The sequence below is a fragment of the Silene latifolia genome, chromosome 3 (assembly GCF_048544455.1).
Source record: "Silene latifolia isolate original U9 population chromosome 3, ASM4854445v1, whole genome shotgun sequence".
NCBI classification, from domain to species: domain Eukaryota; kingdom Viridiplantae; phylum Streptophyta; class Magnoliopsida; order Caryophyllales; family Caryophyllaceae; genus Silene; species Silene latifolia.
The window spans coordinates 45,303,637-45,375,725 of NC_133528.1; the positions used below are offsets into that span (position 1 = coordinate 45,303,637).

Here is a 72,089-nt window from a genome sequence, read left to right on the forward strand (position 1 = left end):
AATTTTACAAGGCAAAATCGTTTGGGGGAAAAGCCCCAAATTTTCGACAGCATTAGGGTTGGAAACCCTAATTTATCGGTCCAAATTGTTCAAATGCGGAAGATTAATGCAAAAATAATACACATACCTCGATTAGTCATGGCAAATGCGAGATTTGGATCAAATTTTGGCGAGAAATGGTTGGAATTTGAGAGAGTATTTAATGATTTATGTTTCGAAAATTATGAATAAAACACGATTTTTATCGAGTTTTTACTCAGACAGGGACACATCCATGAAAGGACGCAGCAGGTGTTGCGCCTCTTCCAAGAGACGCAGCTCTTGCCGCGCCTATTCCTCCATTCCCCTCCAAGTCAATTTTCGAAAATTCGTTATAAGTTCGTTATTTGTGGGCCCATCTTTGGTGCGCCTCTTCCTCAACACCATATATCATATATTTGGTCCATTTGATGTTTATTCTTTGCCCGGACCCGTATTTTCGAGCAAACTGCGAACTGTCGCGGTACTTTATCAAGACCTCGCTTGCCACAACGAGCGAATACCCTCTGACAGGTGTTTTGACACGCCTCGGTTATGTTCCCCCAGCGAGAGTTCCGGACAGCCAATCGTCCCTCTCAACACGTGGAGTTCAACATCAATCTCAAGTTTTACCGAAGTTTGTTTGAAGACCGACCCAAGCAGATTTCTCCCAGCAGTTCCCGCCGACGTCCTGCTGCCCTTCAATCTTACGTTTTGCTTCCCCTTGGGGTCCGACAGAGTAAGGAGTTTCAAGGAATCTCGGGTATGGTCTCTTCTTATGGCTGGCGAGCCTCCTTACGTAGTCTAATGGACTTTAAACGACCCTCCCCGATAGTCGACAGACTCAAAAATGTTCCCGACGACAGGTCCTTGGCTCAGACCCCTTGAGCCGCCTCGCATCGCCATAGTCGTCAGGTTATAATCTTCGATTGACCTGATGGATATACTTTGACTTTCGCCTTGTCCAAGCCTCAGTCAAAGTGGGGGCTCTGTAGATACCTCATTTCTGCACCTCCCGCAAGCCACCCGATGATGATTGGGCCGCATGTTTGGTACACGGAACGATTTATGACAGTTCGTAAGTTTATCGTCAAGTGATAGCTCAAACACTTGTGTCTACCCCTTGGTCGTCATCTACGCACCATTACGGTCATTTTGACAGTAATTCGAGTACATTTGGAGTCCGGGTCAAAAACCGTCTTCATTTTCTAATAACCGTTTAAAATGCTGAGTCGGAATATTCTGGAATGTTCCGGATATTTCTATTCCATATTTTCAATCTTTTAATCTTTGGTAAATTATATCCCGAAATTATTTTATAAATAATACGGAAATCTAGATCAAACCACAATTCCATAATACAAACGCGGAAATCTTTCTTCCGCATGAGGAAACTCTTGGGGAAAGGGCGCAGTAGGTGCTGCGCCTCTTCCAAGAGACGCAGTGGCTGCTGCGCCTCTTCCCCAGCTCCTTTTTGCGTATTTTCAAATCTTTTCGAGATTTACTTCCAAAGTTTCACCGAAACCCTAATTACTTCGTGTGATTAGTATAAATAGAGACCTTCGGTCCTCATATTTCTCACGCGGGTGTCCGCCTTTCTATTCTCTTTGCATTCTAAGACCACGCTCTTGCTTTTTGGCGTCTACGTGCTTGAACTTTCGACCACGTAAAGCTCGGATCTTTCTGAGTATCAGCCTCGTTTTGCATGACCGACCAATTTGACCAACTCCACATCAATCAACTTAATCAACTTTGTTTAATTTCCTCTTAGAGGGCACTTTCCTCGTACGTTCGAGTCGAGCATCACTAAACGTTAACTTAGTTAATCTCGTTTCGTCAAACATGTAAGTCTGAGGGTGTAAATCCCATCTTTTACTATTGTATTTTATTTTTGTAATCATTATTGTAAGGTTTACGTCGAAAACATATTCAAAACCGATTTACAAAACCTTTATTCAAACCCTTTTTACGGATTAATGGGAGACAGATGTCGAGAAGGAACGCAAGAATCGCCGCGCCTCTTGAAGGGACGCAGACTTTGCGTCTCTTCCTGAGGCTGCCGCAGTTCCTGCTTTCCTTCTTCTTCCTTCGTCTTTTGTTTAATTCGTCTGTTTATCTTGTTTCGTCTTTGCTTGTTCTTATTTTATTAGTATGATAATTTTGACATATAATCATTATTAATTTATCATCTTTTAATTCCCGACTTAAATCCCAAATAACTCATATTTGCGGGTTTTCTTCATTAAAATCAAATCCGGGTTTTGGAGATTCGATTCATCAATATCAAGTCTCTGAAATTCATCTTTTGTATATTTTCATCTGTTAATTATCATTATCATCAGTAATTTAGTTTAGCATTAATAACCTAACTAGTTTGTTTATTTATAATTAACCTTGTAATTAATCTTGTAATTAATTTGTCCTAATTAGTTTTATCCCGTCTTTTATTGTTTTTATGACCAATTCACATGTAAATAATATATTAATCCACTTCTATCCGAGTCAAATATCGATAATCAAGCATTAAATTACCAATGAACATTAACGATATGCAATTCCGGCTTCACAGCCAGAATTCACTTCAGGAACAGACGCAGTGAGCACTGCGCCTCTTCCAAAGGACGCAGCACTGATGCGCCTGTTCCGGGTTGAATTCTGCCCCTGAACTTCCGTTGTTGCTTTGACATAGTTATTAGCTTACGTATTTAATTTACTATTACTCGTATTATCGCCTAATAATCTGTTCGTTTATTTATTTTCCCTTTCTTTTCTAAAACCATCCGTTTTAAGTGTATTTTTGACGTAGATCAATTAACCCGTTGTAATTATTATATTTTTATTGTATTTCTATTCTATTCTTTATTATTTATTGTTTGTATGCTCTCACATGCAATCAACCTAAATTTCTACCTCGACATTAATGCATGTTAAATTACGTGTCTACCGACTTAGTTAATTCTCACATGTTAGGATTAATTTATTGGATGTTGCATTGCATGCATATAACCTTCAACATATCGAGTATAGACGATTTTCCCTAATCATTAGTAGAGGCCGCTATCGAGGCGGGCGGGATTAGGTGTTCGATCAAAAGAGCTTCCTAATACGTACCCTCACCCCTTACTCCAGATCTCTGTGAACATCCGTGTTCATTGGCATCCACGAGAGTCATTCTAGACATAGAATGCTAAGGGTAACGCGTTCTTGGTGTTCATGTCACTACTTTGTGTCTTGACATGGCATGAGGTATTCGAACGGTTTCCAATTTTCCACAATAAATTGGTGGCAACTCCACAATTGCAAAGCTTGCTCGCTTTCTACCCGAGCGACCCCCGTGGGCCCTCGTCCACACCAAGTTTTATCGAAACTTGGAACCGTTCAAGTCAACTTTAGACCTTTCATCGAAAAGCATAAAGCCAATCGACTACGAGTGATTAAAGATAAAGACTTGTACCCTATATCACTCGATTTGAATGATTCTCGTAATCCAATGATATTTAGACGGATCCACAAACCATAGATCTTGAGTAAGGGGTGAGGGTACGTGTTAGGAAGCCCATAAGGACACCTAAACCTTCCCGTTAATAACGGCCTCTACTAAGTCAAGTATTGGATTTCAAACAAGGTCATAGCTACTACGATATATGATATGCAAACATCGTTTTATAAACCCTAGCATGTGAAGTTTCTATGTCGATTTAGATGCAACTAAACTAATTTTGTCAAAGTTGTAATTTAGCATGTGGGTTGATTGATCTAACAACATACAACACAAAACAAACAAGGCTTGAAGGGGAATGGGGGAGCCGTTGGGATCTATCCTATTACAACCCAGGCATTTCCTACCGACACAACAAGAAAATAAAGATACAACTCGATCTAAATACAATTGCTATATACGACACCATACATGACACATGGCCATTTCGGCCTAGGAAAACATGCACAAAGGTGTGTCCCACGGCTTACATGACTCACGGCCTTGGGTCACTCCTCATAGTGAGTGCTTTCGCTTAATATTATCTATTTAGACATTGGGTCACGCACCAAAGCTTGCATTAGCATAAATCGGGCCACGTTGCTGTAAACAACATGCGATTTACTACGGTCTTACATGAATTGGAGCACAACCATTTAACCAAACAAGACTAAGATTTTTTTAGAAATCATTTGACTCGATTAAATAGAAAATTAATTACAAACGAATTACAAGAATCGACTCGATAAACAAAATGTAATTACAAAATACAGAACAACGAAATAAAGATAAAGGAACGAGCAAAGGACTACAAAATACACGGCCAAACACACGGCCCTAGACACACGATACTCTCCTATTTCCTAGGTTAGATTAGATTCATTAGGTTAGATCTATTGAAAAAACGATATTAAAAATATACTAGAAATCGATGATAAAAGAGGGTATAAGGCTTCGCCTAAGCCGAGTGTTCTACACGGCCTAATGGGTCCGTTTAGGTCAGGTTTTCTAGTTAATTTAACTCATAGAGTGTTAATAGAAAGGTGCTAATCACGCACTCCTATGCTAGCGAGAAATCAAGTGAAAGGGAAGATGAATTCAATTGATTTAGAGATTTGTTAGCCGATTTTAATGCTTATGTCGAAGCACCCTAATGTGTCTAATTAGGTTATTAAATCGATGTAATGTCGTCTAATTGAGCCATAGGTTAACAATTAGAGGTTGAATTAACTTGCAAAGGGTCATAGGGCAGGCCGAATTGAGCAAAACGAGTGAGGGGTCAAAAGCGAGAAACAAAGTCAATATTCGTTTTATTAATGCCCTACCTTGAACACGAGGATATGTAAAAGAGCGAGGACAATCGCCACTGGCGAGTAAAACCTTTTAAACTCGAGTCAACGCGGGTGTTCAAGGTGGTACTTTAACTCATACTTGGACTAAACTAGTTTCATAGTTAACGATATCAAACGATGCATAACGATAAACAATATACAAAACGAACTATAAAAAACAAACAAAAAGAAACGAAATAAAAGGGAGAAAAGGAGGATTTGATGCATCCTCAACCTACATGTATCAATGACACCGTCTTGGATCGTAATCGATCGTAGATTTTATCTCGAGGGGCTGTCGTCGATGAAGAACACAACAACAAACACGTTTTTTGGTAAATATGGACATCAACTTTCAAAATGCAATTTCTCACTCGTTTCTCGACGAAAATTAGATTTTAAAGATGTTTTGAAAACTAGAAAAAGAGTATAACAAATATCTTAAAACAAACCACGCTCGTTCTGAGGTATTGGGCACGAAAAATGAGTACAAACAGAACTGGACAGACAAGAAAAGCCGCAAAAATAGAGTGTATGACACTCTGTTTTTCGAGGGGATTCGTGTGCTCTCAAGGTCAATTTGGCTCGTGAATATTTTTCTAAGATGTAGATGGATGTTATATGGTTAATTAGGATCAATACACTCGAGTTTTAATGGAGATTCGAAGGGAGAACGAATGGTGTTTCAAGAGAGACGCAAACTCTTTCTCAGTTTGGTTGCCTCGGTTTTGTCGAGAGTTTTGAGAGGAAACTAGGGTTTGTTTGGCTCGTGAGTTGTGATGGAATAGTAGTAGGATATGTGTAGACCTTATAGGAATGGATGTATGGTAGAGGGGAGGTATTTATAGGGAGTTAAAGTAGGGTTTAAGAGAGGAGAGGCAAACGGGCTGCTCTAGGCATAGTTGATGTCCAGCAGCTTTCGTGAGGGTTTGAGAGGCTTTGTGAGGGCTTTTCATGGTGGTTAAGCTAGGGTAGTATGGGTAGGATACTATAGTATGGGTTAGGGTTAATGGGCATCGGTTTAGTAGGTGTTTGGAGCGGGTTTTGGACTCGGGTTTGAGCACGCAAAACAGGGCTGAGACCGTGTTATTTGCGGGCTGTTTGTGGAGTGTTTGGGACGGGTTTGTGGAAGGGTTTTGTGATGGGCTAGGTTCTGGGTTGCTGTGGGTAATGTGGAGCAGGAATTGAGTTGGTTATGGCGGGTTTGGGTCAAGCTTGAAGCACACAATATGGGTTGGAAGAAAGGAGGAGCTAACACGGGTTGGGGTTTTGTGTGGGCTGTTTTTTGGACGGGAATTGGATGGGTTAAACAAGGGGTTTGGGGTAGGCTTTGGCTAAGAATCGAACACGGGTTATGGGAGAGGAGGTTGGGTCGAAAGTGCGTCGAAAATCGAGCCCAAATCAAGCATAAAACGATCTCACAAATCGTGTGATTAAAACGAGTTTTCAACTCTCGAAATCGATTTTTCAAATCAAATAACCATTAAAATAAATGATTTTTCAATTTAAATAAACTCATAAAATGATTTTTCTAATCAAATATTTATTTTATTTTCAATAAAATAAACTTGAGGAAATAAATTCAAAATGAATTAAAACTCTTAATTTAAACATCATTTAAATTAAATAAGAATTAAAACGTTTAAATTAAAAATCATTACTAAAACGCTTCATCGACGACGCCCATTCTACATCATAAAACGAACTCCAAATAATGACAAAGCCAACTAGTGAATACATGTCATCCTATCATCATCGGGTGTTTGTCGGGTTTTCTGTAAATTCCAATATCGACGGATACAGGTATCTACAGAGCCCTCACTTTGACTGAGGCTTGGACAAGGTGAAAGTCAAAGTATACCACAAGTCTATCAACCTGAGGATTCCGCGGGTCGTTTATAGTCCATTAGACTTACGTTTATAAGCTCGTCGGCCATAAGAAGAGATCATACCTGAAACTTCGCTGGGGATTGACTCTTGCTTTTGTTGCGTCAAATTATAATCGTTTGTCGTCGACCTATAAACTTGCATATATGGTGGGTTGAGCCTTATCCTTAGGTGCCTATGTATCCGTTTCTGACGGAATCATACCCGCGTCGTAGTTCGGCAACCGCTGACACATGCCCAAAGTTTATCATCTGCTGACGTTTGTCCAAAATTCATCATGTGCTGACGTTTGTCCAAAATTTATCAACTGCTGGCACTTGTCCGAAATTCATCATCTGTTGACGCTTGCCCAAAGCTTATCATCTGCTGGCTGGTGCCCAAATGGGACGGGACTTTCCGAGGAGGTTACCACCGCTTTTATCATTTGCTTTCAGCTACGAAATTCTTCCATTTCATACTCTTGTATTGAATTGAATTCTGAGTGGATGTCATCCATTTCATCTTGATAATGGTCTCTAAAGCCAACGGCTTCAGAGCCCCCAGTTTGGGATGGCTCTAAAGTCGAAGACTTTAGAGCCCCCAATTGAAGCATATCCTGCTATATTTGAAACACAAAAAAAGTACGAGAAATAATCATCACATAAGCACATTTGGATCATCGATCTTAAAATTGAATCATTTGAAAGATTGGGCCATCGACCCGAAAATTAGATTTGAAAATTTTGAATAATTAAGCCATCGACCCGAATTTTGAATTTGACATCACTTAGAAAGTTGGGCCATCGACCTGAAATTTGAATTTGAAACGAAACATTTGGATGTTGGGTCGTCGACCCAAATTTTGATTTTGAACTTCGAGATTTGTACCATTACTTGGATCATCTATCCATAATTCGCAAAAGGTTTTTGAAATTTCGAAATTCTGAAATATTTGGCATTTTGAAATCGAACCTTGATGGGTGAGCACGAAATACGACTTAGACACTCTGTATGACCCGTAAATAACGTGGGCGTAGCTCGCTACCGTAAAACAAAAAAGGAAAATAAAACCGTAAGTGTGCACTGGTTTTAATTCAATTATTGACTTGTTGGGGGTAGAAATGTAAATTGGCCATTCTGGCGCCAAAAGATGGCAAATGGGAATCACAAGGTCGTCGGACTTGGGACGGAGATATCGTATGGCATGGGCGTGCTCCCGAGGGCACATGGGAATCAAGATCACTTGGCATTGACAAGGTGGATTAAACTCGTGGAGCAACAACGTTGGCTTTGCCTATACACCAAACACAGATTGATTTTATGAGAACACTTAGACATCACACATCACTCTTGTTGGGAACATTATGTCACACTTCTCCTCGCCTCCTTTCTTTTTAGCGAGTTTTCATCATTTCTTGCCCCGCCTTCTTTCTTTTCAGCGGGCTTTTACTATTTTTCTTCCACGCCTTCTTTCTTTTCAGCGGGTTTTCATATTTTCTGTTCCCAACACAAACCCACATCTTTGGTTCGTCGGTTTTGTTACTCGTCGTCAAAAGTTACCTAGACCAAAACAATATTTATAACTTCACAAACTACTCTACTATTAGTAAAGAGGTAAGTAAAGGTCGGATCCCAAGGGACGGGTATTGATGTAGGATTTTCGATTGCAAATGGTTGTGTCTAAGGGTGTCACAATTTGGGTTGAGGTAGGAGATCAACTAAGCTAAATAACAATGTAAATAAACAAGCAAGATGATTAAAATGAGATGTAAACAATTGATTAAAAGCACTAGGGTGTCATTGGTTCATAGGGGATTCATGGGATTTGATCATACAAACATGTTTTCTACTAGATGCAAGCAATTATTGTTGTGATGGGATCGAGTTAGTGTATATCTTACAATCCCTAGGAAGGTTTGGGTCCCGGAGCCGAATCGATTAGATTGTACAACACCTACAAGTCGACTTAATCCTCCCTATCCAACTATATGCATAGTCTAATGAGACTCGAGTTGGTTTATGTCTTACAAGTCTCATTGAAAAGATAAGTGATGGGTAAAAAATACAAGGATTCATAGGCTCGCATTTCATCAAACATAACATGTGAATAAGTTGAAATCACAACAAGCAAGCAAATTAATTATGAAAGCATATTAGATTAAGCATGAATCAATCCCCATGTTGGTTTCCCCTAATTCTCCATTAACACTAGTTAAGATGACTACTCACTCATTATCAAGTTTAACATGCTAACAAGGTTGTCAATCATACTAGGAAGACAAAACATGATGAATAAATGAAGATGATTAACAATAATTAAAAAGGGATTAAGAGAATTATACCTAAAGATGATTCCAAATAATAAAGCAAAGAATAATAGAAGTACTTGATGATTGATGGAAGGTTGTCAATCCTCCAAATAAACCCCAAATAATCTTCAATTACCCAAAATAAATGATGAACAATAGAGAAATTAAGGAAAGATTAAGAAATGAGATTTGTATTAATGCTAAATTAAGAGTTGATTATAAGATTAAGATGAGATTAAGATTCCATAAGAAGAACATGATAATCCAATTAGTATAATGGGGTATTTATACTAGGGATTAGGTACATAAATTAGGGTTACTAAGGGCTTAAATGACGATTAAGACCCTTAAGAAAAGTTGAGGAAGTGCTCCTCTCGAAGGAGATGCGCATATCCGTTTTCATAGTCTTCAAGAAATACGCTCGTCCCGAGCGGCTTGGATGAGGGACGGCTTGCACTGGAGACGAATCCGAGCAGATTGGAGAAGGCGACGCTCGGATCATCAGGCACCAAGACGAGCGTCTTGGCCACGAGACGCTCGGATTGTGGGAAGGCAGGACGCTCGTCCTAAGCACTGCGGCGCTCGGATTGCTGGGCAGTCACTTCTTCTTCTTTTCTTTCTTCAACAATCCTCAAGGATCTTGTTGGAGATGCAAGGATCTTTTCATCATTGCCCAACTTACTTCATTATCTATATAGACCTTCTAGCATTGTCTTCCCTTTGATGCTTGGTCATTAGATTCAATCAATTTAGCTCCATTTTGCCATGAAAATGCAAGGTTCTTACTCCTTTCCTACCAAGGGATTAAAACATCAAAGAATATGCAAAACGAAAGACTAAAGATAGTAAATGACCCGATTATGCACTAAAAAGCATAGGAACGAGGCTAATTCGGGGACTAAATATGCTCAAATATGAGTCACATCAATCTATATGACTCAGCATCTTTGCCTAAACCGTTAGATAAAGCTCATTCTGAGGTTTGATAGTATTCATCCGAACCTATATCCTTATCCTAGCCTTCATCGAGTGCTAAGACCGACTCAAACAAAGGTGGCTTCATTTGGACTTGGTTAAGACCCGTAAGAAACCGACAAGATGACAACTTGGTTGATGAGTGGATTGAATCCCTTATTCTGAAGGACTGCCTACGTATCCGCGTGGAGCGAAATCAAATCCGACGTAGTTCGATCCTGGTGCATAAACTTGGCATTTTGATTATATGTACACACTCGAAAGTTTCACCTAAGATATCCTGTCATATCCTATTCTAGCATGTAAGGTACTGTTAAATCCCGTGTCTAGGGTTGGTACAAAAGGCTGCGGTTCTTTGGGATGTGGAGCTTGGTAAAAATAGGTTCGCAAGGTAAACCATCATTCTGAAGGTTCGTTTTGTGGTGCTAAGGCCAGGGGATATGGCTTTTAACGTGGTTGGAAATGGTGTCTCAGGTTTGATGAAACCCGAGTACAAATGGGTTGGGAATCGATGCGGGTTCAAATTTCCATGTCTGGATCCTAAAGGATTGGGTGTACTAACACAAGCTGACTGATTCTCAGAATCCCTAAATATTCCCTCGTAAATGCCTCGGGAAGGACTTAGGGGTATGGATGACTGCTGATGACACTACCTGACCATTTTGGCTTCGCCTTTGAACTTCGATCTACATTTCGACATTTCTTTTTCTTTTCTTCTTTTTTTTTCTCTTTCTTCTTCTTTTTTTTCTTCTTTTCCTTTTTCTTCTTTTTCTTCTTTTTCTTCCTGAAAATGATCTTCTACCTATACTGCTTGTTACCATTGAATTCACACTGAAAACTGGGCTTCGCCAACTAATTTGGGTTAGAACTAACAATTCCTTGTTAAAACGAGTTGGTCTTTTCCCTCTTCGAGAGGAGATAATTTTGTGGGGAATGGGCTTGCCTTCCGTCATCGATAGGGAAACAAAGAGCTAGTCCGGGTTCATCATAGAATCATCTAAAAGATTGTCATAAGCACTGGTTCTGATGGAGGTTTTCTACCGCCAGACATAGAATAGGTAAAGGAATCAAACATGGGATCCTAGTATACCTTACATTTTAAAACGGGATATTTCTACCCCAGGGATGACTTTGAGTGTGTTGTGCATTTTATCATGCTTTTGGAATGATTGAGGATTGAAAATAAGACATATTTGGAAACGAAACTGCAACTTTTTATTGGAATAACAAATGCTTAACAGACTCGAAGGAATGATTCCTAGGACACACCCTAGGTCATCACGGAACAAATGACTCAAATTTAAGAAAGGGAAGTCCTAGACTCGACTCAACTACGATAAGAAAACAGATCCCGACTCATAATTTTTCAAATTGGGTCTTGAGCTTTCCCTTGTTCAGCTGTCAGCTTAGATGCTCAGCTCTCGTCCTTGATCCTTTTGATGGTCTGCCTCCATCCCGAGGTAGTCCTCTTAGGATCTACGCCAGTGATGAAGGTTGGTGAATCGAATTGTCTTTTAACTTCGTTAACAATAGGAATACATTCTAGAGCAAGACTCCCGTCATGAATTTCATTCTTTGGGTTTGGCAAGAACTTTGAGCAATCCACAAATATTTTACCGATAAACACCCCTTTCAAGTGGCATGGGCGGATAAGATGGGAATAATCGACATTGTCTTCGACAGAAACAAAGATGGCGTGATCGCCAAATGGATTGGTGATGTTATTGGGTTTAACAGTTGGGATCAAGAGTGTTCCATTCTCAATCATGTCTTGGATTTCGTGCTTCATTCGATAGCACCTTTCGGTATCATGGCCTTTTCCTTTATGGAAAGTACAGTAGGCATTCAGTTTGTACCATTTACCTTGTTGATCAGCGGGAGGGTCCGGAGTTGGACCAATAGGATTTAGCTTTCCTTGGGCCATCACCCTTTGGAGAGCGTAAGCATACGTGCACCCAATATTAGTGAAAACCCTAGGTGTTTGGCGCTACGGCTTCTTCGATTGCCCTTCTAAGAGATTGATGGCTTCATCAAAATGGGTCGTTGTTGGGGCCTTGGCCTTAGACGATGAGGCCCCTTGGTACCCTTTCGGCTTTTCAGCCTCTGCCCTTATGACATCATCTTCTACCTTTATCCCGATTCTTATCAATTCTTTGAAAGAGCGAAAATTCTGGTATTTCAGAGCATTGCGGTAAACAAGTCGTAGATTCTTTATGAACTTATCTACCATTTCAATTTTATCAGGCTTCTTGGCTAACTTCACGCTTTCAGCGCGCCATCTTGCAAGGAATTCAGTAAAGCCTTCTTTGTCTTTCTGTGTCATAACCTCTAACGTCCTTATATTGGTCTGAATCTCGACATTGTCATCATAGTGCTTACAGAACTCCACCGTAATATCTTCTAAAGTGGGAAAGTTATTAAGGTCAAGATTGTAGAACCACGCCTTCGGGTGCTCATCCAGAGATTGGGCAAAAATTTCAGAGAGCATGACAGCAAGTACTCCCTTCAGTGCCAAGTACCCCTTATAGGCCTTGACATGATGGACTGGATTTTCTGTGCCCTTAAACTTTGGGATATCAGTGAGTACCATGTTTGTGGGCAACTTATCCTGAACTGGAGCATAGGCCCTAGCATTTTCATAGTGGATGTCCTTCCCCTGGGAGAGTTTCAGACGGTCCTCGATGAATTTGAACCATTTCTCCAGATCAGTCAGGGGTGGGGAGAATGAAGAGGAATTTTCACCAAGCTTTGATTCGATCGCATCCATTCTGGCTCTCATGAGGTTCACAGCCTCAGTGAGCTTGTTAACAGAATCTTCCATTGCTTGAAGTCATGTTTTTGGCGGCCTTTCTACAAGAAAACCCCGAACTGAGTCAATATTTGAATGTAAGAGCCTCTGCACACTCAAGGACACGACACCAACTTGACTCAAAAAAAGACTCGACTTAAGGCTGAGCTAACCAAAAGTTTCGACTCACGGTTGGATTTAGACATCGGTTCATTTTAGACTCGACAAAATGACATGACTCAAGCTAACATAAGTCGATTCTGAACTAGACTCAGTGTGACTAAACCCGTGATTGGACCAACATAGTCCTTAGGTTCATATGAAATGTCAAAATGGCCTAGCTTGGACGTTTCTATGGACTATCCTAGACCAAATGGTCGACCAACATGACTCGAAACCCAAGAGGTGAGCTTGGGTGACCTAAAAAGGTCGTGTTCTAGACACTTGGGACAAAACACGCCTGGCCAAACACGGCCAGGACCCGGACATGACTCGACGCATTTCATGCTTGGTTAAGGTTCGAGAGGCATTTTCGATTGATTTTGGAAGACGAAGGATTGATTTGAAAATGAGATTTGAAATGGACAGCATGCCGGCTATAAAAGCTCATTTTGGGCCGAAAAAATCTTGTCCTATTTGGGCAGCATTCCGGGTTTTTAAAACCATGATATTTTGAAAGTGAGTTGTTCAAAAGGTTCGGCTTTGAAATTGACATGGAAAATTTTTGAAACGAAAGGACTCGGAAATTCACATTTGCACATTGTCATTCTCATGTTATAAGGATGTATGCTCCTAGACATTTCTAAGTCTCGGCAAGTCTTCTATAAGAGGGTCTATACCCTCCTTCCTTTCGGGTTTAGTAGGGCAAGGGCCTTTAGGTATAGTACCTAAAAGAGCACACTCACCCCCAAGAACCACGAAGAGGCAGAGTGGAAGTAACCAAAGTGCAAGCACCTGGCATAGTGGGACGTCGCCCCGACTCGTCACAAAGAAGCGCTGGGATGGCCCGGGAAAAGTCCTTAAGGGTTTATGCATGAATCGTAGCACTAAAAGGAATATTTTACTTTCCAATACTTTCTTTTCAAGTTTCACCTCGGAGGAAAAGACCCTAGAAACAAAATGTAACTAGTCCTCATTTCCCCAGCGGAGTCGCCAAACTGTGGACAACACCCGCGGGAGCTACCTCCGCGGGATCCACAGGGGGCATTATCGACTCGAGGTTCCTTCGAATCGAATTTAGATAAATTAGAGTCGCCACCAAGTTTTATGGGAATTTGGAAGCATTCAAGTCAACTTTACACCTTTCATCGAAAAGCATAAAGCCAATCGACAACGAGGGATTAAAGATAAAGACTTGTACCCTATATCACTCGATTTGAATGACTCTCGTAATCCAATGGTATTTAGACGGAACCACAAACCATAGATCTTGAGTAAGGGGCGAGGGTACATGTTAGGAAGCCCATAAGGACACCTAACCCCGCCTGTTAATAACGGCCTCTACTAAGTCAAGTATTGGATTTCAAACAAGGTCGTAGCTACTACGATATATTATATGCAAACATCGTTTTATAAAACCTAGCATGTGAAGTTTCTATGTCGATTTAGATGCAACTAAACTAACTTTGTCAAAGTTGTAATTTAGCATGTGGGTTGATTGATCGTCTAACTGTAATAACCCAAATTTCTATGTTACTCGGTGCGACACTCGGCTGCGTAGAAGTCACTCGACCGAGTGTGTTGGTCTACTCGACCGAGTAGACCTGTGTAGTGTTGAGATTTGTTCTGCCGGCTGTCACTCGGCCGAGTGAGTGGTTCACTCAACCGAGTGTGGTGTCACTCGACCGAGTGTCACGGGAACCACTGAGTTTCGCGTGGGCTTGCTTTGGTGGGCTTTGATATATATACCCTATTTTCTGATTTTCCCCATTTCTAAACCCTAACTCCTTCTCTCTAAAATCCTCCCACCTCTCTCTACAATCCCTCATTCTCTAAATCCTAGATCTACAACCAAGGGTGAAGATTTTGGAAGATTCATTCACATATTCTTGTTCCTTGTCACTTGGTGAGTCTTATACTACCTTTTTCCCTTTAATTTGGATAATTCGTTTTAATACTAAACCCTAGAATTTAGGGGTTTTTAATGGGTGTTGTTAATTAGTGTTTTAATTAGTATTAGGAGTAATTAATGGGTAATAATGAAGGGTTAATTATTAGTATTAGTTGTTGTAGGATACCTTGTGATAGTTGTTATGGAATTATGTATGATGAGACGGTTTTATGATATGGATGCTTGGTGGTTTTGGATTGCTTATGGAGATTTGCAAAAAGGTAGGCAAATCCTACTCGGTTTCAATAATGTGATGTTGTTTATGTTGATGTTGTAATTAGTCTTGCATAATTAGGGTATTTGCATTATAACATGCTTAGTGGTAATTACATCATTAAGAGGATAATTATGATATATATGTTGGTTGTGGTTCATGCATTGATCATTATCATATATGTTAGAGGATTTGTTATTGTTGTCGTTGTCGTTGTTGTTGTTTTGGAGACATAAGACGGTTGGGAGACCGTCTTACACTTAAGTCGCCTCTTTGAGCTTCCCACTCCAAGAGGGGTGTGCACATTAATGGCTTGAGTTACGGAGGGACTCGTGTGGTTGAGGCACGACGTCTAGCAGGGGATATGGTTGGCTTCCGGACCCGGTACGTCTGGGCGTGTCCCGAAACCTATTTGTGGTTGTTGGTATGTCTGGGCGTGTCCTGGTACCAGTGTGGTTATCGGTATGTATGGGCGTGTCCCGGTACCGTGGTGGTTGTGGGTACGTCTGGGCGTGTCTCGGTACCGGTGTAGTGGTTGGTTGATATCATCCCATTCATATTATAGTCATGTTGCATACTCACACACCTTGAGTCGTGTCACACTTTATTTATTGAAACTGACGTTTGTGTGTCTGTGCGTTGTCACCTGTCTCTTTTGGGGTGGCTTGTGTCGATCCATATGATGTCCTTTGGTCATATGGGGAGCAGGTTCAGTATAGGTTGTTTGGATAGCACGTGGGAGACGGGACGAGCTTGATGAGTCACGAGACGAGTATAGTTGGCTAGAGAGTATAGTTGTCACGAGTTGTACCTTTATTCATTTATTTAAATTCATGTAATTCACTAAACATTATGTTTATTTATAAAACGTTCTTTTATTGAAGTTTTGAAACACTACCTCGGAAAACCGAGATGGTAACGCTCCAATTATCTTGGCCGGATAGTTGAGGTGTTACAAAGTGGTATCAGAGCGACGATTTTGGAACCTAAACCAATGAACCAAAATGAACCTAGGTATGTCTAATAAAATGAACCCGACATGAGAACGATAGGAGGTCGGTTTTGGGTGAGAAGGATCCCTCATTTCAAAACTAGATCCTATTTTTTCGGTTGGTCACTACGTGGGTGGTTACGAGTCGGGAAACGTAAATTGAAATGTTTCATGAGTTATGCTTGTGTTATGGTTTTGTTGGGACATGTTGCATGATATAGAGGTTGTGTGGTAAATGATAACATATGAAATAATGCATTTAATTGTGGAAGTGTTGTGTGTTAGGAATATGATGAGTTTTAAAGCCGTAATTTGCATAGTTGATAGGATTCTTGCATGATATAATTTTTCATTTGGTACATGTTGAAATGTGAAAATTTGATGAAAAAGGGTAATGTGTATGACATGTTTTGAGAATGATTGTTACGTGTTAGTGTGTGAGAGGCACTAGCCCCGTCCTTTGGCATGTTAATACCGCATATACGTTTAAATGTCACCAATGCCATAGTTCGAGTGTGATTAGTAATAGTCATTAGTAAAGTAGTCACTAATATAAGAAGTAATTCTTAGTCGGAAATTGCAAAACCAAAGAGAGGCGCCCCGCCGAGTGCGAGCTAGTACTCGACCGAGTACCAACCACTCGACCGAGTGAACCCCACCACTGGACCGAGTGAGCCAATTTCCAGAAACTTTTTAAGTTCTGGAAGTGAGTCACTCGACCGAGTGGAGTGGGCACTCGACCGAGTGGACTGGCACTCGACCGAGTGGACTCAACACTCGACCGAGTGCCAGTTTCTGGGCTGTAAATTTCGCATAAATTGTGTTATTACCTTATTTTATTTTACCCCTTTTATACCTTCGTCGTTTAAAACTATTTCTAAATTCCCTTGTTGATGTTTGTTGTTCGGATTCGAGTTTTCTGCTTCATTTATTCCTTAACTTGGATAATTTCATCATATAAGTGGTGTCTTCTTTTCTCTTATTATTTTCCGATTTGGATTTCATTTAAACCTACACTAATTCTTTCAAATTTTGTCCACTAAGGGTGTGTTTGGTTTGATTCATAATGTTAGTTGCCTTTTTTGCAACATTTACGATGTCAAGTATAAAATCATTATGTGGAATTTTGCTCAAATTTTATTTTATGAACTCGAAAATGTGTGTTTTGAGTCAATGGTTTAATTTTATGTGTGTTGCATGGTTAATTGTTTAACAAAGACTAAAGCTTGGTTGTTGTTGCTAACTCTTATCATGAATTTGAATTTTATTCTGAAAATTTTGTCACAAAATTTTTGAAGCATTGGACGGTCATGTTTGAGTTTCGATTTATTCTAGTGCTTAAAACTTAGTTTAGTTGACTAATGAAGCCCAAAAACCTTTTCATGCTTAAGTTTTGACTTTCCCTTCTCAATCGACATGCATCATTTTTGAATCGGAATTTAATCTTAAAATGCTATCCAAAATCTTTTGAAATTTCATCTTAAAATGAATGATAATGATTTTTGCACTCATAACACCATCTAATTGTTAGGAGTTTTGCTTTACAAATAGCCTCTCAAATTTTGACATGTATGTTAGTTGTATCAAAAAGGACCTAATTGTTCTTGATATTTAATGCTCGTTGATGTTACATTGTGTTGTATTAAGCTAGCCATTTTGCCTTACAAATCGCTTCGAGTTTTGACATGTGCGTTAGTCATATCGAAAGTGACCTAATTTTGATTTCATGCTCCATTATTTGTCTAATTATGTCGTAAAATTTCAAGTGTTGTTTGTTGATGTTGGGCATAGCCTTAAAATTTGAAAATTTAGCTTTAAAGTTTTCTTGAATTTACTGAGTAATAAGACATTAGTAATGCTATGTATTGTCTTGAGTTTAGAATTCCGCCTTAAAATCTTGACCGAATTTTGATTTCCTTCTATTATCTTAAACTTGGCTTAGCGGTATTTTTAAGGCAATAATCTTTATGAGCATCACTGTAATAACATGGTTCAAATCGAAAATTTTCATTTTTAAAAGTGGACCAAGTTCTATTGAGACTTCAGGTGTACACCACTAAATTTTGATTTTCATGATTGAAACATGGCTTAATTGTCCCATAGTGCCCCAACCTTTGTTAACAATGATATGTGTGGAAAATTTTAGTGTTAATGCACAATTTTGGATTTTGTGCTAAATAGTTGGTTTTGTTTTGCCGCAAGCTTACAACCTTTGTTAATAACTGTGTCATCTTGCTTATATATGAATCAATGCTTTGTTTACCTTTTTAGGTCATATAGTTTCGATGAGTAAAGATGTGTAGATAATTTGTTGAGTGATAGTTTTGACGAGAGTAGTTTTGGCATTGTTTGATTGTTTCATGGAGTCCGCATGTTCGTGATTGATGTGCATACGTATGAATGTATGAAATTTGATGCGATATAGATACGTAATAATAATCAAGTTATACCCCGTGATAGATATGTTTACATATAACCAACATGAGTTGGGAGTTGTTCATAGAACTTAGATTGGAACCTCGGTTTTGACCTGACACTTGACATTTAGGAGGCTTGTAGATGGGGGGAATAGATCATTGAAATTATAACTACATGAGGCTTGATAACGTATTAGCAATGGGTAGGAGAGAGTGTTGAACCTAGAACATAGTCATTTGAAGAACTTAGTAATGACCGTATGAGAGCACACTATGAGGTTTGATAGTTGAACTTCGGGAGAAAGTTCCCTTTTAGGGGGGTGAATGTAATAATTTGGAAATTAAGGAAAGAGAAAGTATGGAATGTGAAAAAGTAATGAGAATGGAGTGAAGAACCTTGGGATGAGTATGACGTTAGAAAGAGCGTATACGGTTGATAGACATGTGAGGTGCGAGAGAGTGCATGAGAGTCGGTGATGAAACTTAAGGAGATTTGAGGTAAGGAGAGAGCGAGGTGAACTTCGAGGACGAAGTTCCTTTTAAGGAGGGAAGATTGTAATAACTCGAATTTCTATAGTTACTCGGTGCGACACTCGGCCGAGTGGAAGTCACTTGACCGAGTGTGTTGGTCTACTCGACCGAGTAGACCTGTGTAGCATTGAGATTTGTTCTGCTGGCTGTCACTCGACCGAGTGAGTGGTTCACTCGACCGAGTGCGGTGTCACTCGACCGAGTAAACATATCACTCGACCGAGTGTCACAGGAACCGCTGAGTTTCGTGTGGGCTTGCTTTGGTGGGCTTTGATATATATACCCTATTTTCTGATTTTCCCCATTTCTAAACCCTAACTCCTTCTCTCTAAAACCCTCCCACCTCTCTCTACAATCCCTTCTTCTATAAATCCTAGATCTACAACAAAGGGTGAAGATTTTGGAAGATTCATTCACATATTCTTGTTCCTTGTCACTTGGTGAGTCTTATACTACGTTTTTCCCTTTAATTTGGATAATTCGTTTTAAGACTAAACCCTAGAATTTGGGGGGTTTTTAATGGGTGTTGTTAATTAGTGTTTTAATTAGTATTAGGAGTAATTAATGGGTAATAATGAAGGGCTAATTAGTAGTATTAGTTGTTGTAGGATACCTTGTGATAGTTGTTATGGAATTATGTAGGATGAGATGGTTTTATGATATGGATGCTCGGTGGTTTCAGATTGCTTATGGAGATTTGCAAAAAGGTAGGTTAATCCTACTCGGTTTCAATAATGTGATGTTGTTTTTGTTGATGTTGTAATTAGTCTTGCATAATTAGGGTATTTGCATTATAACATGCTTAGTGGTAATTATATCATTAAGAGGATGATTATGATATGTTGGTTGTGGTTCATACATTGATCATTATCATATATGTTGGAGGATTTGTTGTTGTTGTCGTCGTTATTGTTGTTGTTGTTTTGGAGACGTAAGACGATTGGGAGACCGTCTTAAGCTTAAGTCGCCTCTTGGAGCTTCCCACTCTAAGAGGGGTGTGCACATTAATGGCTTGAGTTACGGAGGGACTCGTGTGGTTGAGGCACGACGTCTGGCAGGGGATCTGGTTGGCTTCCGGACCCGGTACGTCTGGGCGTTTTCCGATACCTATTTGTGGTTGTTGGTATGTCTGGGCGTGTCCTGGTACCAGTGTGGTTGTCGGTATGTCTGGGCGTGTCCCGGTACCGTGGTGGTTGTGGGTACGTCTGGGCGTGTCTCGGTACCGGTGTGGTGGTTGGTTGATAACATCTCATTCATATTATAGTCATGTTGCATACTCATACACCTTGAGTCGTGTCACACTTTATTTATTGAAACTGACATTTGCGTGTTTGTGCATTGTCACCTGTCTCTTTTGGGGTGGCCTGTGTCGATCCATATCATGTCCTTTGGTCATATGGGGAGCAGGTTCAGTACAGGTTGTTTGGATAGCACGTGGGAGACGGGACGAGCTTAATGAGTCACGAGACGAGTATAGTTAGCTAGAGAGTATAGTTGTCACGAGTTGTACCTTTATTCATTTATTTATGTTCATGTAATTCACTAAACATTATGTTTATTTATAAAACGTTCTTTTATTGAAGGTTTGAAACACTACCTCGGGAAATCAAGATGCTAACGCTACAATTATCTTGGCCGGATAGTTGGGGTGTTACACTAACAACATACAAAACAAAACAAACAGAGCTTGAAGAGGAGTGGGGGAGCCGTTGGGATCTATCCTATTACAACCCAGGCATTTTCTGCCGACACAACAAGAAAATAAAGATACAACTCGATCTAAATATAATTGCTATATACGACACCATACACGACACATGGCCATTTCGGCCTAGGAAAACATGCACAAGGTAGGTGCCCCACGGCTTACATGACTCACGGCCTTGGGTCACTCCTCGTAGTGCATGCTTTCGCTTAATCTTATCGAATTAGACATTGGGTCACGCACCAAAGCTTGCATTAGCATAAATCAGGCCACGTTGTTCTAAACAACATGTGATTTACTACGCTCTTACATGAATTGGAGCATAGCCATCTAACCTAACAAGACTAAGGTTTTTTAGAAATCATTTGACTCGATTAAATAGAAAACTAATTACAAACGAATTACAAGAAACGACTCGATAAACAAAATGTAATTACAAAATACAGAACAACGAAATAAAGATAAAGGAATGAGCAAAGGACTACAAAATACACGGCCAAACACACGGCCCTAGACACACGAGACTCTCCTATTTCCTAGGTTAAATTAGATTCATTAGGTTAGATCGATTGAAAAAACGATATTAAAAATATACTAGAAATCGATGATAAAAGAGGGTATAAGGCTTCGCCTAAACCGAGTGTTCTACACGGCCTAATGGGTCCGTTTAGGTCAAGTTCGCTAGTTAATTTAACTCATCGAGTGTTAATAGGAAGGTGCTAATCACGCACTCCTATGCTAGCGAGAAATCAAGTGAAAAGGAAGATGAATTCAATTGACTTAGAGATTTGTTAGCCGATTTTAATGCTTATGTCGACGCACCCTAATGTATCTAATTAGGTTATTAAATCGATCTAATGTCATATAATTGAGTCATAGGTTAACAATAAGAGGTTGAATTAACTTTCAAAGGGTCATAGGGTAGGCCAAATAGAGCAAAACGAGTGAGGGGTCAAAAGCGAGAAACAAAGTCAATATTCGTTTTATTAATGCCCTACCTTGAACACGAGGATATGTAAAAGAGCGAGGACAATCGCCACTAGCGAGTAAAACCTTTTAAACTCGAGTCAACGCGGGTGTTCAAGGTGGTACTTTAACTCATACTTGGACTAAACTAGTTTCATAGTTAACGATATCAAACGATGCATAATGATAAACAATATACAAAACGAACTATAAAAAACAAACAAAAACAAACGAAATAAAAGGGAGAAAAGGAGGATTTGATACACCCTCAACCTCCATATATCGTTGACACCGTCTTGGGTCGTAATCGATCGTAGATTTTATCTCGAGGGGCCGTCGTCGACGAAGAACACAACAACAAACACGTTTTTTGGTAAATCTGGACAGCAACTTTCAAACTGCAATTTCTCACTCGTTTCTTGATGAAAATTAGATTTGAAAGATGTTTTGAAAACTAGAAAAAGAGTAGAACAAATATCTTAAAACAAACCACGCTCGTTCTAAGGTATTGGGCACGAAAAACGAGTACAAACAGAACTGGACAGACAAGAAAAGCCGCAAAAACAGAGTGTGTGACACTGTTTTTCGAGGGGATTCGTGTGCTCCCAATGTAAATTTGGCTCGTGAATCTTTGTCTAAGATGTATATGGATGTTATATGGTTAATTAGGAGCAAGAAACTCGAGTTTTAATGGAGATTCGAAGGGAGAACGAATGGTGTTTCAAGAGAGACGCAAACTGTTTCTCAGTTTGGTTGTCTCGGTTTTGTCGAGAGTTTTGATAGGCAACTAGGGTTTGTTTGGCTCGTGAGTTATGATGGAATGGTATTAGGATATCTGGAGAGCTTATAGGAATGGATGTATGGTAGAGGGGAGGTATTTATAGGGAGTTAAAGTAGGGTTTAAGAGGGGAGAGGCAGACAGGCTGCTCTGGGCATAGCTGCTGTCCAGCAGCTTCCATGAGGGTTTGAGAGGCTTTGTGAGGGGTTTTGTTGGTGGCTAGGGTAGTATGGTTAGGATACTAGGGTATGAGTTAGGGTTAATGGGCACGGGTTTAGTATGTGTTTGGAGCGGGTTTTGGACTCGAGTTTGAGCACGCAAAACAGGGGCTGAGACGTGTTATTTGCGGGCTGTTTGTGGAGTGTTTGGGACGGGTTTGTGGAAGGGTTTCGTGGTGGTCTAGGTCTAGATTTTGGGTTGCTGTGGGTAATGTGGAGCAGGAATTGGATTGGTTATGGTGGGTTTGGGTCAAGCTTGAAGCACACAAAACGGGTTGGAAGAGGGGAGGAGCTAACACGGGTTGGGGTGTTTGCGTGGGCTGTTTTTTGGATGGGAATTGGATGGGTTAAACAAGGGGTTTGGGGTAGGCTTTGGCTAAGAATCGAACCCTTGTTATGGGAGAGGAGGTTGGTCGAAAGTGCGTCGAAAATCGAGCCCAAATCAAGCATAAAACGAGCTCACAAATCGTGTGATTAAAACGAGTTTTCAACTCTCGAAATCGATTTTTCAAATCAAATAACCATTAAAATAAATGATTTTTCAAATCAAATACACTCATAAAATGATTTTTTAAATCAAATATTTATTTTATTTTCAATAAAATAAACTTGAGGAAATAAATTCAAAATGAATTAAAACTCTTAATTTAAACATCATTTAAATTAAATAAGAATTAAAACGTTTAAATTGAAAATCATTACTAAAACGCTTCATCAACGACGCCCATCCTACATCGTAAAACGAACTCCAAATAATGACAAAGCCAACTAGTGAATACATGTCGTCCTATCATCATCGGGTATTTGTCGGGTTTTCTGTAAATTTCAATATCGACGGATAAGGGTATCTACAATATTACACATATTCGGGCAATAATAAGGGGATTTATGAAGTAGATTTGGTAATAAAGATCAAGCATTAATATAGATAATTAAGCATAATAATGAAGTAATTAATGGCGTCATTAAGAGGAATATTGTGTCATAATGAGCAAGATAATATAGCCGTTCCGCCTGACTATATAAGAAGCTGCTCAAGGACATTCGAACTGATAACACACACTCAAGCGATTATACTCTCATACAATAGTTCAGTTATTTTACTCATTTTGTGCTTATTACTTGAAATTATAGTGAAATCCTCTCCTGGCTTGGTGCCCGTGGTTTTTCCCATTTAAGGGTTTTTCACGTACAAATTCTTTTGTCTTATTATTTATTTTTCGCTTTGTTTTTATTATTATCAACCCTGCCCTGCAATATACATAGCTAGATTCGAGCTAGCTAACCCTGTCTAGACATTACCCTGACCTGATTTAGCTTTGCGCAAAATCCATGCAAAACAATTCTCATCAAAGATTACGTGAACGCTTTCTTTAATGCATAATGTTATTTTATTAAACACCTTATATGCCTTGATATGATTAGATTAACCACTAAAATAGCCTCATCACTTCTAGAGTCAAACTTACTCAACCTATTTTTGTCATTGTTATGAACAAAGCACTTACTCTCAAAGCAATGCAGGTGGGATCTATTAGGTTTACAACCTCTAAGAAGTTCACAAGGAGTTTTCTTTAAAATAGGTCTAATTATAGCACGGTTATTGATGTAGCATGAAGTACTAACTGCTTCAGCCCAGAAATTACGAGGTAGTCCACTACATAAAAGCATAGTACGTGTCATATCCTCTATTGTTCTATTCATACGTTCAACGACACCATTTTGTTGTGGAGTTCGTGGTGCAGAGAAGTTATGCCCAACACCATTAGCTCAACAATATTCTATTAAAGCTTGATTATCAAATTCAATGCCATGATCCGTACGTATAGAAATAAGTTTGGACTTGTATTTATTTTGGATGAGTTTCATGAGACAATCGAACTCGTCGAGGGTCTCATCCTTAGAGTTCAAAAATAGAGGCCACACATACCTCGAATAATCATCAACTAAAACATAGACATACCTCGAACCTCCTCTACTTCTTAACTTCATTGGACTACATAGAACGATGTGTACAAGTTCCAATGCTTCATTCGTACTTACCACTCTTTTAGGTTTGAAAGATGGTCTAACATGTTTACAACGAGCACAAGTATCACACATCTTCTCCTGAGCAAACTTGATTTTAGGTAAACCTTATACCAAGTCCCATTTCTTAAGTTTATTCAAAATAGGAAAGCTTATGTGACCAAATCTCTTATGCCATAAACATGGATCATCTAAAGTTGCTTTCATGCATGTAAAAGAGTTAGTAGGAATAACATTTAAATCAACCATATACACATTCCTCTTCCGTTGTCCTTCAAGAATAACACTACTAGTTCCCTCAATTATGATACGACATATATCAGAATGAAAAACGACTTTGTTTCCTTTGTTGCATAATTGAGATATACTAAGTAATTTAGGCTTGAGACCACTTACCAAATAGACATCACTAATAGCATCAGAAGAGGATATACAATCTTACCAACACCAATTACGTTGCCTTTCTTGTTATCACCAAAGGTAACCTTACCTCCGTCTAAGGGTTCAAGTGAAAGAAATAAATTTTTATCACCCGTCATGTGCCTCCAGCATCCACTGTCAAAGTACCATTTATTATTTTCTTTCACCACAACCTGCAAAATAATTAGATACAGTTTTTAAGTACCCAAGCAAGGTTGGGTCCTTTATGGTTTAGACATTCTAAACACCATATCTTTTCTTACCCAAACTTGTCTTACTATTTTCCTTTTGTTAGATGGGTAGGGTTGTTTTAGAGGCACCATTGATTCATGTGACTCTCTAGATCTATCAGGTTGAGGTCCTTTGGGTTGTGGTATTCTAGGTTGCTTATGGTGTTTATTCTTCTTGGGTTCATAGGTCTTTTTCGCGTGAACGAATCCCATATCATATAACCAACGAAAATCATTATTCCTTTCCTCATTATGATTTGATTCAACCGCGGAATCAATGTCGCCATCTACTAGTGAGTCAAAAGCCTTAACAAACTTAATACATTTATCAAAATGTTTCATATGCTTGACACGGTTTTCAAGAGAATGACATGTATGACCACAGTAATTGCAAATCAAGTATTCAGGTAAATTTACATCTTTTCGTTTTCTGAAATCATGTTCAGAAGGTGTAGATTTGCATTTAGAGTGGTCTCTACGGCCATTGTACTCATGTCCTAAACCTATTTTCATATTGTTGTCAGATTGTTCAGTTAAAAAATTTAAGACATTGGTGCTACCTTCCTATTTATTGTGAACCTTTCTAGCATGCTAAAGAAGTTCTTTTAAGGACTTAATTTCTTCATGATATTTAGTATGCTCAACATCATTGTTTTCTTTAAAATTGTCACGAAAGTCTTGAAATCTTTTATTAAGAATAAACACGACATCTGAGTGTTGTTTCTTAACATAGATAGATGAACTTTAGATTCTTTTAATTGCTCATTCATAGAATCAATTTCCTTCTTTTGTTCTGAAACTACAACTTCTCTTGGTGTAGCTTCAGATTTAAGAAGCTCAATAGACTTCCTCAATTCTAAAGTTATAGCTTCATTAACTACAACCTTGGCTTGAAGATGTTTAATATTTAGTTTTAACTCTGAGGTTATAGCTTCATTAGCTACAAATTTAGACTCAAGAGCTATTTTCTCAGCCTTTGCAGATTCTGAAGTTGTGGCTGCATTAGCCATAACTTTAGAATTCAGCTTCTTTGTTTTGGCCTTCAAAACTTGATTCAGCAATGTCAAGAATTTATTATTTTAAATCTTTCAATTCAAGACTTTGTTAAAGACATTTATCAATATTTTATTCAAAGTAATCTATCAAATCACTTTTAGATAACTTTTTAACTTGTTTCTTAAGACGATTAAAAATTACCTTTTCGTCTTCATCTTCTGAATCTGATTCGCCCAACAAACAAAACTCTGATCTTGAATTAACGCTTTCATCATCGCTATCTAAAATTAGGTCAAGGCTAATGTTGCTCATGCATAGATGAGCGACTTCCTCTTCTTCAGATTCCCCGTCATCTTCAGCGTCAAGTTCTCCTCAGCACGATGCCATCATAACTTGCTTGAACTCGTTCTTGGTTTTCTCTCTTTTGGATTTGTCTTTAATTTTCAACCATGTGGTATAGTCATTGATCATATGATCAGTCTCTCCACACTTGAAGCATCCTCTATTTTCAAACGATGATTTGGGTTCACTAACCTTCTTATTAAAGAATTTATTGTTTGGTTTAGAAGACTTGCCCTTATAAAGTGCCGTTTTGAAACGTCTAGCAAATAGCACTGTTTCGTCCTCTATCTCGGGTTTATTGTCACTAGTTGAGGCTTGAAAGGCCTTACTCTTTGCCTTTACTGGCTCATCGTTATGCTTATTGAGCATAATTTCATGTGCCATAAATACACTGATTAGCTCTTGATAAGAGAGTAAAGTGAAATCCCTTTCTTCTTCGATCGCAGTGACCTTAGGTTGCCATTTTTCGTAAGGCTTCTAAGAATCTTTCTGACGATTTCCTCAGATTCAAGCTTTCTGTAAAGGTTTTGCAATTCATTAATGATGTTAGAGAAACGTGCAGACATACTGTCGATTGATTCATTTTGCTCAATTGTAAAGAGTTCATATTTTTGAATCAATAGGTTAATCCTATGTTTATTAACAAAGCGAAGTACCTTCATAGGCCAATTCTAGACCATCCCATATTTCCTTGGCAGAATTACAAGAAGAGAAGTGGTCAAATTGAGTTGAAGCCATGCCGTTTTGCAACAAGCTCATGGCTTTCGAATTCTTCTCAGCTTTCTTGTAATCGGCCTCAATATAGTCATCCTCTTTCTTTTCATAGGATGTACCTTCAGTTGACGCAACAAAATTTTGATTGGTCCATTCTGAATAATTCTCTAGCACTCCCAATCCTGCCCCTTTATGTAGTGTGTCATCATGTTTTTCCAAAGATTATAATTTTTCCCATCAAAGATAGAACATTTGAGATATTCGGAATCAATTTCACACGTGTAAAGCAGCGGAAAATAAAAATAAATAAAATAGAGTAAGATAGACGGATCAGCCTCTTTGCGGTTAGGCAATCAAGAGCACGAGGCTCTGATACCAATTGAAGAGTCTATTGATCCGAAATACTCAAGAGTGGGGGGGGGTGAATTGAGTATAATAAAGTATGCCCACTTATTCGAAGTTTATGGATTAAACTCGGATAATCAACTAACGTTGCAAAACATAAAGAAACGAAACAAAAAAAAAAGAATGCAAGAGACACGTGGCTTTTAAAGTGGTTTAGTTTCACAAGTCGAAACCTACGTCCACTATTCTCGATTAATTATTTTAGTACCTTTTTTAGAGATTACAAAATAATCAACCCACTCGTACAACTAACTCTAGTTGTAACTTACTTTGAGTATCGTTAAATACTCTACTATCTTACGCTAATAAAAAAGCACTTGATTGTTCTTCTAATGTTCACACAACTGAACGAATAAGAAACAATATGTAGCACTATTATCCAATAACGTAATTCTTAGAAATAATTGGAGTAAGAATGACCACGACTTTTCAAAATAATTTTCAGTTGCAAAATAATGATAAACACGTTGATTACTAAGCAAATTAAAAAAAATCAAAAAAAAAAATAATACTTGTTGTTCACGGTGGGACTTAGGTGGTGCAGCCAGAGGGGGGTCCGGCAGGAGGGGGGTCGTCGCGAAGTGGAGTGGTGGCAGTGGTGCGGCGGGTAGAGGGTGGTGGTGGTGGTGGAGGTGGAGGTGGAAGGTGGATGTTTCTATTTTTTGGATTTTTGAATTAGAGAAGAAAAGGGTGAGTTAGTGAGAGAAGGAGGGTATTTTCGTCTTTTGAAATGAAAACGTCGTCGATAATTACTAAAACGTCGATGATGTTTTACAATCGGGTAATCTATAATAAACGAAATTACTTTTTCACATACGGACTTTACTCTTTCACATACATTTTTTCATTAAATTTCCATATCATACCGTTTTTTATAAACCTAAACAAATTAACTCTCATCATATGTATCTTATTCCTTAAAATTGAATCTAATTGCACTAAAAACTTGGACAATTCATAAATTCTCCCATTAGTGAATTAATTTAGTTATTTATCAATTATGAATAAGTTTTGTTGATGTTATTAGTGTAATACCCGCCCTGTTAGGGACCCGTTGACTGCCTGTTAACTGACCTTAGACACGTGTTAGACCTCTTGGAACCTTTCATATAAACGGACTTGGAACTTAGTGACCTTTGGGAAGTGGGAACTCGATCTAGTGTAGGCTACTCGATCGAGTAGTCTAGTGACTCGATCGAGTAGATGCCACTCGATTGAGTAGGCTCCATACTCGATCGAGTATGACGGGTTCACCGTTAAGTTATAAATCGTGAAGTCGTAAACCCAAATAAGTTTTCATTTCTTTTCTCCCAAAACCTAATCGACGACACATCTTCTCTCTCACCATCTTTAAACTCTTAGGATCCCTCACACTTGGAAACACCATGGGGACGGAGGCTTGAATCGGGTCGCGGTCTTGTCGCCAGAATGCCGAGCATAGGTAAGTCGTCATCATCATCATCCCTAGGTTTCATTGTGGTTAGGGTTGTTAGTAATAAGGATTTTCCTACTAGTTGTGATAGGTGTTTACGGAGGTTGCCTTGCCTTCATATGGATGTATGCGGTGTTGGTTGCTGGTTGCTGGTTGCTGGATACTAAAGGTAAGTTTTTCTACTCAGTACTGTCGATTGGTTGTCATGTGTGGTGCGTGGTATCTCTGATTGTGTAATAGTATTATTTTTTTTGTGAGCGGGGTGCATCCCTGGCTGAGTGGAGTCATCGTCGGGAATGGCTTCACGCCCTTGATTCGCCCCTTGTGGTTCCCGTCACAAGGGGGATGTGCACATTAATGGTCATTGGGTTATTCGCTCTATGGTGTTGAGCGGGACTTAGGTGGTAAGGATGCGGTCCCCACTAGCGATGTGGATTACTGGTTCCGACTGGTAATCTGGCATGACTATACCTTCGGGTTAGCCAGGTGACTGGCGGATTATTGGAGTTGGAGATTTTTGTGTGTGTTATACTATGTTTGGTATGTTGTTCTTCAGTTACTGACCTTGTGTGGTTTTGTCTGTGTTTCTTTCTTGTTATGTGTCTGTGGTGATCCATTATGATGAGTAGTCAGTCTTAGCAGGTGTTGATAGGTAGAGCTTACCTGGGTGCGTTGGAGGGACGAGTCTTTCACCTAGTCTTGGCATGTAGTAGTCTTACCGTTGTTGTTCTAGTCATCAGTTGTATCTTTTTTATGTTGGGTTTAAACTTGTAATAAACTTTAATAGTTCTTTTATTGACGTTGTGATATACTATTCCTCGGGCAACCAAGATGGTAATGCCCGTATCTGCTAGGGAAGGTATTGTTAAGGCTCCTTGGTAAATGGGGGTGTTACAAAGTGGTATCAGAGCGACGATTTTGGAACCTATAACCAATGAACGTAGTGAGTCAAATAAAATGAACCTGGTGTATGTATGTTGGGAGCCCCTCGCGTATTCGATTTTGGGTGAGAAGGTGCCCTCATTCCAAAATCCTGGCCCCAATGTGCTTAAGCGAGCCACTTCGAATGGGGATATTAAGTCGGGAATTGTATGAGAATGTGTGTAATGTGCAAGATATATGTATAAAGGTAATGTCATGTGTGTAGACGATAGCGTATGTGATGCATGATCGTTTTCTTTATCATTGTGTGCGTGAGTATGTGGATGGACAAGTAGGATGTAGTAGAAGCATGTGTATGGATATGTGGAGGCAAGTATGTTTGGGTAATTGGTTCCAACGTTTGCAGTATGTGATAAAATGATATGAGCATAGGGTCGTTATAAGATTAGATATGCAAATGAATAAGGTAGAATACCGTTACCGCTATGGGTGAATGTGTGAACTAAAGTACGTAATAGCAGGTTCGTATGTATTATGGAACGCAAGAGAGTAGTGTTATAATGTTGTGGTTGCAAAGTTATATGTAAAGTGATGATAGTCGATAGTATTAGTATAAGAGATAAATAGTGACGAGTTCTAAGTATGCCTTCGACTCCGAGCGATTTGTTATTTTGCAGGGACGATCAATCAATTCCTGCTCATTCGTTGGTTATTTTGACTTACTCGACCGAGTACGAGGGAGTACTCGACCGAGTAGGTGGGTCACTCGATTGAGTTTGCTGGAAAACAAAAATGATGTTAATTCTACCTTATATCGAAACTCGATCGAGCACCCCTAACTTGATCGAGTAGAGGCTACTCGATCGAGTATCGCTGCTACAGAACACGGGTCTATATAATTTTTCGGGGCTTATAACCCCAATTATTCTCATTCTTTACTTCTTATTCCTTCTTTCTAAACCGAAAACTCTCATAAACTTAATTCTCTACAAAACTTTGGTCATAATTTGTGCTTTTGTTCTTCAAAATCCTTCTAGTTCATCCATCTTACTCGATTTTTCCAAACTAATTCAAGGTAATTACATTTCTTTCTTTTGATTTTGATGCAATTAGAAGCATATAGTAGTTTATAATATCTGAAATTTTGATTTTTTTTATGCCCTAAATTTGTGTTATAATTGTTAGATTTTGATAAAACTTCCCTTGAATCCTTGTTAATTGATGCTAGAAACAATAATTTTGAGTCCAAGTTGTGATGAAATTGGTCCCGTATTTTCTAGGGTTACCCCCAAATTTCAATTTTATTCATCTCATTCATCTTTAAAGGTTTAAAAAGGTTAAGGGATGCTAGTATTATCATATTTGATGCTTGATTTTAGCTATTTTCGTCGAAAATTCCGTCTTAAAACTTCATCTTTTGAGTATACAAGTTTGAAATTTTGTCCCAAATTTGCTACAAAAGTTAAATTACTTAGCTTAATTTCGGTAAAAATCAACCTGGAATCCTTCTAGAACTTGCTCAAACTTCGTATTTTGAGATTTAACCCATCTTTTATGAATTGCAAAGAGTAAGGGAAATTGGTAAAACCATGTTTTGCTCCCAATTTCACATGTTTTGGCAAAAGAAATCCATCTTAAGCCTCGTCTTTTCCGTATAAAGCATTTGAAAGTATCTACTTTAAGTTTGTAAAACCCGGTGTTTGGCTAACTATGTTGAAACAAATGCCGAGAACAGCCATCACACGAACTCAGACCAAGAGAACCCGAGCTAACACTGTCGCCGCGGAGGAGGTAAGAGAGGGGAGCCAAGGGCTCATAATTCCGCCGGTACCCCAGTACCCACGGTAATTTTTGCTGATTTCAAACAAAGGGATGTCTTTATTAACTTGCTAGGTCGCACCTTGAAACCAACAAGGTGTATAGATCCGGGTGTTTTGGAGGGGTTAAAGATTAAGGTGGATGTCCGTCATATCTTTGAGATCTTGGGGTTGGAGGGTTTGTATAGGTTGAGGAAGCATTCTTATGCTTTCCTGACCCTTGAGTTCATGAGCTCCTTTACCTATGACGTAGCGGGAAAGATGGTGGGTTTTAGATTGATGAACACGAGCTTTTACCTGACTCTTGACCAGTTTGCTGACCACTTGAGGCTTACCTGGCCCAAGAAGGGATATCTTAGTGATGTCTCGACTGAGTGTGAAGCTAGTAGCTACCTACCCTTGTTCACCGGTAGACCTGCCCTTACCTCGAGTGTTATGCTGATCAATAATGTTCAGCACATGACCTTAAAGATCTTCCTCCGATCATTGACTTGTTTGTTGTACGGGAAGAAGGATGTGAGTAAGCTTAACTTACACGAGGTGATGTTGTTGATCTCTTACCTTAACCCCACCCGGGAGAAGCATTTTTCTTATAGTGCTTCTGCGATAGTGTGTGCTAGTTTAGCTTTGGTGGCTAGGTCTTCGACTCGCCATATCAGTTGCGGCGCTATCGCCATCTGTCTAGCTGAGAGGTTGACCAACTTTGAGGCGTCACCGACTCTCAAACCTATGTATCCAGTTATACCGAACCTGAAAAGGACTACTTTATTCATCAGAAGTGGTTGTGGGTGTTAGAGGATGAAGGTTTAGCTTGAAGGGTGCAGGGTAAGAGCTGGATGAGAGTGCCCGACACAGCTCATCTTCCTGTGACCGGGCCTTTGGCGGAGGCTGCCCCTAATAGTGCGGAGGCTAACCTTCCTAACCAGACTTACTTTATCATAGATGACCTTCTCGAGGAGATGCTAGAGCCGTTTGGGAGAGGCCATGCTAGGAGGGAGGACCAGGTGCCTAGGAAGGATAGAGGACCCCAGAGAGCTAGAGAGGTTGTTGGGGAGTCTCAGTTTATGCAGCAGGGACCGCCTCAGTACCAGTACCCCGGTTACTCGACTTCCTTTAGCCCCCAGATGCAGGTGAGTGAGTTCACAGAGAGGGTGTAGAATGCTTTGGTGCTCCGGAACCTCCATGAGACAGATTATGTTCAGGGTGTGGGGACCAACTTGGCTCAACCGGTATGGTGGCGTGGAGTAGGGAATGATAGTGGTGTGTTTCAGTCCTACGGGGTGGATCCGGCTATATGGGGAGCCCCTACGAGCTACCCTTATGGATGTCTTGCACCGTGGAGGAGCGGAGGAGACCCAGGGACGGGAACTGCTACCGGAGGAGGCACGTCAGGAGCTGGCACTTCGGGATATGGAGATGATGATGAGATGGAGGAGGATCGTGGCGGTGGCCTTGAGTGACCGTTATTTGTTTTATACTTATGTTAGTAGACTTGTGTCGGATTGTTATCTTTATTTTTTGCGGTATTGGATTTTATTTGGTATGTAATCGGCCATAAGGCCATATTTGTGACTGTATTTTATAGACTTGGTGTGTAGGTACAGTAATGTCGGGAATAAAACCCTGAAAATTTGCATAATTTTTTGCTTGATATGGCATCCGGGAACATTCTGACTTAGAGATACTCGATCGAGTACCTTCAACCCGACCGAGTACCATATATGCAGTGGCGGAGCCAGGATTTTAGACCAGTGGGGGCGAAGTGGTTATACTATAAGGCAACCTTGGAAAAAATTGAAAATTTTAACTAAAAATTTCGAAATTTTCAAATGTCAGCGGGGGCGGGCGCCCCTGCTAGCCCCCCTCCACCACTGCATATATGTGCGTTTTAGTGAGCATTCTGACGTGCGCATACTTGATCGAGTACCCTACTCTGTACTCGATCGAGTACCCTACTTTGTACTCGATCGAGTGACCATGCATGTATATAGAGACCATTTTTCTTGTTTCATTTGGGATCATGGGGTATTTTGTTAACCCATATGTTGTTATTAAGACCATTGATATTTACCTTGTGTTTTATACTTGTGTATGGGTTGTATCCAAGAGGTATACAATGATTGTAGTTACATAGGCAAGCTACTTTGCAGTTATAGGTAAACCGAGTGGTATTTGTTTGGCATGACAGATTCATTGTTGTGTTGTTAATTTCCATCTTATATGTAAACATAAATACATGTTAATTGTAATGTCAAAGGATAGGTCGTGGTTTTCGTTTCATCGTGTTATAGCTCATCTTAAAGGTGAACTTCGTGGACGAAGTTCCTTTTAAGAGGGGAAGAGTAATGTCGCGCGTGAAAATGCCAAAAACGTCGTCTTTTAAAATTAGTTATTAGTAGTTTATTTGCTATTTATTTTAGGTAATTCAATTGTTATTCTTTTAAAGTAATCAATATGGTTGTTTAAATGATTTAATCATTTGTGGAGTAATTTAGTTGTTGCATTGTTATGAAGATATGAATTTTGTTGAGTAATTTAATTGTGTTGAATTTGTATGGTGTCGAATGGTGTTGAAATCACTTGGTAAAATGGAAGTAATAGATTATATCTATGTATCTTTTCGGCTGTTAACATTTGGATGATGACTCGTGATGGCGTTGTGTTTTGATATTTATATTCGCGAGAAAGGATGATGATGATTAGTCGGCATGGGAGGTTGGGTGGTATGTTTCATATTTCGGGTATGGTTATAGTGGTTCTTGTCGGGTTGGGTTGTTGTTAGTCACCTTGGCCTAGGACATACTTTCGGTTGGTGGGAGGCGATGAGTTAAACTTCGGGGACGAAGTTCCTTTTAAAGGGGGAAGACTGTAATACCCGCCCTGTTAGGGACCCGTTGACTGCCTGTTGACTGACCTTAGACACGTGTTAGACCTCTTGAAACCTTTCGTACAAACGGACTTGGAACTTAGTGACCCTTGGGAAGTGGGAACTCGATCTAGTGTAGGCTACTCGATCGAGTAGTCTAGTGACTCGATCGAGTAGAGGCCACTCGATCGAGTAGGCTTCATACTCGATCGAGTATGGCGGGTTCAGCGTTAAGTTATAAATCGTGAAGTCGTAAACCCAAATCGGTTTTCATTTCTTTTCTCCCAAAACCTAATCGACGACACATCTTCTCCCTCACCATCTTTCAACTCTTGGGATCCCTCACACTTGGAAACACCATGGGGACGGAGGCTTGAATCGGGCCGCGGTCTTATCGCCGGAATGCCGAGCATAGGTAAGTCATCATCATCATCCATATGTTTCATTGTGGTTAAGGTTGTTAGTAATAAGGGTTTTCCTACTGGTTGTGATAGGTGTTGACGGAGGTTGTCTTGCCTTCATATGGATGTATTCGGTGTTGGCTACTGGTTGCTAAAGGTAGATTTTTCTACTCAGTACTGTCGATTGGTTGTCATGTGTGGTGCGTGGTATCTCTGATTGTGTAATAGTATTATTGTGTTTGTGTGTGAGGTGCGTCCCTAGCTGAGTGGAGTCATCGTCGGGAATGGCTTCACGCCCTTGGGATTCGCCCCTTGTTGTTCCCGTCACAAGGGGATGTGCACATTAATGGTCATTGGGTTATTCGCTCTATGGTGTTGAGCGAGGCTTAGGTGGTAAGGATACGGTCCCCACTGGCGGTGTGGATTACTGGTTGCGACTGGTAATCTGGCAGGACTATACTTTCGAGTTAGTCAGGTGATTGGTGGATTATTGGAGTTGGAGATTTGTGCGTGTGTTGTATTATGTTTCGTATGTTGTTCTTCAGTTACTAACCTTGTGTGGTTTTGTCTGTGTTTCTTTCTTGTTATGTGTCTGCGGTAATCCATTATGGTGAGCACTCAGACTTAGCAGGTGTTGATAGGTGGAGCTTACCTGGGTGCGTTGGAGGGACGAGTCTTTCACCGAGTCTTGGCATGGAGTAGTCTCACCGTAGTTGTTCTAGTAATCAGTTGTATTTTTCTTATGTTGGGTTTAAACTTGTAATAAACTTTAATAGTTCTTTTATTGACGTTGTGATATACTATTCCTCGGGCAACCGAGGTGATAATGCCCGTATCTGTTGGGGAAGGTCTTGTTAAGGCTCCTTGGTAGATGAAGGGGTTACAATTAGGGTTTATCAATTAATGAAATTAAGTGTTTAGTTGTTTATCAATTATAATCAATTTGGGTTTATATTGGCGGGTGTGTTGGTGGAATGCTGACATTTGGTGATAAATATTAAATTGGTGTATAAACATTAAAACAGTACTGCAAGTGTACTAAATCATCATGATGCATTTTGATCCGAAATATTGCAAGTCTACAACATTGTGAATATAGGCCAACTGCTACAAATGATGTTGAAGCGGAGTAAGGTCAGATGAAACACTGTTTGACGGAGTAATGTCGGATAGAGCACTGGTTGACGGACTAACGTCGGACGGAGGGAGGTGAAGGAATGGGAAATGAAAAAAATCAATTTCTAGGGAAGGAAAAAATAAAAGGATAAAATTGTAAAAGATATATGCGAAAGAGTAAAATCCGTATGTGAAAAAGCACGATGCATAAATAAAGTTGATCAACCTAATTACCCAAGTAGAGCCCATTTTTAAAAAAATCCAAAAACCCCAAGTTATTTAGAAACAATCCCACATTTCTACTCTTGGAATTAGGGTTTATTGTTTGAATCAGACTTCTCCTCAAATTTGGGCATTATCACCATTTTTAGCGAGCAAGAAGAAAGATGAAGGTGATCGCAGCTTACTTGCTCGCTTGTTTGGGTGGCAATGCCCAACCTTCTTCCTCCGATGTCCAATCCATCCTTAACTCTGGTATTTACATTTTCCCCTCTTTTCCTTTCTCATTTTTTATGCTTATTAATCCATATATATGATTATATGCAATCTTTTTTACTTGATTATGGTCGTAAAGAAAAGGGTGCATTTTGGTGTTTATGTTATACTTCGATCGTGGCTGTTTTGTTGTTTGATGTATTTGTGTAATATGATTCTGATCTTTAGAAGACGGTATTTGCTCTAAATCATTGCTATTAATCAAGTGAAGAAGAAATTGGGTATTATCTGCTATATTTCTATGAACAACTGTGAAATTTATGGTTTTTTTGCAGCTGCATTTTGTTTATAGTCCGTTCATTCATTTCATTTTAGAACGTTTGTTCAAAATATTCGAGGTGAATTTCGAACAAATATTATGGAAATAGAATGAATGGAGGGAGTATGCGTTTTTAAAGGTTTTCATCCATTTTTTTTTTTTCGGGGCATTTGTGACATTCGTTCATATTCCAGCTGCATTGTGATACTACTGGTGCAAGTGTCATTGCGTTTCAAGTGTTATAACCTAATTGATTGCTTAATAGAATTACCATCACTTGTCGACCTGTCTCGTATAAGATTGTGTATTTACGTTCTGCTTAGAATTAACATTGTTGTCGTCTTTTCATCAGAATCAATACATATATATAAAGCAGAAACTTTTCGAGCGATATTAGAGAGTCCAACTTTTTTAGAATGAAGATTTAGAAACAAATTTAATAAAATTATCCTAATAAAAGTAGATTTCTTAACATTTTAATAAAATTATCCTAATAAAGGTAGATTAAATTTATTTTAATAAGATTATTATAATATAAGTAGGTGATACTCAAAATACACAATGTAACTAATTATATGGCATATTAAATATAATATAAACATTATTCATATACTATATCGAGTTAATTAGATTTTACTCCCTTTTGAAATTCACATTTTTAAAATTACTCCCTTTTGAAATTTTTGCTAAAATTACTCCCAAGTTGCATGTTTTTCTAAAATTACTTCAAAACTCCAATTTTTGAACTTATTCCGTTTGTGTCTTAGCCAATTTATACTTTCAAAGGTATAACTATGTAGACAAATGGAGAGAGAGTTCAAAAACAGAGAAAATAAGTCACTTAAAAGGTAACTAAAATTAAGAGATGATAATTTAATTGATTAAGCCAAAAATGTTTGGCAAACTAACTAAAAGGTAGCTCTTTTTTTGGTAAAATGATATAAAAGGACATAATAAGTTCTCTATATTTAATATTAAAAATTGAATGAATAAAAAAAAAACAGATAACTTATTTCTCACATGCTACTCTTATTTTGATAAATAATTTATCTATCAAATATTTACAAAAAAAATTTAAGATAAATGAAATTTTGTTCAAAAGCTAATTTCAATTTCTTTGAAATAAAGCCTAAATATGAGATTTTTCATGATCTCCCGACCTTCCTCATATCTAAATTACTTCTTGATGTTTTTTTGCCAATGTTTACTTATTTTTGACCCTATTGTTAGTAGTTGATCTCAAGTTCCATTTTTAATTTTATAATCTCCATTATAGCTATTTCTTCAGAATAAATATTAGCAATTAGGCATTGTAACACAAGGTACATATATACTACAAAATCATGAGGAACAGAATAAATAAGTAATTGGTTCAAAATAAATGTTAGCTTTCTACATAAGAATAAAAATTATTGTTAGCTCTACAATAAGAAAAAAAAAAGAAAATTAATTTGATCAAAAAGGAAAATCTATCACAAGTGTCCAACTATATCGCATTTGACTTGGATGTAGCGAATATAAATAAATTTTTAGACTCAAATTGAATTTTAAATCGTGCCAACCATGGATGTTATATATGGGTAAAATAATATCAGAATTATTTGAGAAAGTTATGGAATAGACGAGTATATTACATTTAAATGGAACGAAACTATTTTAAGATCTCCCAAAGTTGAAGCGATTATGGTTTTGAAAATTTTTAGTTGCGACAAGTAGGGGCATGTAATTTTTCCATTAAATACGGGTATGAGAAGGCCTACATTCGTCATGTCTTATTCCCCATTTGGTATCCTTACTTTTAGGCGTCGCTTTTGTTTTCATTATGCGAGATTTGGTCGGGTATTTTAGTTGGTGTAGACTTTGGGAGTAAGATTCATTATCTTTTAGGAATTTCACACTAAATGAATTTCTTCCTCTTCGCAATGATCTTCCGTATTGCTTCTACACAATTGTTAATGCGGAAGTTTGATCATGATTTTCGACATATTAATGGTCAAAGTTATAAAAGTTTGACCTCTAAGAAGCAAGGTGGGAGAGTTTAAGAAGGGGATAGAGAGTATACATGATGTTTTTTTTTAATATAACTAATAATAGTGTGCTCTACCAAGCGTGGTATGCCGTTTACATTGTAGAGGAACATTAAATCCGTAAGAGGATTATCTAACGGGATCTGTCTTATTATCAATCGCCCTGGAAAATTCATAGTATAAGGGAAGATACTTACGGTTTCCAAAGTCGGCAAAAGGTACTGAACCCGAGGATAGCAATGACTTCCTCATATACAAATATTCTTTTCGTTCTTAAAAAGAGACAATATACGTTGAGGCCATGCTATGTAGACGTGACAAATAAATCAGGTCGTGTCGGGTTCAGGTGTCACATTTAAACGGGTCACGAACTCTCCAACCCAAACCCGACCCAATTAAATCTCGTGTCGTGTTCGTGTCGATCCAATTACATTAATAGGTCATCAAACCTCAACCCTAACTCGTTAGTTTCGTGTCGTGTTTTCGTGTCATGTCATATTTGGAAAGTGTAAGTATATTTATGTGAGGATCAAGAAAACTTGGGATTAATTTAGTAAATAGGTTATGCGTGTCGGGTTCGTGTGTAGAGTGCTCAACCCAAACCTAGCCCAATTAAATCTCGTGTCGTGTTCGTGTCGACCCACTTACATAAATGGGTCGTTAAATGCCAACTCAAACCCGTTAATTTCGTGTCGGACTCTTGTCGTGTTTTCGTGTCGTGTCATTGTTTGACGGCTCTAATACTGCGCCTTAACAATAAACAAGAATTAGGGACAGTCACTAAATCATGTTGAAATTTACCTCCCGAAACCAATTTTTATTAATGGCAAGCTTTATGTAGTTTCAAGAACAACGTCATCCGAGAGATTAACGTTCTACAACGTCACATCGATGATAGAGACCAAATGTATCACGGCCACAGGAAGGACATTGTTTACAAAGAAGTTTTCATAATTTACCAAATTAAGATGTATTATATATTTTGCATGGAGTTTTTAAGGATAAGTAGTCAAAGACTATTTCGGTAAAAAATAGATGGTGCTAAAACAATAAGAACGGTAACTCTATAATCCAACTATATCTCTGAATGTTAGTATACAACTGACATAGTTAAATAGCAAATGCCACAACGCTTTCGTTGCGTTTTCGTTATAGGAACTCATGATTAATCTGTCTTCATCTAAATCAACCCCCGAAATTTTGGTTGCTTCCATTTTTAGCATAGTTTGACTTTTTGTTAAATTTAATAGTTTTCTATTACCAGACCATGGTAATGTATAAAATAACGTTTCTGCGGTGCCATAAAATATATACTACTAACTGACATTATTATACTAACTTGGTAACCCAACTATTTTAAAAAATGACATAAACTACTAACTGATGTTGTCACAGATAATACTACTAGGTGCCCGTGCATTCTATGTAATAGAATGAGAGATATTGGGTGATGTTTATAAGGAGCAAATACTCTTAAGCGTAAATAGTCAAGGTATAATTATGTTGTAAGAGATCTACCATTTTCTCTTAACGCACTAAATATATATAATTATGATACCTGCTGTTTTTTGTAACATCATTCAGTTTTACGTAGTTGTAAAATAATTTGCAAAACTCATAAAGATATGTCTCTGTTATTAAGGATTCATATTGATGAGCTTCACCATGTTTATAGAGAAAGCGTTTTGTATTTAATTAAAAATCGGTTGTGTCTGTAAAAATTAAAAAGCTAGCGACATGCTATAACTATGTCACTTGATGTTATACTAATTGTTGACAAAACGTTTATGCTAAAATCACTAATAATTCATTTGTTATCATCTATAGCAATCACGAATTTTGTTTCCATCAATAACAACATAATAGGACTTTTTTTATCAACTTAAGAATATATTTTTACAGATAATCCTAATGGGAGTCCCGTGCATCGCACGGGCTTTCCAACTAGTTATAGAGTATTTTGATATATCTGACTGATGTTGTTCTGTTATTTATCAGTTGGAATTGATATTGATGAGAAGAGGCTCAGCATTTCATGTTCCAAGTGGATGGCAAAGACATATCAGAGGTTATTGCCAGTGGCCGTCAAAAGTTAGCCTCAGTTCCATCTGGTGGTGGTGCATGTGTTGCAGTAGGCGCTGGAGGTGCTTCCCCTACTACTGGGGGTGCTGCTTCTGCTGCTCCTGCTGCTGAATCTAAGTCCGAGAAGGTGGAGGAGAAAGAAGAATCTGATGATGTAATGTTTCCGTCTTTTTACCCCTTTGTATTGCATTTTAGTTCTACTGTAATAAGTTCAATTCTATTGCATATACATGTTTCAGTACATTCCAACATTAGTTTGTGACATCTGTTTTTTCTAAATTAAAATATGAACACCACAAGGCACAAGGTGGTACTGAGTTCAAGTACCAGCATACCATGAGGCATGAACCTCTTATTATATTACTGTAATATACCAAGTAATGTTTGATTCGAATATGATTGTACTAATTTTATTACTTATAAGTGGTGTAAGCTCTTAAATGTCTTACTCGTATTGACAGTTGAGAATACCATTGTGTACACACTATCTTCGTACACAAAATCATGACCTTAGTTTCACAGAGTCACAGTAAAGTGTCATAAACAAGACATACTCAGCTGAATTGTTTTTTTTTCTTTTTACTTTTTTCTCTCTCTCTCTCTCTCTCTCTCTCTCTCTCTCGCTAATACATCTTTTGTCCCTTTCTAATTTTTTGCAGGACATGGGTTTCAGTCTTTTTGATTGAGATGACTGGACTATTTCAGACATCTAGCCATTTATCAATTGTAGTTAGGACTTGATGTTAGTTGGAATCAAATTAACATCTAGCAGATTTTGTTGCCAACAGTTCATTGAGTATTCGAATCTAATTAATGTTGGATGTCCTAATTGTTGTGGTATTTCTTCAATTTTTCTTGGTTCAATGATACGGTTCTTCTATTTGATGTTTAAGCTCTATGCAGTATGGGATTGATCTCGATTGCAGTAACAATTTTAACTTTGTTTTGAAATCTACTAAAAAAGGTACTACTCGTAATTGGAGAGCATGTAAACAATGACTATATTTGTTGATTGGCAGAGGTAATGTGCAATAGGCTTTACTCTTTCTATTGTGCTGGTAGTCTCGTACCAAGCTAATTCATGAAGTTGCAATTTATATGGAATTCCAGCCAAATATATGAAGGCTGACACCAATGCGCCTAACCTCATCCCAATCTTAGAAACTCCTCCAAACCCCATGGAAAACACTTTACACGGGAGACCTCCCCCCCCCCCCCCCCCCCACCAAACCTAATATAAACTACTAGGGGATTTGTGACTGGAAGAGGATTGGGGGTTTTCGTTGTGGAAGGCGTCTTCTGAGGGTAGGAAAGGGTTTTCAAGGTATAAGGGATTTGTATTCCAAGTTAGAAAGGATGGCTGTCTCATAGAGGTCGGGGTTTTGGGTTGAGATGATGTCGGTTTTCACTAGTTGGTTTGCATTTGCCCTTGTGAAAAAAAGACAAATTTTTCAGAGAAGAGGAATAAATAGAGTAAATAAACAATATATAAACAAAGCAACATGATGTTGATACGGATAGATTACCAAATAAGAGTTGCTATTTAAAAATGGAACATTAAAATCTCATATAACTCAATAATGCAATTCCTGTAAACGTGTGCTCATTGTCAATTCTAAATGCATTCAGTGTATCAAGGGTATGTGAAGCATAAACCCAGAAACTTATTATGCTACATATTTCTAGGATCAAATCACACAGAATAATGTAGTTTTGGGTTGAGTAGCAATAAGGATGTCACACACTAAACAGTTCGATGTATATTTCTCGGGTATTTTCAGATCTTAGAAGCGAAGGTGAGACCTTCCTTGGACAATTGCTCTAAGCTCTCAGCTTTGGGCTGGACTCTCGCAACCTTAGCAATGGCCTTGTTCTCTTCTGGGCTTCCACTCTCCAAGAACACCCCAACCACCTTTCCGTCTTTGATCCAGTAGGATCCAAACTTGTGCTCTGCTGATGCTGGGTCATTGTCACCGAATATGACAGCCTCTCCCACATTGTCGCCGTAAAATTGCCAGGATAGATCAAAAGAACGGGAATAGAAGTATGGTAGGTAGTCATATTCTTCGATTGTCTTTCCCCCTTGATTAGCTATAATAGCCTGTAAAGACGATTAAAACACACATAATTATCAGAGATTAAAAAGGTGCAGTTGAGCCACACTGGATAAAGCAAAACAGTCCCAACACGAGTTGCCCCAGTGCAAACCTGAAAGGAATAGGACCGACCCATCTCAAATAGCTTTATATGAACTCACTCAAATGACATACCCGAAAGGACCGATAACAGTGCATCCAGAATGACCCTACCCCATAACAAACCCGATTCAATGGACATGATTCTCAGATATTTCCCTGATCAGGGGAAAGGAAAAAGGATAGCCTAGAGCACAAAATAGAGCTAAGATCGAGCCTTCTACCTTGTGCTTCCATCCTTCTTGGTTGCAAATGCAAACGCCACCCACAAGAAAGAAAGAACATGGCAAACAGAAAATGAAAAAAAAAAGCCTACTGTAGGCTTGAATTTTTTCTATTTTCTGAAGGTGTAGGTTCAGTTTGGGAATATTAAATGTAAATTTATCAATATTACTGTTGTCCTTAACCATGATCGAAAATCAATTAAAAGTTCAATCGCTCAGAGTAAGAGGGGATTGGAGGATATCACCATTACCTTCACGGCCTGCTCAGCTGATTTACGGGCATGATCAACATGTTCAACTCTTCTGGTCTCACTATACAATTTCATCGGAAAGGTGGCCACATCACCAACAGCATACACATCAGGGACGCTTGTTTTAAAGAATGCATCAGTCTGCAATAAACATGCCAGAAGTCAAGACCAATTATAAATTATAAATTTAGGTCAGTAAGTCTAAAAGATTACATATCACTCAAAGTAGTCCCCAATCCCCACAACAACAACAACATCAGAGCCTTAATCCCAAAATGATTTGGGGGCTTTGTCTTTATCACTTGTCTCACCTCATCGTTCCACCAAGATGCCTTACTTGATGGTCTATTTCCTTTAGATAGTCCCCAATCCCCACCATAATATTATATCCGGGCCGCAAAACTGTGCATTGCTACAACTTTGTAAACGTTGTGACCACTACCATGATGAAGTTAAGAGGGAGTATCGGCTGAATTAGAATGCAACCAAAGAGATCAAGCTGTGATGGCGAATTTCAGATCAAGACAGAAATCAAGATATAAACCCGTAGGTCCTCACACACAAGCGAAAAAGAAAGCAAAAGAAAAACCAACCTTAATCCCGCCTTTCTCCTCCTCAACCTGACCCTTAAAGAGTGTTGTGAGAGGCCTTCCACCAACACCAACCACAACGATATCAGCTTCCAGAACCCGGCCATCCTTTAGCTGCACGTCCTTCACCTGCATTACAACACGACAGACCATTATTCAGACTTTCAGAGCACCACTAAAATATCCTTAATATGGTAAACTTTGACATTTTATGAAATAAAATTCCACCAAAGTACCTCCTTGTTATCATGAGAGCTGAATCCACTTGCTACTGTTCCTTTTATAATTTGGATTCCCTTGTTAGCATAATAACCCTCATAAAACTTAGCTATATCAGCTGTGAACAGACGAGGCACTGCAAAAATTTGACACAGGAGGGATCAATCAATCATTAACCATTCTCACTCATTGCAAGATGTTATTATCAAAGGTACATATAATTAAGTTAGAAGACCGCCATAGAATGCAACTCTTTAAAGTTTAATCCAGATAAGAGTTTATTAATAAGCACAGCATCTGACTTACTGCACCAGGGCTCCGGGTAAACCATAGTAACGTCCAAATTGTTGATTTTCAATGCTGCACTAAGCTCAAGGCCAATGTAACCTCCTCCAACAATAACAGCTTTTCCATTCTTCTTTGCTTTTATTGCTTCCACTAGCGTGTCCGCATCCTCAATTTCTCTCAGATAGAAGATGTTCTTTGAATCAGCTCCTTGCACACCAAAATCTGTCAATCTGATGACCTGCAGACATTTTCAAACATAAGCATTCCATCAATTGGCAGGTACCTGTTATATTATTTTGTAAGAAAATAATTTCAATTTCACAAAACTTACACTTGAACCAGTTGCGATGATCAAAGTGTCATATTTAAACTTCTCACCGGCTGCACTTGTAAGAGTTTTGGAAGACAGATCAGCTCCAGCAATACTTGTCTTCAAAATCAATTCAATTCCTGCAGCCATGTACAAAATTACAAATATCCAAATAATGACCCAAGTGAATGATAGATAATACTGGTAACAACAAGCAATTAAGTCCTAGGTTGAACAATGTTGTGCTGACGTTGAACATTATTCTACATAGCACGATGGGAATCTAAGATTTTAAATAGTTCGTACTCAAGTAGAAATCGCACTTAGCATCATTAGCTTTATCTCAGTGTCTCAGACACATGTCACAGGGTAGAGTGATAGGCCATAATTCAGTTATAAAATCATCTAGAGAGGGATGCCTAGCATAATTATTCCTCAACTCTGACTTAGTTCTTTTCCTATCACCGAATAACTCTCATCTTTGTTCTTTAGTTTCCTTACTTGACCTACTTTCTCCGCAAGCCCTCTAAAGCCTCATTATACTGATGTAGCAGTTCAAAACCAGCACAGGAGATAAAGTGAATGCCAAAAGTAGCATATGTGAGATAAAGTGAATGCCAACAGTTGACACTCAATGTAGGCTATGAAACTGGGACGCTATTCAACACAAAGAAGTACATAAACCAATCACAGATGAAAAGAACTGCTCTGCAGCTTTGTTAAAGATCACCAACAGGTTATCAGTCTCATGTACTCTATCATAAGCATTCATGATTTCTGAAAAGTACTATAAAGCATTTGAAAGACATCCTATCTATTCAAAGAGTCTAAAAGAGTTGTATCTGCCAAAAAAATGATTTAGAAGGGACAAGCCTGCAATACCATTTTCCTTATACCACTCAGGAAGAAGTCGTTCTCCCCCGCTCCCTACGCAAACATGGAACCCAGGAAGTCTAGCAGTACCTGCAGAACACAATTTCCTTTGTTATCGCATCCTTATGAAAGTGTGCCACAATTCATCTACGCTTGATCTTTTAGCTAATTATCGTCCAACTAGCCCCATGTATTCAGCAACCAAGGTTTAAAAACGAAAACATAGGTAAAACAACAGAATAGGAGTTTAAAATAATTTATCAGAAACTATCACATCTATCAACTGTCTACAGCCCACATCCATGTTTTGCAACAATGGTAATAGATTACGGTATCTGCCGCGATTCCAGCAACAGTCACCTACTATGTCGGTTAAACGTGATTTACCTCATCCTTTTTCATGAGTCACATATTTCATGTTGTTCTAGTACTACAGTAGTACAGTTTATCATCAGCCCATGATAAACCGATCAGTCAAATTAGTCACATACCATGGCTGCTTTTAATAATCCAGGTATTAACTATTAAGATTCTCATTAAGGCTACAAGTCACGTAGGTACGAATTACTAACAGTATAAAAATATGCTTACACGCACTTATCATATCCATTACAAATGGAAACAAAGACAGGCTATTTTTGGCTATGGAATATGATGGTATCATGGAACTAGACAAATGGTTCACTAAATGGCACTCCCTTGCATCCAATTCATTCTACCATTCACTTGACGGAGGTCAAACTTAAACTTTGACCGTTATTTTGTCCAAAAAATATGGGACTTTACAGTATGCTTACACGCACTTATCATATCCATTACAAATGGAAACAAAGACAGGCTATTTTTGACTATGGAATATGATGGCATCATGGAACTAGACAAATGGTTCACTAAATGGCACTCCCTTGCATCCAATTCATTCTACCATTCACTTGACGGAGGTCAAACTTAAACTTTGACCGTTATTTTGTTCAAAAAATATGGGACTTGACAATATAAGACTCACACATTTAGATTTATTATGAAAAAAAAAAACTCAGTAACATTATGTGTTTTCTAAAAAAAGTCATGTACTTTATATTGTTGATCGATAATTCGATACAATTCTAAATCAGTGCAACAACAGGTTAAGGCTGCTGCATATACCACCCTCCTTACCCTGAGATAGGCAAAGGGCATTGAAGCACTAAGGTATTGTTCGCCAAGGGCGTTTTCATGAATCCCCCTGACAAGAGAAAATCTAAAAAGTACTCCCTTCATCCCGGTCATTTGTTTATCTATTCCATTTATGGATGTTTTAGTCATTTGTTTACCTTTCTATATTAGGAATATTTTTCAAGGGTAATTTGATCATCCACATAACCTCTTGTCCACTTGTCACTCAATAATGATACCTACAAATGGTCGCCTCCTCTTTCCTTGGCTTTTGTGCCAAAACCAAAGGTAAATAAATGACCGGGGCGGATGGAGTATAAGATTAGCATCAATATACTGTAAGTAGCACAATGGTAAGCTGTTCTAACTGGTTAAGCAATGGTGATTGGTTCGAACCCAGTTGTGTACATTCATTTATAATATTTTGTTGGTTTTTTTTTTTTTTTTTAATTTACCATTAATTTCACTTTTGTTATTAAATCAAGAACTATATACAGTATTGTTTAAGTATTTTTGTTGGCTTTTTTGACCTTATATTTTTCATACTTCTAAAAGTTGGGTCGTTAATATAACGATTTTAACTTGACAAAAATACTACACATAAAAGTCAAACCCCCATTAGAATAATACTAGAATCACCCCTGTATGTTAGCTAGCACAAATTTATAGATATTTTATTATTTACCAACTAAACGAATATGGACTAAAGTACGGAAGACTATACATTGTGGCATTTTAAATACAGAAGGCCATAATGCAGTTTGTCTCACTTACCCTCTGGAAAAAGGTATGCTTTGCTGAGGGCTGGACGCTCATATGGAGCTACCTGAAAAGAACAGGTCACACTTGTTTCATTTAGTGATAGAGTGTAGCTGTAAGAACAAACCAAAGCAAGATAATGTACCACTACACAACAGCACAAAATGACACATCACAGCCACATAAAGGGCCATAATAGATCGAATATCAAGTTGCCGCACAAGCTGCACCACCCATCAACAACGTTATCCCAGTGCTTCAATAGCTCCTGCATTGCGGGGGGGGGGGGGAGATGTACACAACCTTTCCCCTATGTTAGACTGTTAGCAACACAAAGAGGTTGTTTCGGAATGACCGAAGATGAAAATTGCCCTCACCACTCGTCTCACAAAACAATTGCAGAACAGCGGCAAGTATAGGAAATATTGAGTGCAAAAACATGTTGCACCTAGACCTCTAGAATTTACTCACCAATGTATGCCACAAAATTTACATCCCCGAGACAATTTAAGAGAACATGCTCCAATAAAATCAGCATGCCAAAGTAGTGAATAATAGATAGGCAATATACAGAATGAAGTCAGAGCAAAAACATACTCTCAATGAACAATAACCGAACCATTATCATTGACTACAAAACAGTCCCTATTCAACATACCGCTTCTGCAGAGATGATGGCTAGTTCTCCTGGCTGAATACCCTGTTTAACAAACTCTCTGGCAGCGTAGCCCTGAAAAGTAAAGGATTAAAGAAACAAAGCTGAGTGAAGTTGAGTAAGAGAAATTATTTATCAGATTGAACAAAAAAGAAGAAAGAAAAACACAGATTTCCTGATCCAGACCAGGTGGCGATTTCTTTGGACTATGCAATTCACTGAAAAAAACATGTTTGTTTAAAAACATCCCAATCAACCCAATCATTTATTTAATTTTCATTTTTTATTTATTGTGAGATATTTTAATCACAGATAAACAAATGATTAGCCGATTAATCCACCTATATTTTTCACTGTTAATTAGTTGCGCTACGAATGATTACATAAACCTAATCAAACTCAGATCAAAATTGAAAGGCATGAAAATCAAATAAACAAAACGAAACAAAATATAGAGAGCAAAAATGAAGGACATACACCAGCGACGCCACCGCCAAGAATGATGTACTTGAAGTGTTTTTCCGCCATGGATGATGATGAATTAGTTGTTGGTGGATCCAAAAAAATGGTGAGAAAGTTGAGTGGAATTTGTTTGTGGAGAGAGAAATAAACGAGTTATTAATTTATTATATGATACTCGGATATGATATGATGTCAATAGTGATATCATGAAAATGTGTCCATGTTCATTGGTTGACCGTTGATTGGCGAGTGATTCAACTGCGTTTGGTGGTTTTGTCTTCCAAGTGGATCTTTATTGACCGTCTTTTTTAGCTGCTACCGTGTTGCCACGAGTATGCTATATTGGCAATATTGCTACTTCCTCCATTTTCCATTAACTCTACGCGTGTATATATATGGGGGTGTTTGGTTGAGTCTCTTGGAATGGATTGGAATGGATTTGCTCCATTTCAATGTTTGGTTGGAGTGTTTTGGAATGGAGTTAGATACCCAATGGATTCTAACCCCATTCCAACCCCCTATAATCTCATACCCAACTTCTACCCTTGGTATCAAACTTCATTCCACCTTGTCTGATTTTAAGATATTTAAAAAAAGTTTATGAAGGAATGGATTTAGAATCCCATACCATTATGGATTCATATTCCAATCCATTCCATTCCATGCTAATGAACCAAACGCTCCCTATATAGATTTGGGATCTTATGAGAACCATTAAGATAATGAGAACTGTGAGAACCTCTAACAATCCTTAGATCTTGGATAACTGAAGGGTTGAGATTGAACCTATGTTGAGCCTGACTCCAACCTGTCTCACCGACTCACCCTCTAATTTCCTATAATTCTCAATTTTACTTTCTCTCTCTATTCGTCCTTATTTCTCTCTCCTTATTCATCACATTCGCTTCCGTTGTTCATGCCTTGTTCGTTCTCTTTCATTTCGATCGCCATTATGCTTACTTTCTTACTTTAAAATAAGATTATATGTGCATGACATAAAGTTTTATGTGCATGAAACAAGGTTCTATGTGCATGAAATAAGTGTTAAATGGGCATGAAATAAAATTATATGTGCACGAAATAAGGTTCTATGTGCATGAAATAAGACTCTATGTGCATTAAAAAGTTTTTTTTTTTTTGGTATAATGTAAGCTTTTATTAAATCACAATCAAAATAGGACATGGAGTACAGATTTTGAAGCTACTACAACCTGCAACAGTCTAAGATCATTACAAATGAATATCTAAGTGTTGCAGCCAATCTCTATCTCTATTAGGCATTCTAGGACTAATCTTATGTAACAGACGAGCTCGAATGCAATTCTTCAGTTCAGTAATCTTCTTAGCAGGGAGAGTAAGAGTAAGGTTCAATCTACAAGTGTTCCTTTCTGCCCGGATAAAATACCGGCGAGCCAAGCAAGCCATCCGCACATTTGACTTTTCTCGCGATTTAGAGTAGCCAATCCGGTGTTGGAAATGCAATTGCGACCCGCTCTATTCGAGAAATAATTTGAGAGCTATAATTGCAAGACCCAAACAGATGGGAATGAGTCTCAACATGACTTGGTCACATAAGACACGGTGTCATTGGTACATATCCCCAAATGCTTCAACTTTTCCCCGGTCTGCGCAATCCCCTCTCGCATGATTAACCATCCATTAAAAGAGTGCTTAGGCACATTCCAATTATCCCAAACAGTTTTATACCACTTTGGACGGGGGGTGTGGTCCCTGTAACAAAGTGATATCCGGCACCAACAGAGTACCCCTTAGGATTAGGCACCCAATGACCATTCACAAAACCGACTTTTAGAGTATCTTTAATTCTACAAATGTTCCTCCAATTCCAGTTAGAATCAGGAGGAGGAGAATAAGAATGCCGGTCGGTCCCTTTCATATAAACATGATCAATCCGAGCACCCAAAGCTTTGTCGGCCTTGGTGTAAATCCAATTAACCAATTTTCCCACAAATTTGCAATGTTCCACGCCCTTGACTTCCTTGATATTTAAACCACCTTCTTTCTTACTACGTGAGACCTTGTCCCAGGCCACTAAAGGACATCTGTGATACTCATTGTCACCACTCCACATAAAATTCCTGCAGATTGCCTCTATTCTTTTGATAACACATTTAGGAATTAAAAAGATGGAAGACCAGTAGTTATGCAGGGTATTAAGAATAGAATTGATGAGTACCAGCCTGCCAGCATAACTAAGTTTCCTAACTCCCACACTTTTGACCCTTGCAGTAATCTTTTCAATAAGAATGTTGCAGTCATGCCTAGTCAATCTCCCTGGTTGGATAGGGATCCCCAAGTACTTAAAAGGTAAGGTACCTTCCTGAAAGCCAGAAATAGAAGTAATGTCTTGCTTTAAATCCTGAGAAACTCCATTGAACACAACCTCGCATTTATTTGCATTCACCTTTAAACCAGAGGCAGCAGAAAAAGTTGACAGGACCCTAAGAACCAAAATAATAGATCTGGAATCACCCTTACAGAACATGAGTAGATCATCAGCAAACAACAGATGAGTCAACTTCAAGCTTTTACATAATGGGTGATATCTGAAGTACCATTTATCAGTAGCATATGCCATAATCCTTGTTAGGTATTCCATACAGATGCAAAAAATGAGAGGAGATATAGGATCCCCTTGTCTCAATCCCCTCTTCCCCTTGAAGAAACCAAATTGAGCCCCATTCAAACTGAGGGTATAGGTAGGAGAGGTAATGCAAACCATAAGCAAATGCCTAAATTTGTCAGGAAACTTTAAGGCTTGTAACATCTGATCCACAAAAGTCCATTCAATAGAGTCATAAGCTTTTTGCAGATCCAATTTAAACATACATCTAGGGGATGCCATTCCCCTATTATAAAGTCTAATGAGATCTTGACAGATTAAAATGTTCTCAAGAATAGATCTTCCTTTGACAAAAGCTCCCTGGTTCCTACTCACAATATCAGGCAGGATAATAGCCAGTCTAGTGCACATGAGTTTAGAGATGGCCTTATACAGTACATTGCAGCAGGAAATAGGTCGAAAGTGTCTAACACTAGTTGGCCTATCAATCTTAGGAATCAGAGTAATATTAGTAGCATTGAGTTGAGTTAAAAGTTTACCAGTATCAAAGAAGTTAGCAATAGCTCCACAAATCTCATCCCCAACAATATCCCAAGCATCCTTATAGAACTGACTGGTAAAACCATCAGGCCCAGGTGACTTTCCATTAGGAATACTGAAAAAACTATGTTTAATCTCAGCTGCAGTGAAGGGTGTATCCAAGATTGCCCAATGAGCACTAGTACAACAAGGACCTCTGCCAACAACATGGTCCTGGACATCAATGACCTCCATATGAGTCCCCAAAAGCTCTTGATAATACCCAAGGAAAGCTTGCTGAATAGCATCACCCTCAGTACATAAGATGCCATTCTTGTCCTCAATCTGAAACACTTTATTAAGCATTAATCTCTTCTTAATTGTATGATGAAAGAAGGAGGTATTTAAATCCCCTTCAAGAGACCATTGAATCTTAGCCTTCTGAGATAAGAAGCTATTTCTTGCAGTAAGAAGCTCCTTAAGGTTACAGGCCAGGTCCATCTCCTTCTGAATTAAATCACAATTACCAGGATTACTCATAAGATCCTTCTGAATCTGTTCCAGAGCCAGACTGGCAATATTAGTATTGTTTTCAATGTCAGAGAAGCAATGTTTGTTGATGTCTTTCAGTACAGGTTTAAGGACTTTCAACTTCTTAACCACACAAAACATTTTAGTTCCATGATAAACATGCTCCCAAATACCCTTAACACTGTCCTTGAAGCAGTCAGCAGAACCCCACATGTTAAAATATTTAAAGCTCTTCCTACCACCTATATCAAAACGTTTGTCCACCAAAGTGCAAGGACAGTGATCAAATAAACCTTCAGGGTGAAAATGAGCAATGTAATCCCCAAATAGCTCCATCCACTCCAAATTCCCCATAGCTCTATCCAGTCTACTGTAGACTCTATCAGTAATTTCCTGCTTGTTAGTCCAGGTAAAAAGTGCACCAGTAGCTATTATATCTTCCATACAACATAAGGAAACACACTCCTGGAAGTGTTCCATTTCAGCATCAGTTGTATTACTTCCAAGCCTTTCAATAGGGGACAGTACAGTATTGAAGTCACCCAACCACAGCCAGGGCAAATTACAGTGAAGAGCCACCCCCTTTAGGAAACTCCATAAAGGAATTCTTTCATAAAGACCATTAAAGGCATAGATCATAGTTAGTAAAAATTTCTTCCCATCAGACTTAGAATGCACCATCATATGAATAAATTGAGCATCATATGCTAGGAATTGAATATCAAAACAATGAGGCTTCCAAAAAACCCAAATTCTTCCTCCTTTATGCCAACTGCAGTTAGTAGTCACACTCCAACCATCACAAATAGAAGTATCCCTCTTGAGTAAAGTAGTAGATTTAAGCTTGGTTTCCAACAGACCAAAGAGACCAACTTGCTGATTGTGCATAAACCATTTGACTACTTTCTGCTTATTCAGGTCATTAAGACCCCTAACATTCCAGAAACCAATGCTATGCATTGGGATTGGGATCAGGAGGATCCTTCCCACTCTCCACTACCCCTCCTCCAGGAGTAGCAGCACATTTTAGGGCATCAACAAAAGAATATTGACTAAACTTGCCAGACAACCTTATACCAACCATACCACCTTGCCTATTCATCCTGATAATCTGCTTAGCAGGAGTAGATTTGACAACAGGAGTGGCTCTAACCTGCTCAAGAGGGGGGAATAGGTCAGGGGTAAATATAGGTGGGGACAAATCAGCAGAAGGTGTAGGTTTCTGGACAGGTCTCCAAATTTTCTGAAGAGGGTTGCTGGGTTTGGATACATTGTTCTTCCTACCCCCCTGATTCTCTTTTTTCTTTGGCTTCCTACACTGAGAGGTATCATGTCCTATACCATTACAACTAGTGCATGATATAGGCCTCCATTCATATTCCACATTAACAGTAACTTTCAAGCCTTTTTCATCCAAAAACATCACTTTGTCAGGCAATTTCTGGTCCATATGGAGTTCAATTAAAACCCTAGCATAACTCAATCTAATCTTATCAGCAGTTGCTCCATCCATGTGAACATAATGACCAACAAGATTAGTAATACGAGGCAAGCAGTTACCCCAGAATTTCAAAGGTATACCAGACAAACGAACCCACACAGGAACTACATCAATTTTCTCCTTGACCAACTCAGTATCAACATGCCAGGGTTTAATGACAACAGGTTTATTATCAAAGAGATAATAACCTGCGTTCAAAAGAGCATCCCTGTTCTCAGTTTTAGTAAACCTAACAATAAAAATCCCGTTATCCAGGAAGGAAACTCTATCTATGCCAAATTCATCCCAGACACGATATACAAAACTCTCAACAACTTCCCATGGTGGGTTAGCACCCAAGATATAACAAAATACAGAGTTACTCCAAAAAGCTACCTCTGGCTTGATATCCTCAGGTGTAAATTGTAGTAGATCTGTAAATTCTTCCTCCTCATGAATGGTATCCATGACAGGAATAGCCTTTCCATTACGCATCACCGTCCAACCCTCAGTAGGTGCAGTCTCTGCTTCCTCTGCAAGGTCAAGAACAGGGATCCCATTGATTTCATGGAAAGGTCGAGTCTTTCGTGCATCAGCTTCTGTAGGACCTCGAAAGTTTGTAGCTTTAGTACCAGAAGATGAGCTAGACCCTATTTCTGTAGCATTAATGGTGTTTTTTGAAGATTTTGTGGAATTTTTGTGTGATGAAAACAGAGGAGAAAAGCGGTTGTGAGTGGCCTTTACTGCCGTCATTATTAGGGTTCAGAATTTTAGAGCGTTTCTCTCTCTTCTTTCTCTCTCATTTTTTTCAAGACCTAACTCCTGTGCATTAAAAAGTTATTCAATAACATCAATTGGTTATCTTGTGATACTAATTACTGTTGGTTAAGGACATTAATTTTAATTCTATGTGCATGAAATAAGGCTCTATGTGCATGAAATAGGGTTCTATATGCATTAAATAAGGTTCTATGTGCATTAAACTCGTTCCGCTAATAAGGGAAAGGGTTTAGTTTTTAGGGGTGAAGTCAGTTAGTTAGTTAGTTAGTTAGTTGTATTACTGTATAATTGGGGTACAAGTTGGTCTTTGTTTTTGCCACTGAATCTATGATAGGCAAACGGTTAAGCAACAATCAAGATAGGAGGACTTGATGTTTTTCAAGTATGAAGGTAGCGTAGATTACATTTGTTTGTTACTCCCTCTGTCAATCATTTATTTACCTTGGTTATAATACCAATCACAAGGAATAAAAAAAGGTAAACAAATAATTGTGCCGTAGGGAGTACATACGAATAAGCTATTTTTTTATTTTTTTTATATTTTTTCCTCTGTTTTGTTAAAGGTTGGTCATACTGTATTTAAGGCTTAATGCAGGCTGGACTTGGTAGACCTAGCGCTTCTCGACTCGATCATTTGAACAACACTTTTTTTCCTGGATTTAAAGAATGTAAAGTGAGTTCTCTGGTTTTTTGGACTAGTACAGATTGTAGATTTACGAATTGATGGCCTGAGCACGGAAGACCAAAATGCTATTTTGGATTTATAGAATGTAAAACGCGAGTTTTTTTTGACGTCATTGATACTGTCGTTTCGTACCAAAAATAAATACCTAAGTACTACTAACAGAAGTCAGCGGTAAGTAGGGTCGATCTCCACAGGGAGGCTAAGTTGCTATCTATCTGTTTAATTCGGTCTGTCAGGGTGTCACAGAAATGGGGGTTGAATTGATTGTGAACTAACTAAACTACTGAAACTAGAGGCAAGAGAAGGGAATAAAGGAAATTAAAAATAAGAGAAAAGAAGTATGCTAGGAGTCGGTCTACCGTGGCAGCTATCAGATCTTATACTATCGGGAATACTAAGGCGATTAGACTATTGATAAGAAGAGCTATGGTCGTCACCTTTCGGTCCTTAAACCGCCCTAGAGCGTAAACAGCTTAACTTTCGCCCTCACTGCAATACCCTATTGTAATTAAGCAAGCCTTCCCTTCCAATCTTTCGATCTAGGTCGGGGTTAACTAAATTTATGGTCTCCTGCATGCATTCATTCGACCGGATAACAATTAAATTGCCTAATACAATTTCTATCGCAAGACTAATCTATATAAGTCAATTAAAACATCGCTACCACGGCTTCCCTAATCCTAACATACTAGGGGAATTAGCTACGCATAATTAAAGGGAAACAAGAGTAATAGAAATAAGAACAATAAATAAACATTAAAAAGAAAGAGAAAGGGGAGAGAAACAATTTCTTGAATTTTGATCCAGGAAAAGAAAGAGCGGAACCACAGTGTAAAAGTGACAGAGTATTAAGAGTAATTAGAGAGGTGAAGAGGGGGCTCGTCTAACGTCCTCCTCTTAGATTTATTTTATAGCCTAAAAGCATAAACCTAATCTAAGCTTAACGTAAATTGAGGCCCAATAGCTTGTAATTGCTCGATCGAACAGTTCCTGCGTCTGTTTACTCGATCGACCAAAAGAGAAGGCTCGATCGAACAGTTGGCCACTCGATCGAACAGTTCCTTCGTCTGTTTACTCGATCGACCAAAAGAAAGCGCTCGATCGAGTGGTTCTGGTTCCAGCTCGTGTTGGTCTTGTAATTTGGTCTTTGACTTGTCCTTTTAGCTCCCAAAATAGCTTCACGCATCCCAAGACAGCAATATTTCCCGCTCCAAATTATCTCTTCCTCCAAATGCATGCAAAACGGACGGTAAATGACTTGATTTCACTACTTTATGGCTCATTCCTGCAAATAAGACAAGAACTTCCGAAGTATGCAATACGGGGCATATTCGTAGCAAATAACTACTAAAATAGCATAAAGATGCGTGCAAGAATAGACTAAAAAGACTATATAAAATGCACGTATCAAATCTCCCCAAACCAAACCTTTACTCGTCCCCGAGTAAACTAAATGCAACTAAAGGAACGGAAAAAGATAACTCAGAGCTAGCTTAACTTGTCTACTTGAACCAATTTAATGCAACAAAGATTAATAGTTTAAGCTAAGCAGTCAATATGCAAACGAATTATGAGTTCGAATTATAGCCAACCTATCGACCTTGCAAGACCAACAAAATCGGACTCTCTCGTGGTCACTCTTCTCTCATGAAGCAAAGGGTGAATATTTATATGTAAAAGAGAGAAGAAAGGACAGTCACTCACCTAACTGCGACCTACATAGCATGCATGCAACAAAAATGAAAGACAATTCAAGTACTAATGCACATACTCCAACCAATAATGTCCGTCACAGCCGAGGGCTTACAAATAATTTGGGAACAGTGAGGTTCAGGTGAGAAAGGGCAAAACATGTTATGGAAATGTGGAGGTAAAAGCGTCAAGCTAGTTCCTAACAGGACCATATAAGACCGTCCCAATCTCAACGATCGAAAAATAAACACAAGTGCCCTTCATTGGCACAAAACTCACCATCCAAATACACTATGTCCTCAAAAATATATGAATAAAACGGAGGAGGGAGACCGTCACAAGATAAAGATAAGCATATACAGTCTCGAAATACAACCAGTTCAAAAATTTGATAATCTTGCTTCTCTGGTTTTCACGTGAATCACCATGTCTTTTTTTTTCATTTTTTTTTTCTTTTCTTTTTCTTTCTTTTATTCACGTATCATCTTTTTTTCTCTTTTTTCAGTTCTTTTTTTTTTCTCTTTCTTTCCTCCTTCCTTTATTTTCCAACAACTCCATACAAAAGAGATACGGCCAAATCTGGGACGAAAACTCATACCACAAAAGAACATACTAACTAGCTTGACTAGGCAGGCTTAGTTTGGGATGTAGCTAGTGGGTCAAAAGGCAAATTTGGCTAATGTGGAGCTAAATGGGTGAAAAACATAAGGAAAGGGAAATTTGCAAGGCCCTCCCTGCATGTGACACCAACCACGAACCCGAATATGTGCATTTTGACGAGAAATTGAATGTCATAAATGTGCAAAAGAGACGAACATGCTATGCAAGGAGTACTACTCAAAATTCCTAATGAACTGGTCATGAATGTCACCAGTTATGGGCTCTAAATCTCAGAATTTTTAAGTAGTTTGCCAATTTATAGGTCAAGTCTAAACAATCGGACTTATATTTGAACAGAAATTCGTAGATTATGCGTATGACAAAGCTAAAAACTATCAACGGAAGTGCAAGGCTCAAGTAAATTGACAAGTTATAGTGCATTATCATCATGGAAATCTACCGTTCCGACTCAACCTACATGCTAAAATAAACGTGAAATTTTTTTGAATTTTAACAATTTTTCAATTTTTATTGAATTTTTTTTTGAATTCTAACGAAAATAAACAACAATGCAAACATAAATTAAATGTGATAACTGAAATGCAATAAAAACAATATGCAGACACAGATATGGATGCATAACCTCCCCAAACCAAACCGTACAATGCCCCCATTGTACCAAAACATGGAAAGGAAATGCAAACTAAAGGAGAAAGAGAGTAAAAGCGGAAAACTTACAAGACGTCATAAAGAGGGGACCTCCCCAAACCGACCATGAACATGGGAGGTCAAAGAAAGTCAAACAGTAGCTCTATAGACGGAAAACAGTAGCTGGGAGTCAAAACTACTCGATCGAGCACTTGGAACAGCTCGATCGAGTGAACTGGTGCATGGAAGGACTCGATCGAGTAGAAAACCACTCGATCGAGTAAGCATGGGTTTGGTTCTGGTCGATCGAGGACATTATCACTCGATCGAGTGAAAGCTGCCCCAAAAAATGCTCGATCGAGCACAATATCATACGATCGAGTACTTTGACCTGCAAAACACGCACTTAAAAGCAAGAAATACATGGGAAGTTCATAAAACAGTGTCTAAAGTTCAACAAAAAGCTAAAGAGAAATAAATAGTTCAACAAAAGTTCAATAAAACAGTCCGGGCTGCCTCCCGGAGAGCGCTGGTTTATGAGGTCCCGCACGACCTTTTTCTAGATCATCCAAAAGCACAAATCATCGGCCTACTACTAGGCCTCTGACTGGACGCGGTAGCCTCAGCAATCGTCAAGCGAACATCCGGCCTCCAAAGCTTGGCAATGTAGGAACAGCAGCTTCCCACAGCATCCGGGTCCCAATCTATCACCTCATCACGCAGCTTTTTCCTAAACGGCGTAGCTTTATCAACACCTCCTCCTGGGTCGTCTATCCAGGCAGTTCCGGACTTCATGCTAGGAGCACCCATCTCACCTCCCGGGTCTTTGAACTTGTCAAGACCTGTAGAAAGAGAAACAAAGACACGTTCCTCCAATTCGCTCCCAGAATAAGGCGGAGGTGTCATAAAAGCAGCAATAATATGTGACTCAGAAGGGCTATCAGACGGTGTATCAAAGGACTCTTCATGAGGGACATCATCACATGGCGTGATGTGCATGGGTTCCCTAGGGTCATCAGACTTAGTAAAAACCAAGTCCTCCCCTCCGGCACGAAGGTAAGTGTCCCAACCCCGACATCGATAATTGCGCCAGCAGTGCACAAAAATGGTCTTCCCAAAATAACGGGAATGTTGCGGTCTTCGGGTATGTTTAAGACAATGAAATCTGCGGGAATATAGAAATTCCCGATCCTAACAGGTACGTCATGTAAAGCTCCTTTGACCCGAACATAAGAATGGTCAGCTAGCTGAACAGTCGTTTTAGCGCGTGTGAACTTAGTCAACCCAAATTTCAAGGCAAGAGACAAAGGTAAAACGCTAATACTAGCTCCTAGGTCACATAAAGCACTATCAATTGAATGGGTCCCTATTGAACATGGTATAGAAAAACGACCTGGGTCAGACATTTTCGGCGGGATCCCATTTCGAAGAAGTGCACTACACTCTTCAGTCATAGCAACATTCATTACCGCCTTAACATCACTAATATCCTTCTTAGACCAATTAATTTGACCAATGAATTCAGAATAAGAGGGTACTGGGCAATCATCGCTTTGTAGTGATCAGCGACATTGAGATCTCGGATACGGTCCAGGAATGCATGGTGTGGTAGCAATTGTTGTGGATAAGGAACTTGAACAGAATAGGAGTTGACTATATGTTCCTTTTTATCGTCATTAGAAATAGGCATTATTGACGTATCAGTGTTGTCCATAGCAAGGCAATTCGATCGAGGTATCACAGTACTCAATCGAGAGCTTTCTTCACTCATATTGCTCGATCGAACGATCCACGAGAGACTGTTCGATCCAGATCTTGTTCTTCAGCCGTGCTCGATCGAACAGACTTTGTGACTGTTCGATCGAGGTTCTCCTTCCCAACAGTGATCGATCGAACAGTATCTGAGTCTGTTCGATCGTGGTGATCCCTTCCAGCTTCGTTCGATCGAGTGATGGGATAAAGAAGTTCACTCGATCGAGTTGATTTTTCACTCGATCGAGTGTCTGCATTGCACGCAGCAAGTATTAATTCCAAAAACTCGTCTAAATCATCCTCCGGGGCATCTTCATGAAACGGAATGGTGTCGGTGTTGATAGCATACACCGTTTCACATTGCTCTTGCTCGGTAATTAATTGATCACACCGGGCCTCTAGCTTCTTCATACGGCTGTCAAACTCCGCACTAGAATTCTGACATTGTAGTGCAAGTGCCAATATCAGTGACTTAACTTCTTCAGCCTCATCATTCCTAGCAAGTGGGGGAATTGGTTGCGGTGAGAAAGAATAACAAGGTGGTGGGTAGCCTTGTTGCAGCAACGGTTGTGGTCTAGGCCTTGGTGGAGGAGCAGCCTCAGAGTGATTACCACAACCCCAAGATTCTTTCCTCTCCCAATTAGTAGATCTTTCAGTTTGAGCTTCAAACTGAGCAATAAGTCGAGAGACGGACGTCATCTTGGCAAAAGGGATCGAAGGTACTCAAGCCTTCCCTTCGACAATCTCTTTCTAAAATCTGTCTAATAGACCTGTAAGACCTATCAAAACAGCACTAAAGAAAAAGATAAGAACGGCCTCAAGGTACTCAGTCTTCCCTTGAGGCGAAAAACAGACAAAAAATAAAACAGATAAAAGCGTCGCCTCCCCGGCAACGGCGCGAAAATTTGATACTGTCGTTTCGTACCAAAAATAAATACCTAAGTACTACTAACAGAAGTCAGCGGTAAGTAGGGTCGATCTCCACAGGGAGGCTAAGTTGCTATCTATCTGTTTAATTCGGTCTGTCAGGGTGTCACAGAAATGGGGGTTGAATTGATTGTGAACTAACTAAACTACTGAAACTAGAGGCAAGAGAAGGGAATAAAGGAAATTAAAAATAAGAGAAAAGAAGTATGCTAGGAGTCGGTCTACCGTGGCAGCTATCAGATCTTATACTATCGGGAATACTAAGGCGATTAGACTATTGATAAGAAGAGCTATGGTCGTCACCTTTCGGTCCTTAAACCGCCCTAGAGCGTAAACAGCTTAACTTTCGCCCTCACTGCAATACCCTATTGTAATTAAGCAAGCCTTCCCTTCCAATCTTTCGATCTAGGTCGGGGTTAACTAAATTTATGGTCTCCTGCATGCATTCATTCGACCGGATAACAATTAAATTGCCTAATACAATTCCTATCGCAAGACTAATCTATATAAGTCAATTAAAACATCGCTACCACGGCTTCCCTAATCCTAACATACTAGGGGAATTAGCTACGCATAATTAAAGGGAAACAAGAGTAATAGAAATAAGAACAATAAATAAACATTAAAAAGAAAGAGAAAGGGGAGAGAAACAATTACTGAATTTTGATCCGGAAAAGAAAGAGCGGAACCACAGTGTAAAAGTGACAGAGTATTAAGAGTAATTAGAGAGGTGAAGAGGGGGCTCGTCTAACGTCCTCCTCTTAGATTTATTTTATAGCCTAAAAGCATAAACCTAATCTAAGCTTAACGTAAATTGAGGCCCAATAGCTTGTAATTGCTCGATCGAACAGTTCCTGCGTCTGTTTACTCGATCGACCAAAAGAGAAGGCTCGATCGAACAGTTGGCCACTCGATCGAACAGTTCCTTCGTCTGTTTACTCGATCGACCAAAAGAAACTGCTCGATCGAGTGGTTCCTGGTTCCAGCTCGTGTTGGTCTTGTAATTTGGTCTTTGACTTGTCCTTTTAGCTCCCAAAATAGCTTCACGCATCCCAAGACAGCAATATTTCCCGCTCCAAATTATCTCTTCCTCCAAATGCATGCAAAACGGACGGTAAATGACTTGATTTCACTACTTTATGGCTCATTCCTGCAAATAAGACAAGAACTTCCGAAGTATGCAATACGGGGCATATTCGTAGCAAATAACTACTAAAATAGCATAAAGATGCGTGCAAGAATAGACTAAAAAGACTATATAAAATGCACGTATCAGTCATTATGTCATGCATGTACAAGCTTATTTCATGCATATATAACGCTCTTTAGTGCATATATAAGGCAATTAAAGAAACTTGAAAAATGCGATAAATTTGTTAATGTTCATTGCAAGAGCCTGCCCTGGCTTCCCTCTGTATTTAGTTTTGACTGTTGTTCTCCTGCCCAATTTGTTAAACAGGTTTATCGTCAGCCTTTTGTAGAATAGTGAGTGTACTTAGATGTCATCTATTCATTCGAGTTTCCTTTCATAGTAGTAGTTGATTTATTGCTGATCGATTTGGTTTTAGCCTTTAGAACGATGTTATTATGAAAGATACTTCTCATATAGAATACGTCTCATATAGAATAAGTTGGTAAAGTGGCTTATCTACTGATGCACTTGATTCTGCCACCATTTGTCAGATTTTGGCATTTCATCTGCTCGCACTTTACCTCTTATAGTCTGAGACAAAGATTTTTATTAATTTTGCAATGTTTTAGGGGTTTGGTATAAAAGGGCTAATGTTATAAATGAGAATTTGCTCTGTTCAATAAACATATGATACGCCCGTTATTTGATACTCGTATTTGTTTAGCGTATTGTAAAGGCTATTAGCTCAACGGTAGAGCAATGTGCAAATTTTGCACAAAGGTATGGGTTCGAGTCCCATATAGCTTATTAGATGCATGAAAAAGCAACCTATGTGCATTAAACAACCCTGTATATGCATGAAATAAGTGTCCAATTTCCTCATCTTTTTTGTCTTTAGGTCCATGATAAGAAGTGGAAATAGGATTACCAATTACACTATTTCATTCTTAGAATAAAAGAAAGATTTGGTATTTCATAGCCAATATGGGAGTCGAACCCACATCGTGTGCATTGTACAATGCTCTCCCATTTGAGCTAATTGACTTTCAAAATAAGTAAAACGTAAACATTCATAATGTAGAGAACAGGCGACAGTGACATACAGACATGGTACTAACACCCTCGGTATACGTCGTCCATTTCAGCCAGTTCTACAAACAAATAGCAGTCCCTTACAGAATAGGATCCGATACGCGTTTGATTAGCTTACAACTGATATCTAGAGTTTCAGACTCAAATTAAGGATACATAAACCTTCAAAAGAAGGGCACAAGGTAACCCTCGATTAAAATTTCAGTGAAAACTTGAAATTACGGAGAAGACAATCAAGCAAGCAATAAAACTACTTAAGTCAAACAAAGGATCAAACTACTTAACGTAGGTGGCAGTTCTAACAATAGCCAGTTCTAACAATAGCCACTGTCACAGTAACTCATAAGACGCCAATCAATCCCATGGGCTAGCTAATGTATCATAAGAGAATACAGATACTTTCATTATAAAAGCAAAACACCCAACTATCTAATTCATTCACACAAAACAAAAACATATTAAAACATTTCTAATACGAGTATCAACAATGAACAAAAATTTGTGCTTAGTCCAATCCATTCTTGTTCTCGTCCGAGCTACAGCCGCTGCAAATCGGGAATCCCAAGGTCGTATGCAGGTTTTCAGGCATGTTTGTGTTTGGAAACTCTCAGTTCGACAGTGGTAATAACAATTTCTAATTTCCAAATCATATATTACAGGAGGAAACCAAGGTAGAAAATTTCTTCACAATAGCCAGTTTTAAAACTCTCAGTGCGACGGAGTGTGCTTTTGACTGTGAGGCACACTTTTTTTTAAGAGCTGTAAATTAATTATATACCCTAAGCAATGCTAAAAAGAATAACAAACTTAACTAGCAATGGTGCAACAGTCCCGGGCTGCAGGCGCAGCAATGGTGTAAGGGTAAATAATGTGAAAGGATATCAGCAACAAAGACAACTCGGATTTCAGACTAACTAACTACCATCGATACCAGCTCAGAATTCAGAAGGTAAAATAGCAGGGAAGAAAAACAGAGAAGATGAATCCAAATTAGTGAGGAAGAAAAAAAAGAAACATAGAAACACGAACAGAGAAGAAGAAAATACAGTGAAGAAAAGTGCAGCACAAAAAAGCATAAAACAAAGAAAAGAAGAACAAACATACCTAGCAATGGGCGCACCATGGTGGGTTGCAGACACATCAATGGTGAAAGGGCAATAGCCAGCAACAATTCAGCTGGTATAATGATGGCCACTGAATTGTTGAAGATTGAGAATAATTATTACCATCTCCGCTGAGTATGAATGTTGTAGTGGACGACATTCTTCATCCATTCGACAAGTATTTCCCTTTTTCGCCTTCTTCTTCTCCTGATAATTACTCTTTAACAATTTCGACAACCATAAGAGAACGACGATGAATTATCGTCATCTAAATTGATGAATATAAAAGCTAATTATCATCAACGAAAAAGAAATACAAATTAAATTGATGAATATAAACCCTAATTCGACTAATTTAATTGATGAATCGTAAAATTAAAAAGACATAAAAATATAAACCCTAATTTCACTAAAATAAAAATCAAATTCAAGTCTTTACCTCGACGAATCCAAATACAACTCCCATTGATGAAGAAAACCTGACGAAATTGAATCCACAAAGTCTGGAATGTGATCGAAGGGAGGAAGGGAAAGATTCATATCTACGCGAAATCGGAAATTGATGTTTGAGTATAGAATAAAATATGTTCTGTGAGGGTTAAAGAGAGATAAGAAATTAGGGGAATGAAAAATGTAAAATGACAGGGTTTGGCTGTGGGAATTGGCTGATCGATCGATTGTAAATTAAGTGGTTCTCATGGTTCTCATTATGTTAGTGGTTCTCACCGGATCCTGACCCTATATATAGGGAGGATCCGGTGAGTCCACCCCCTTAGATGAGTATTGAGTCCAAATAAGGATCATAGGATCATTGATAATAGAGCGTCCAGATTGTGCCACGTATGACACAATCCATCGCGCTATTATGAACTTATGTCGCAGCATCTTCATTCGTTCATCCTCTTTCACCTCCCCTGTGTCTCAATTTCTCGATTTATCTCTCAAACTCTATCAAAAATTGAAGCAGCAGAATCAAAATCGAGAATTCGAGCATCCAAATTCGAGGCAAACTTCGTAAATCGAGCGTCAAATTTCTTTCTTCTTTTTAAGTTTTTCCAGTGTAAATTCTTTTTGGTAATCCGATTTCTTAATTCGACTTTAATGTCGAAATTAATACCTCAGAGGAAGAATGATGTAACAATTAAATCCAATGATCGCTTAGATTATTGATTCAAGATGTTATTGTTCCGGGTGTAATTCCAGAGCAAGTATTGTTACCACCCGTGGCTTGTAGAATGATGTCTTGAGTTGGATTCCTCGTCTCTATCGTTCCTCTCGGCCTCTCCTGCAAAATTGAACGAACTGAGGGCTTGGCTTTGTGCCAAGCGTACTCACTCCGACGCTCAAGTCAGTAAACTTAGAGGGATAAGTTGTTATTACTTGGCTGTATTGTAGAGAGATAAGGAAGATATTACCAGATGAATAGTGATTCTTAGGTTAATTTATGGATCCTTTCCTCAATGAAGGTTGAGGAGTATTTATAGACTTTCACCTTTTGTCACGTAGTGGACAAGTGGCCAAGTGGCTAGCAGGTGGAAAGACCGTTCTACCCTCGACCGATGGACCCATGGCAGGCCGGCCGAGGGGTCTTGGATATGAGTACGCGGATATGTGTCCCGGCTGGCTGGTTGCCAGGCCGGGACCCAAGTGACAGGCCGATGGGTTGCATCGGCTAGACTGTCTAAGTCGTTGACTTTGCTGTGGATATCCTTGACCTTGCTCAATATGTTGACTTGGTCAGTGGTGCAGAATATGCCCCATCAATTTGCCCCCAGCGTAGTCTATGCCGTGGTATGGGCTCCGATGTATGCTGAGCGTATATTCTGCGAAAGTAATTTCTGAAACTTTTTCTGTATCGGCTTCTTCTATCTCGGCCTGGTTCTTATTAGGCCGTACCATATATATCCCCCCTCCGCATGGATGTGTAAAGGGCATCCGATGTGGAAGAGAAAGTGACGCTGGCCGAGACCAGGGTTGAGAGTGCCGGTTGTTTTTGATTGCCCCCAGGCCGGTGCTCCCTAGCATGGTTGATCGCGTGGCCGGCGGAGAACAGATACCTAGGAATTTGTTGAGGAAGATGAAAAGGCAGAGATATGAAAGGGCGTGTTGAAGACGCTTGGTCACTGTTGCATTGATTGACGTTCAACTGTTGCAACGATTGACATTCCGTGGTTGCATGTCCGACACGTGTCTGCATGCTGATTGGCTGTCGTTTCATGGGCTGTTCCCTGATTGGTCCTTCTTCATGGGCTTTTCCCTATAAATAGGGCAGTTATTCCGCGAGATTGGCCACTAATTTCATTCTCTCCAAAATTTTCTTCTCTAAACTTTCAAAGGCTTCTTTGTCTTCTAATTTCCAAAGTTGTTACTCCGGCGAGTGTTTTTTCTTCAAGGTAAACAAACAAATTTCCTTTCTTATTTTATTAAGTAGTCATTGCTATCATGTCTTCTGCTGACGCCGGGGCTAGTACTTCTGCGCCGGGGGGTTCCCCGTCGCGTCTTGATGAGGAGGAGAAGCTAGATGCCCTCCTGATGAGGCCTGGGGGCCCTAGGTCTCCTTCTCCTGAAGTTGATCCTCAAATTTTGGAGGAATGGGAGGATGACGATGATGTCAATGATGACGCAGACGATTTTGGTGATAACGCTGAAAAGGCTCGTCCTAAAGAGGGGAGGCAGTACGTTATGGATCACGGTGACGCCTGTAAGGTCCGCCTTGACCGTGCTTGGACCCATAAGCTCGCCAGTTGTTCCGGCGAGACATTTTTCGAGGGCCATTTCTTCTTTGGCAGGGGGTACAAAATTGTTATCCCTGAGGAGGGTCAGGCCGTCTGTTGCCCTCCACCGGGCAACACCGGCGTATACATGCGGCACTTGGAGTACGGGCTCCCCGTTCATTGAATGAGTACGTTATGGCCATCATTAGGGCCATGAACGTTCGTCGCCCAACCGCACCCGTTGGCTATGAGGACCATAATCGGCTTTGTCCGGCTCTGTCTCTTCAAGGGAGAGGCTCCAACGGTGAATTTATTCCGCCGGCTCATCATCTCTCCGGCCATCAATCTCGGCCGCGTCGGATGGTACGGTGTGCACATGGAGCGGGGTTATGTCTCTGTTGACAAACTTACTTCTTGCAAGGATTGGAGAGATCGGTGGGTGTACGTTAAGGTGCCGGATGACTATCCATTGCCCCGCTCCTTTCAAAGACAAGTTAATTTGCGGTGCGAGACTAAGGCGGAGCATGATAGATGGGTCAAGGAAAAAGCTCAAGATGGATGCCAGCAAGGTCCTTCTTAAAGAGGATGAGAAAGCGCGATGAGGCTTTTGAGGCGGACAAGAGTGGGGTGCCGAAAAGATGGATTCCCCAACGCAGATCATTCTTCGGGATGAGCGCTCTCCATGTCGGCCTCATACCGGCCCTAGCACGGGGTGAGTGGGGTCGGTGTGAGGCCCATCACCGCTCTCAATGTTCTGTTTTTCGAACTTCGATTTATTTCTTCTACTTAACTCTTGCTTTGTTTCCTTCGCAGACCACTTTGGACCGGACTTGTCTGAGGATATCCTCCGGAGAATGGGGCTGCACAAAGATAAAACCGTTGCTAACTTGCATCCCAAGGCTCTAACCCATGACCGCAGGACGTCGCCGAATGATCTCATGGATCAGCAGCTGAAGAGCTTGAATGTGGTGGAGGCCCAGGCGAAGGTTGTTAGTAACATGCCGCGCCACACACGAAAAACAAGGTCTTCGGCGGCGATGGCGTCGACATCAGTTCCACCTCCCATTCCCCCTGTTCAGAAGGCAACGGTGGAGATCGTTGATATCACCAATGGGGAGGACTCTGATGAGGAGGGGTCTCCCCTTGTCCGTAAGAGAAAGGGGACAGCCTCTACCGCTGCCGTTGCTTCTGCTGCTGGTGAGGAAACGCGTCCTCCGGCCAAGAAGGCCAAGCATGGTGCGATCTATTACGTGGCTCGATTTAGCCGGTTCATTAGGCGCTGCTGATGACGGGCTCTCTGGCATGTCTATGCATGTTGATACTGATGCTTCCGTTAAATTTTGCAGATCAGCCGCTGTCGGCCGTCGCTCTTAATGAGCAGCAAGTGGAGGAGAAACCCGCGCAGGCTGGTGATCATAACGTCACCATTGACTCTTCATCCCAGAAGGCTTCCCCCTCCCGATTCGGTGGTGATCGAAACGTCACCACCGACTCTTCATCCCAGAAGGCTTCCCCCTCCCAGCTTGTAGCGGAAAGCGCGAGGTTGATCGAGGAGCTGGCGAGATGGAACGAGCTGACCGGTGCTCGCATTATAGAGCAGGAGAAGGCCGTGGCTCAGTCCGCTCTTGAGCTTAATGCCACTAAGAAGGTGGCCGCGAAGGCGAGGCTGGATCTCCTCAATGAGCAGAGGCTTAGGGGAGATGCTGAGAAAGCGCTCTTGGCTGAGAGAAAACTTAGGGAGGACGCTGAAAAGGAGGTCCTTGCTGAGAGAGCCAAGGCCGAGGCTGCTGCGGCCGAAGTTGCAAAGCTGCTGGAGAAGTGTGACCTTGTTCAGAGGCACGCCGACCTTTATTTCCAGCAGAGGAATGAATTTAGGGGCAAATTTCAGATCCAGGGGAAGGTGATTCGGAGCAAGGAGGCCATTATTAGACAAAAGGAGGAGGACATTGAGATGCTCCAAACCGTCATGCTCCCTAACATGTGCACCGAATTCCGGGATCTGGCCGAAGAAGCTGCCAGGGAAGTGATTGAGGAGCTCTTCCCTCTTGCTGGTTCCTTCTCGTGGGGCAAATTTGACGAGCTGTTTGACGATAAGCTCGAAGCTAAGGAGAAAGCCGTGGAGGAGAAGGCCAAGGAGGCGGTGAGGGTGAAGATTGAGAAAGAGGCGGCGCGGAGAGTGCGCCCTTCTGCCGAGAAGGCTAAGGCGGCCAAGGAGGAAGCCGAGAGGGCAAGCGGCCCGAGGCCGCCGAGGCTAAGGCCGAGGTCTATTTGAAGCCGAGGTCGCTAAGAACGCCGCTGGGTTGCCCATCGAAGAAGATCCTTGCTACCGCTGCTGATGGAAAGCGGCAACAGGCATAGGGAGACGGGCGGTCGTCACCGGCCCACCCGGCGTCTCGGATAGCCACTGTTCGGGAGCCTAATTATTAAGCCTTCCCTCCCGCCATTTTGGCGCTTCAAATGATACCTGTAATCTTTTGTTTTTCTTTTCCTTGTATTTTGTACAACTTTGGTAGGTTGTGTTTTGGCTTATCCTTATGGGGACGGCCGTCGTCTGTATTCTCCTCACTTGTAACTTATCATTTTTAACAAGAGTTCGTTTCTTTTGTCTTCGGCTTGGCCGAGGTCTTTACCTCACTTTGAGTTTCCTTGCGCTAATAGTTGAGCGTATCAACTGTACTTAGCGTCTTCACTTTGCCTCCGGCTTGGCCGAGGTCTTTTTTTCGTCTTCGCCCGAGTTGCCCTTTTGTTTCGCCTCGGCCTGGCCGAGGCGATCTAGAGTGCGCATCCCAACTGTGTTTAAACGCTTTTAAGGCGTTTTGATCGTTTCTGCGTGTATCAACTGCGCTGGCCGTAACTGCCGCGGCGTCTGCTTCCTGAGGGTGATTGCCGCTCTTGTCGGTGTGACAGTGTGAGCCAGCGTCTGCTTATTGGTAATGACGGCCGCTCTTGTCGATGTGACAGTGTGAGCTGGCGTCTTATTTCTTGATGACGGCCGTGGCGTCTACCACTTGGAGTGACTGCGACGGCGTCAAACCTCTTGGGGTGACTGCCGTGGCGTCTACTACTTGGGGTGACTGCGACGGCGCTTGCTTCTTTATGGAGACTACCGCTCTTGTCGGTGTGACAAAGTGTGGTGGCGTCTATTTCTTGATGACGGCCGTGGCGCCTACCACTTGGAGTGACTGCGACGGCGTCAAACCTCTTGGGGTGACTGCCGTGGCGTCTACTACTTGGGGTGACCGTGGCGCTGCTTCTTTATGGAGACTACCGCTCTTGTCGGTGTGACAGTGTGAGCTGGCGTCTATTTCTTGATGACGGCCGTGGCGTCTACCACTTGGAGTGACTGCGACGGCGTCAAACCTCTTGGGGTGACTGCCGTGGCGTCTACTACTTGGGGTGACTGCGACGGCGCCTGCTTCTTTATGGAGACTACCGCTCTTGTCGGTGTGACAGTGTGAGCTGGCGTCTATTTCTTGATGACGGCCGTGGCGTCTACCACTTGTAGTGACTGCGACGGCGTCAAACCTCTTGGGGTGACTCGCTAGTGGCGTCTACTACTTGGGGTGACGCGACGACGCCGCTTCTTTATGGAGACTACCGCTCTTGTCGGTGTGACAAAGTGTGAGCTGGCGTCTATTTCTTGATGACGGCCGTGGCGTCTACCACTTGGAGTGACTGCGACGGCGTCAAACCTCTTGGGGTGACTGCCGTGGCGTCTACTACTTGGGGTGATCGCGACGGCGCCGCTTCTTTATGGAGACTACCGCTCTTGTCGGTGTGAGTGTGAGTGGCGTCTATTTCTTGATGACGGCCGTGGCGTCTACCACTTGGAGTGACTGCGACGGCGTCAAACCTCTTGGGGTGACTGCCGTGGCGTCTACTACTGGGGTGACTGCGCGACGGCGCCGCTTCTTTATGGAGACTACCGCTCTTGTCGGTGTGTGAGTATGAGTAGGCGTCTATTTCTGTTAATGATCGATGGGAAAAAATGGACACTTTGATGGAAGACTTGGACGATTTTTCATTAGGTATAAACATGCGTTGGGGTGCCCACAGCTATCTTGGACACCTCCGCCGCCATACAAAGTTTTCCGAGATTACCGGCGTCTAATGGCTCATCAAAGGCACACCTTCCCGTCGGCCGCTAGTTGCATCCATGAGGTCGCCCTCTGTTGTAAGGATGGACTTTTTCCTTTTTCGACTTCTTTGCCACTTTGAGGGATTTCATGTTGCATCCTCCGGCGGCTATACGGACGTTGACCACCTCGTCCTTCTCGTCCTTGGAGACGAGCTTATGCGCTTCCCCCGGTCCGAGACGTACATCGGTGTTAGGGCCGGATGGACATCACTGCGTCGGCCTCGCTCGAGTGACTCGGCCTATGAGAACGTTGTAGGCGGACGAGCCGTCAATGACCACGAACTCGGCGAGGACATTTTTAGCCGCACTCCCTTCGCCGAACATCATAGGCGATCGATTGACCCCGGTGGTACCAGCCGGCCCCGGAGAAGGCTGTATAGTGGATTGGTGCGGGGGCTTAAGTCCTTGACTCTCGGGCCGAGGCCGAGGAAGCACTCCCGAACATGATGTTCGTGTAGGCGCTGTGTCAATCAGGCACCTCTTGACCAGGTGGTTGGATATGTCCAAATTGACTACAAGTGGGT

At 40.0% G+C, this 72,089-nt stretch overlaps 1 protein-coding gene and 1 pseudogene across 1 annotated transcript; one reads left to right on the plus strand and one right to left on the minus strand.

The window, feature by feature from the left end:
* Positions 1-36,628: 36,628 nt before the first annotated feature.
* LOC141647608 (large ribosomal subunit protein P2w-like) lies at positions 36,629-42,092 on the plus strand (annotated as a pseudogene).
* Positions 42,093-42,749: 657 nt separating this feature from the next.
* On the minus strand, positions 42,750-49,433 carry LOC141647609 (monodehydroascorbate reductase). Its single transcript, XM_074455866.1, has 10 exons — positions 49,204-49,433; positions 48,730-48,801; positions 48,087-48,138; positions 46,167-46,247; positions 45,306-45,424; positions 44,993-45,212; positions 44,704-44,822; positions 44,471-44,596; positions 43,878-44,018; positions 42,750-43,308 (listed from the first exon to the last, which is right to left on the minus strand). Exons 1-10 carry the CDS (start codon positions 49,252-49,254, stop codon positions 42,985-42,987), a joined length of 1,305 nt encoding a protein of 434 aa, XP_074311967.1. The 5' UTR covers positions 49,255-49,433; the 3' UTR covers positions 42,750-42,984.
* Positions 49,434-72,089: the final 22,656 nt, after the last annotated feature.

Coding starts and splice junctions, on each gene's coding strand:
- LOC141647609 (XM_074455866.1), bottom strand. CDS start 49,254: ATGGCGGAAAAACACTTCAAGTACATCATTCTTGGCGGTGGCGTCGCT. Junction 44,823..44,992: donor TTACCCGGAGCCCTGGTGCA/GTAAGTCAGATG, acceptor AAATTTTTGCAG/TGCCTCGTCTGTTCACAGCT. Junction 44,597..44,703: donor GCTCTCATGATAACAAGGAG/GTACTTTGGTGG, acceptor GTTGTAATGCAG/GTGAAGGACGTGCAGCTAAA.